At 35.8% G+C, this 59,150-nt stretch overlaps 3 protein-coding genes across 5 annotated transcripts; 1 reads left to right on the top strand and 2 right to left on the bottom strand.

Annotated features, from left to right (window-relative positions):
• Window positions 1-13,547: 13,547 nt before the first annotated feature.
• LOC110467305 (glycoprotein endo-alpha-1,2-mannosidase-like) lies at window positions 13,548-21,132 on the bottom strand. 2 transcript variants are annotated; one of them, XM_021524388.1, is made up of 4 exons: window positions 21,101-21,132; window positions 18,398-19,099; window positions 17,638-17,747; window positions 13,548-17,056 (listed from the first exon to the last, which is right to left on the bottom strand). In XM_021524388.1, exons 2-4 carry the CDS (start codon window positions 19,002-19,004, stop codon window positions 16,355-16,357), a joined length of 1,419 nt encoding a protein of 472 aa, XP_021380063.1. In that variant the 5' UTR covers window positions 19,005-19,099; window positions 21,101-21,132; the 3' UTR covers window positions 13,548-16,354. The 2 variants fall into 2 exon arrangements, with proteins under 2 accessions (XP_021380063.1, XP_021380064.1); XM_021524389.1 differs by lacking the exon at window positions 21,101-21,132 and having other exon boundaries at window positions 18,398-19,176.
• Window positions 21,133-21,239: 107 nt separating this feature from the next.
• On the top strand, window positions 21,240-43,565 carry LOC110467321 (splicing factor, arginine/serine-rich 15-like). 2 transcript variants are annotated; one of them, XM_021524414.1, is made up of 17 exons: window positions 21,240-21,387; window positions 24,638-24,766; window positions 25,272-25,433; window positions 27,448-27,565; window positions 28,092-28,270; window positions 29,630-29,839; window positions 30,860-30,936; window positions 31,278-31,425; window positions 31,609-31,838; window positions 32,176-32,262; window positions 32,890-32,981; window positions 33,273-33,373; window positions 34,457-34,564; window positions 34,810-34,975; window positions 35,789-35,959; window positions 36,420-36,625; window positions 38,183-43,565. In XM_021524414.1, the coding sequence occupies exons 1-17, from the start codon at window positions 21,358-21,360 to the stop codon at window positions 40,085-40,087; spliced, it is 4,119 nt and encodes a 1,372-aa protein (XP_021380089.1). In that variant the 5' UTR covers window positions 21,240-21,357; the 3' UTR covers window positions 40,088-43,565. The 2 variants fall into 2 exon arrangements, with proteins under 2 accessions (XP_021380089.1, XP_021380090.1); XM_021524415.1 differs by having other exon boundaries at window positions 28,092-28,255.
• Window positions 43,333-55,331, bottom strand: LOC110467309 (superoxide dismutase [Cu-Zn]-like). The gene is made up of 4 exons (XM_021524397.1): window positions 55,303-55,331; window positions 45,613-45,746; window positions 44,096-44,283; window positions 43,333-43,941 (listed from the first exon to the last, which is right to left on the bottom strand). The coding sequence occupies exons 1-4, from the start codon at window positions 55,329-55,331 to the stop codon at window positions 43,831-43,833; spliced, it is 462 nt and encodes a 153-aa protein (XP_021380072.1). The 3' UTR covers window positions 43,333-43,830.
• Between the last annotated feature and the right edge of the window lie 3,819 nt (window positions 55,332-59,150).

Genomic DNA, 59,150 nt, shown 5'->3' on the forward strand with positions numbered 1-59,150 from the left:
ATCTTTTTAGCGGAAACTTCAAAAACACGTATCGGTGTTGTAATAAAGGTGTGATCATCGTATATATATAGATATGTATTGATATCCGATCGTTTAGATACAGTTATAGGCCCGACTGACGTAATATCCTGTTAAATCAGCTGATAAAGGTACAGATTCCTTTGGTGGCTGTACTGGTGTAAAGTCAGCTGATGAGCTATGTGTATAAAGGTCATACACCTCAATACAGTAAACAATTGAACTGAGTTAACGTGACACAGAATATGTGCGGACGGGTTAATTCTTCACTAAGCATATAAAGTAATCTTCTAATAACCTCCCCTCTGGTCAGCAGATACAGAGAAGAGGTGTGGGAGACTCACACCGTCCATTCAACTAAGAAGTATACACAGATAACATCTAGAGTTCACAAAATAGGACAGGATAGAAGGTACACTAAAACAAGGAGAGTATCGCTTACACAATAGGACGTACAGGATAGTAGGTACACTAACACAATGGGAGTATTGCTTACACAATAGGACGGGATAGTAGGTACACTAACACAATGGGAGTATCCCTTAAACAATAGGACGGGATAGTAGGTACACTAACACAAGGAGAGTATCCTTTACACACTAATAAAAGAAGAGTATCCCGTACACACTCACACAAGGAGAATAATCTTAACACAATAGGACAGGATAGTAGGTACACTAACACAAGGAAAGTATCCCTTACACAATAGGACAGGATAGTAAGTACACTAACACAAGGAGAGTATTCTTTACACAGTAACACAAGGAGAGTACCGCTTTCACACTAACACAAGGAGAGTATCCCGCACACAGTAACACAAGGAGAGTATCCCTTCCACACTAACACAGGGAGAGTATCCTTTACACACTAATAAAAGGAGAGCATCCCGTACACAATAACACAATGAGAGTATCCCGTACACACTAACACAAGGAGAGTATTCTTTATACATTAACTCAAGGAGAGTATCCCGTACATAGTAACACAAGGAGAGTACCGCTTTCACACTAATACAAGGAGAGTATCCTTTATACACTAACACAAGGAGAGTATCCCGTACACACTAACACATAAAGAGTATCCTTTACACACTAACACAAGGAGAGTATCCCTTTCACAATAACACAAGGAGAGTATCCTTTATACACTAACACAAGGTGAGTATCCCGCACACACTAACACAAAGAGAGTATCCTTTATACACTAAAACATGAAGAGTATCCTTTACACACTAACACAAGAAGAGTATCCCTTTCACAATAACACAAGGAGAGTACCGCTTTCACATTAACACAAGGAGGGTATCCCTTACACACTAACAAATGGAGAGTATCCTTTATAGACTAACACAATGAGAGTATCCTTTATAGAGTAACACAAGGAGAGTATCCTTTATACACTAATAAATGGAGAGTATACTTTATACACTAACACAAGGAGAGTATCCTTTATACACTAACACAATGAGAGTATCCTTTATAGACTAACAAAATGAGAGTATCCTTTACACAATAACACAATGAGAGTATCCTTTATAGACTAACACAAAGCGAGTATCTTTATACACTAACACAAGGAGAGTATCCTTAACACACTAACAAAAGGAGAGTATCCCGTACACAATAACACAATGAGAGAATCCTTTATAGACTAACACAAAGCGAGTATCTTTATACACTAACACAAGGAGAGTATCCTTAACACACTAACAAAAGGAGAGTATCCCGTACACAATAACACAATGAGAGTATCCTTTATAAACTAACACAAGGAGAGTATCCTTTATACACTTACACAAGGAGAGTATCCTTTATACACTAACACAAGGAGAGTATCCCGTACACACTAACACAAGGAGAGTATCCTTTATACACTAATAAATGGAGAGTATCCTTGATACACTAACACAAGGAGAGTATCCTTTATCCACTAATAAATGGAGAGTATCCTTTATACACTAATAAATGGAGAGTATCCTTTATACACTAATAAATGGAGAGTATCCTTGATACACTAACACAAGGAGAGTATCCTTTATCCACTAATAAATGGAGAGTATCCTTTATACACTAACACAAGGAGAGTATCCTTAACACACTAACAAAAGGAGAGTATCCCGTACACAATAACACAATGAGAGTATCCTTTATAGACTAACACAAAGCGAGTATCTTTATACACTAACACAAGGAGAGTATCCTTTACACACTAACACAAGGAGAGTATCCTTTATACACTAACACAAGGAGAGTATTCTTTACACACTAACACAAGGAGAGTATCCTTTATACACTAACAAAAGGAGAGTATCCAATACACAGTAACACAAAGAGAGTATCCTTTATAGACTAACACAAGGAGAGTATCCTTTATACACTAACAAAAGGAGAGTATCCAATACACAGTAACACAAAGAGAGTATCCTTTATAGACTAACACAAGGAGAGTATCCTTTACACACTAACACAAGGAGAGTTTCCTTTATACACTAACAAAAGGAGAGTATCCCATACACAGTAAATCAAGGAGAGTACAGCTTTCACACTAACACAAGGAGAGTATCCCATACACAATAACACAATGAGAGTATCCTTTATAGACTAACACAAGGAGAGTTTCCTTTATACACTAACACAAGGAGAGTATCCTTTACACACTAACACAAGGAGAGTATCCTTTATACACTAACAAAAGAGTATACCATACACAATAACACAATGAGAGTATCCTTTATAGACTAACACAAGGCAAGTATCCTTTACACACTAACACAAGGAGAGTATCCTTTATACACTAACACAAGGAGAGTATCCTTTACACACTAACAAATGGAGAGGATCCTTTACACACTAACACAATGAGAGTATCCTTTATACACTAACACAAGGAGAGTATCCTTTTTACACTAACACAATGAGAGTATCCTTTATACACTAACACAATGAGAGTATCCTTTATACAATAACACAATGAGAGTATCCTTTATACACTAACACAAGGAGAGTATCCTTTACACACTAACAAATGGAGAGTATCCTTTACACACTAACACAATGAGAGTATCCTTTATACACTAACACAATGAGAGTATCCTTTATACACTAACACAATGAGAGTATCCTTTATACACTAACACAATCAGAGTATCCCTTACACAATAACACAATGAGAGTATCCTTTATAGACTAACACAAGGAGAGTATCCTATATACACTAACACAAGGAGAGTATCCTTAACACATTAACACAAGGAGAGTATCCTTTACACACTAACACAAGGAGAGTATCCTTTAAACACGAACAAAAGGAGAGTATCCCATACACAGTAACACAGGGAGAGTACAGCTTTCACACTAACACAAGGAGAGTATCCCGTACACAGTAACACAAGGAGAGCACCGCTTACACACTTACACAAGGAGAGTATCCCTAACACTTACACAATGAGAGTATCCCTTACACAATAGGACAGGATAGTAGGTACACTTAAACAAGGAGAGTATGCATCCCTTACAAAATAGGTAATGTTTTAAATAATCGTTACCAGGTGTTTTATAAAACAATATTAGCAAAATAATCAACAGCTTCCACATACAAAGCAAAGTCGAATTCGATACAAAAAGACAATAACAAGAATAAGACAGCAAAGCAACATGAATTTGAGTACCCGTTACATTAACAGTACGTTTGAAATGAATTTCTTTGTACACAGATGCAGTTTAAAACCAAAGTAAACTCATAGATAATCAGGGCGTCACAATATCACCAACGTGAACACAATTAATATTTGTTTTGCCTTTTGAGGTTAAAGTTTATAAAAAGGTCATGACCTCTATTTTGTCCTATAAAAGTACCAAATGTGTGCAACATGCAATGCTTAACCGGCACTTATATTATGTTTCTGGAGTGAGGAAACATGTACTTACGGGAAAAGACAAAGAATGGCGAGTTTGGATGGAATCACAGTAATAGTGTTACTTTTAGTACATTAAAAAAGTGTAGAAATTGATGATTTTTTTTCTGACATACATATATCTTTTCAAAGTGTGATTAATTCAAACCATTTGGTGTATAACAAAACACAACGTTAAGTCCCGATTGTTTTAAAACATATATTTGCATTAACTTGCGCTACTTTAGAGATGGAAAAGTCGACACAAACAAATTTTAACAGAAGCAGGTGGGATATGAATCGAAACAACAGTAATACATAAAACAACAGAACAATAGGATCCGTAGATCCAAGTAGAGAGGTATGAATCGTGTCTCAACACATACGGATGATCTAGTACAGCATCCTGTCAGAGGTATTTGCAAATTGCAAGGATTTTACTCTATAATTTTCACCTCTATCTTTCTTCATTGGAATTTCCTGAACCAATTATTCCCCTTCTGAAATGAAATTTGACTTCCTGTAACAGAAATGACTCATAATTTATTTGGCAATATATTGATTTCCGTTTGAAATTATTTGCAACATATTGTGGGTTATTCTCGGAGATATAAATTCACTGAAGGATAAAGGACAAAATCGCTTACAAAATCGATTACATCTGAACTATTTGGCACACGCCAAAAACCGGTCACAAAAATATATGAAAAAAAAAGTTCAGGTTATCTGTCCGAAACGTATCTTCCAAAAATATTAATAATAATAATAATAATAACATCATTTATAGAAAGTATTTCTTATAAAAGGGAAATAATAACAGGAAAAACTACGTATATATTGACTTTTGAAACGTTCCAGAGTCTTTGATAATTTTATTTCTGTGGGTTCCATATTATTGCGCCCGAATATTTGAATGTCTTTTTAAACAGTCCGGAGTTGGGACGATATAAGGATAAATTATTTGCAGTAGACGATCGAGAATTTTGTTCATGGGTCATTTGACAAAACTAGACCAATCCTTGCGAGATAGTTTGGAGTGAGATTATTTAATGTTTTATATATTAATACGGCTCTCTGAAATTGCATTCGAAATGTAACAGGCATAATATCAAGTTCTTTGAACATTTCCTTAGAAGACTGATTTGGATAATAAAGAATAGCCCGAGCAATGCGTTTTTGTATTTTGAGTATATTATTTAAATCATTGACTGTAGTATTTCCCCAGTTGCACAGCGGTAGTCAATATGTGGTTGCATATATGTCTTATAGAATTTTTTTATTGTATTCAGATCTTAATATTTTTGAATACTACGTAGAGGACTTAAAAGTGAATTCCATTCTGATACTACGTGCACGATTTGATGTGATCATGCTCAGTCTTTTTGAATAACGATACCTTAAGTTTTTTTGTAATTCGACATCATTCAGGTCAGATTCAAACCAAAGCAGTCACACTTGACCGGATTGAGCCTCCGAACGTGAAACGGATGATATATTTGTATATCCGGTGATGTTCGTCAATATTCGTTTTATGTCAGTTTTATGTTCGGAACATTCGTTTCATGTCAGGTGATGTGCGGTGCGTCCGCCTGCATCCGTTAGAAAGTTTTGTGCATGCACAAAAATTGAAACGGACTGTGACGAACAAGAATATTTGTTGGCTGTCCTGTGCATGTCCGTTTTGTCCTGTATATATCCTGTCATTGTTCGCAATTCCTTCGTTTATATGCTGTAGGTGTACGGGGGGATACGTTGTCCGGTCCGAAGATGGAACTTGAACGCATACGCCACGCATTAACCGGATCTTAAACGAATACCTAACGGACAAACACAGGATGCCGGCAGGATTAACACCGGACACGACGAATAGACAAACGAATTGAAAAACGGATAAAACGTACAGAACTGTTGAATACAGAATACCTACAGAATACCTGCAGGATAACTATAGGGGGAGGAACTGACTACCGGCAGAACCTGATCATCCCAGGGCATATACAAAGGTTCTTGGAAGCTTCCAAATCAGATTCACAGACAGTTTTCCAGCATCACCATGGATTGTCAGGCTAGAGTTTCCCTGCAGTTTAGGGCCGCCTTACTGCAGGCAGAAATGCATATGAACAATGTTCAGATGGACCTTCAACAGTATCGTTCCCACAAGAGAAGAAGGCGCCGCAGGGGTCAGCGAAGACGATATTGGTCGAGGTCATGGCTGAGACCGGAGAGACGAAGGCAGTTCGGTCTGTATGACCAACTCATGGTAGAATTGCACGATCAGTGACAAACTTAATTAACTCAACAATTGTGCAATTTATGGCAAATCTCATACTTTTATGAAATCCAAAATGTTACAACGTATATAAATGCACATTTGGGCCCTTTTCCTATGACATCATCAATCTAACACATTTGGGCCTTCTTCCTATGACAACTCAACATCAAAGACAAAAAGATTAATAAATGGAAACTTACCATCAAAGTAAGCCCTTCAGCCTGCTCAGCCCACAAGCGGTCCTTCTTGGCCTTATTCTTGAAATCCTTGTCTTTGGAGTTCCATAGTAAGGGATTGGGCTCTACCCACTCTAGCACCAGGGCCTCTTCCTCCTCGTCTTTCAGATGGCAACTTTTCTTGGCCCTCTTCTTGGCAGTCTGTCGCCCAGCTTCTTCAAACCTTCTCCAATTTCACCTGCACCATCACCTATCTGTTCGCCACCTTCAACTGCAACAGGCACGTCATCACCACATTCATCATGCTGAGTTTGTATTTCCTTAGTTTCTTGTGTAGTTTTTTGTGCAACAGCATGCATTTCAGCATCAACAGCCACATTTTCTGTCTCTTTTTCATTTTTAGGCACATTCATCATGATCTTCTTTGCTTTTCTTCCACGAGGTGTTGTGGAGATGCAGTCAGCAGTCAACTTTTCGAAAACTGGTCCGCTGGAAAAATGCGTTCGCAAATACACCTTGTTGTTTCCTGCACGCGACCGTTGATGTCCGTTATGCGTTCGGTTTGTCCGGAATGCATCCTGTACGCGTCCTGATTGACCGGTTCATGTTCGTTTGTTGTTCGTCACTCATTCGGAGACACTTGGCTGGTTGAACTGTAGCCATGCGTTACATGTTCGTTACCGGTACGAGTACGTCAGTTGTTTGGGGTTTTCTACCGGACTGACCACTTTGCCACCGGATAACAAAAACTCCTATACGTTGATGTACGGAACCCCAATCCGGTCAAGTGTGACAGAGGCATTTTAAAGCAGATATCTGCCGATCAATCAACGCGGTTAAAACTGTCTGACAGGAATGTTTTTGACTAAATCCGGATTGAGAATCGAACAGGATACTATATTTAGAGTTATATTTTAGAGGTGTACACTTACATGCTTTTCTAATATCTTAGATATTATGGGAAGAATTGGGATAGGTCTATAATTATTCACGCCTTTTTAAGAAATTGGAGTTCGGCAGACACGTTTTGAACATTTTTTTATTACATTTTAAGGACTATTACCGTTCCCTTGGAATGACATAGTCCAAACGTGACTATTAGGTTACCGGTATTGGACTTAAATGATTACCGGTATGAGACTTGTCCAGTCTCCTTGGATGATCTGTTAACCACTTTATATTGATTATCCTGATCAAAGACGTATATACTACACTCTGGCTTCATGTGTCTCTGTCCTGATCCACTTGGTAACCGGCAATGAACTCCATAATTAGTATTAATTACCGACATGGGATTTATAGAAGATATAACTAGACGGAATATACTGAGAGATTATTTTAATATGACAAATTATATATTACACAACCATCGTCTGTATAATTAAATAAAAACCTTGAAACAGATAATGTCTTATAAAACTGGTGTACGTACCAGCCATCAGTGCAGCCTTCAGGAAAACACCAGATTTACATAAATACATTTTTCTTAAATGATGAATTACTTGAGGACAAAATATACAACAAAACATTAATAAAATTATCACTGCTTTAAACAAGAGTAAGTATGACTTTATCTCAATTGTTCACCCTTTTAAACTGTACTTCCCTTAAATAGGGGTGTGTACTTCGCGTCTTGATAAGAGATGACATCTTTTGTAAGCTATCACTAAGATAGCCAATTAATTATATGAATAATTTAATTTTAAAATGTTACATGTAAAACAGTTTTATATTGCATAAACATGCATGTAAGTGTGTCAAATTAAACCTGCAGTGGCCACGTTAAAACAACAATTAAATTATGAAAGTAATGTTTCTGATAAAAAAATATTTTCAGGAAAAAGTCTGTGTATCATTGAAAGTTTCTTTCCATAATTATTTTACGTATTATCTAGATAGACCACAGGACAAGCACCTGTTGATAGCATAAGTTGAAGTAGGATTTTAAATTGAGGGGTGGTATGTGTGTTGAATTTTAACCCCTGAATGACCACGTTTAAACACCAATTTAAATTAACGATCAATGTTCTGATTACGAAATAACATGGCTCAGACAATTATACATGTAAAGAGGAGGATTGTCTAAATGTATAGCCATGATGTCTAATACTAACTCTGGGTGTGGTCCTTTCCATCACTCAATGTCCCAGAATTAAAAAAAACCTGACTGGCGTATACAGATTTGCCATGTTAAACAAATCACAATCTATTACAAAATCATAGAAGATATATAGTACATTTGTAACTATTCCTTCAACTCATTTCCACAAGCATGAACAACTATGTCAAATTAAATGTGGATATGAAAACTCTGATCAGTTTATATATCCTGTGTCAAAATCGTTATCCTTTCCAGTGAAAAAGATTAAAATTGGAACATTTGATGCATACATATCCGACATAGAAATGGGAGATGCGGCAAGAAATAAGAACATGTGGATAGTAAGACGACTGGAGAAGAACCAAGCTTGTTTTAACCAATAAGCCACTGGTGAGCTGAACAAGTTAATATCTGTATAAAGGGAGATAACATCTAGTATAATGTCTAGGTCAACAAAGTGAATTGTGATGAAGTTTAACAATACAAATGAGAAAAAAACTAACTAGAAAACAACCTGGTGGAATAATACTTTGCATATACAATAAGATAAATTTAAATTGTTAACAAAACATTAATGTAATTAATTTCTATATATACCTTTGAGACATGATAAGATTCCAAGTTAAACAAGAGGCCCAATGGGCCTGCATCGCTCACCTGGTATTAATCTCACACTTGTAATCTTAAGATTTCATAAGAACCTATTAAAAGATTTAAACATATGACGCCTGTGACCTTGATTGTCGAACAAGGACATTAGGTTGAAAGTGGATCAAGGTCATTCATTTGAACTAACTTGGTAGCCCTTCATCTCAGCATGCAACAGGCCCAATATCAGTACCCTGGGCCTTTTGGTTATTGAGAAGAAGTCGTTTGAAGATTTTAAGACATCTGACCCCAGTGACCTTCAAAGTTGGTCAAGGTCATTCATTTGAAAAAACTTGGTAGCCCTTCATCCCAGCATGCTACAAGCCCAATATCAGTACCCTGGGCCTTTTGGTTATTGAGAAGAAGTTGTTTAAAGATTTTAAGACATTTGACCCCTGTGAACTTAAAAGTGGGTCAAGGTCATTTATTTGAACAAACTTGGTAGCCCTTGATCCCAGCATGCTACTTGCCAAATATCATCATCTTAGGCCTTTCAGTTACTGAAAAGAAGTTGTTTAAAGTAAAAAGTTGACGCCGGCCAGACGGACAATGGACGACAGACGGACAGAAGGACGACGGACGGACGGACGATGGACGCCACACCATGGCATAAGTTCACTTGCCCTTCGGGCAGGTGAGCTAAAAACACAACAGTGTCACCACACAAGGACAAGGAACTAATCATGTAACTGAATAAATTCAACAGTTTTGCGACTAGGACTCAACAACTAAAAAGATTTTATATATTCTACACAGGTAAATTTCTACAAACATATCAAACATTTCATAATTCTATATTGAGCTCATAACAAAATATATTTAAAATATTTCAAATTATTAATTGAATTGCTAATTAGAAAACATATAAGTGAATACAAAGCAACGTCAGAAAGCTACACCTATATTCTATCCTGGTTTAACAACCCAGTATGTTTGGAGGATATCCCACGGGTGATTTGCTTACTGCTATACATTTCATAATATCTTCTGCCGTACTCTGTGGTGAAGTATAATTCTGAGTACCAAACTTTTGTCACTGGTTACTCTACCATACACAATTTAGTCTGTAAAGTGGCTTTGTACTTATTGAATCAATCATACAACATTCATCAACATACATATAAGCTAAGTATTGCATGCATTGTAATGGCTCCACGATGTTTCCCAACTATCAAACTCGGTTAGTTTCTAATAGTATAGAATTAAAAACATAGCAATACATAACTTAAACAAATCACCCCGTCATTTGAAATCAGTAAATGGTGTGAGTAATTAATTATGTAAATCATTTGTAACATTATGTACATAAATGAAGACATAATCCACAATATACAATAATGATAATTATAATGAATCCATGCTGTGAAGGTAGGATTAGTTCATATCATGTAATATTTAAAAACAATAAAGGAATGTTGAGACACAATGAACTATGTTAAATGAAAATCCACATCTTCAAACTGGCATGATCATAATTGTATCCTGTATTATGGATGAAATCAAATTGAAAAAATACATCAGAACAAAAACTTGATTACAAAATAATACACCAGGATAAACTGAATATCAAAAGGAAATAAATATAAACACTGTGCTTTGGGCAGGTAAGAGTTTTATATACACGTTACACACATGAGGTAGAAAGCCCTACTTAAGAAGTTTATCCAGCATATCCAGATACATACAAATTTTGTAGACAATGAAGTAGAAAACCAACTAAAACTTGGGAGGCTAGTTTGTTAATCACAGGGAAGAACTGTTAACGGTCATGTATGTGAATGTTACAGCAACAGGAAAGTACAAGTAGTTTAGAATCTTTCTTTAATATCATGAAGTAAATTCATAAAAAAAAATGCTCCATAAGAATACAAGAAAAGTGCCAATGCCGACAATATCATCTACTTTCTGTTTCTTTGTACTAGGACCGTGATGTTTAATAAAACTTATATTTTATTTGTATTGACAAACGTTTTAAACTTCTTTTTGTCTACACTGTGATTGCCAATTTTTGACAACAGAACCGATATTTTTGGAGAATTTTGAATTAAGTATATCTTCAGGTACGTTAGCATAAAATATTGAGAAATTAAAAACTGTAAGTTACCCAAAAGTGTATACATATCCCCTGCTGATTTTTAGAACTGAGAAATGAGATAAAAAGTGATGTACTTTCTAGGCCTAGCTCTATAAATAAACATAAAGACATCAAATGGGTTCTGGCTATACATTAAACCAAATGGATTGAATAATATGTAAAACACATACTGCTTTATGAAATATATCACTTGGAAATTACATAAACTTCAATTAAAAATTTCATTAAGATACACCACGGAATTAGATTAGTTATCTAAGTCCGTGGATACACAATACATAACAAGCAAGTAGTTAGCAAACATCAATCAGTTTCCAAAAGTACGTCTTCTAACCAAATTCTTACTGCTGTATACCTAGCAAACGGAAGAAGTTACATCGCGACATTAACATCCAAAACAATTTCCTGACAGCTCATTTTCCTATGAAACTATCTATATAACTACTCATATGAAGGTAAACTACATTCAAACGTGAAAAGTTAAATTATACAACAGTGACTCCCAACATTGGTCTATTGATTACAAAAGCAACCTCTTAATAGACTCTCTCCAAAAGAAAACGACGTCTATTGTTTAAGTGCTGTCAGGAACTAAAATATAAGTATGCACATTTCCATTCTTTATAGTTACTCATAAATCTGACTGTTTACTTCAGATTCAACCGGTGTTTTATTTTTATTTTCGGAAGGTCAAACGCATGGAAACTGAAACCATATTCAATAATGTGTATTTAATTTGAGCTCTCAGGGGCTTCAAAGGCCATGGAAACTGAAATTATATTTCTGTGTTTCAGTACTCTCCCTTGAATTACAAACTCGCTTTAACGAAAGGAATTTCTTTAACTATAAACTTTTTTTCTTTTCCAGATAATAACATGGCTGATATTAAAGACAATTTTCTAAACAAAAATGTTTTTGGTAAGTACCAGCTTTTTATATCATACACAGGATATATTATAGGTAAATAGCAATAACCCATTGCAGGTATTGACCTTCATAAAAAATGGCAAACACCAAAATTGTCTCATGTGGAATGTTTGAAAAATAACTCTTACACGAGCACCCCTTATTTCACTTGGTAACGAAACAAACACAGATAATAGGAAACATGATTGATAAAGATATACATACAGAGGGCATTATGCAAATTTGAAAACAAATTGATGAAATTTAAGAAAGTAACCTTGCAGAAACAAACAAAAGGCCAAGATGACTAATCCTTGAATCATGATAGTGGCCGTCGCCTCGTGACAAACAAAAACACATATTTCAACAGCCACTGAATATGAGGTAAAATGCCCGAAAATACTGCTTTATTGGCAAGCAAGCTTTTCCAGTGATGTGGTATAACCCTGAAACGCGCTCACTTGTTCAGCAATGTTGAGCGTGGTCAGTGGCTGGATGGGTGCTTGTCTGCATGTTACATTTGGTGGTAGCGTAGTGACACTGTAGTATCATGTAAGGCCAAGTTCCTGATGCTGAGGAAGGTGCATTGGTACACGAGCATTGTAGGAGGACACACAGAATTCCCTAGACCAAGCCTCGGGACAGGATTCTTCTCAGAGAGGGGAAATAGTTAACAGCCAATGAATATGAGGGGGAAATGCTGCCTTTAGGGCAAGCTAGCTTTTCCAAAGATGTGGTTTAACCATGGAATGCGCTCACTAGCTCAGCAATATAGAGTATGGCCAGTGCCTGGAACAGTGTCCTCCTGCACGTTACAATATAATGAAAGGATAGTTAACTAAACTGTTTCTACGTTACGACTAATCCCCAAGTAAATTTCGTCTCTTCATGCCACTCTTTGTATATATGATTACAGTGAAGGAATCTTGACAGATTCCATGATATGACCCATGGCCTTAGTCATGAGGGGGACCCAAGGGGCAATTATTACAGCGTGGCTGTGTTTGTCCTTTTAATGCTCGGCAATTGTATATTTGGTTATAGGACAAGAATCATAACAATTTTCTATTTATATGACTCAAGGTCTTAATTCCAAGGGGTTGGACAGGACACTGGCACCAATATGGGTAGCATTTGTGTATCCAAACCTTCATGCCCAACAATCTGGCAGGAATCACAACTGTTTCCATGATGTGACAAGCAACTAAGGCCCTAAGGGCGGGCCAGACATAAACCCCAAACCTGGTAGCATATATGTATTCGTTTTTTCATGCCAAGCATTTGCATATATGTTTGCATGGAGTGATCCAGGGACAAAGTCTCCAGGGGTGGGTCTGGTTCCCAGCCATTTCTAAGTTGTAATTACTTTTTGGATCTGTCCCTCAGCCCCGATCTGTCCCTCAGCCCCGATCTGTCCCCCAGCCCCTTCCCTCAGCCCCGATCTGTCCCTCAGCCCCGATCTGTCCCTCAGCCCCAGGAATAAATCTCCCCATTTGTACACTTTTGATTCCCCACCATTTGAAGATGTTTCCAACCAAATATGATTGATCTTCATCTCAGAGCTTACGCAGAGAAGTTGCTTAAAGCAACATCACCAAAATAATTACAAAAACAAATGATTTTCAGAAAAGGATTTAAAAAAAAAATATATGACACCATCTTTTGCAGTTTCTTTCATAGGCTCACTTTCACTTCAACCCAGATAAGTTCTGTATACCCTTGTAATTTTACCATGTGATACCTAAACACAGCATGGCTATTTCCATAGCCTACCCTATACTTGGTTGAACGCACAGCTGAAGGCTTGAGGGCTCATTTTGATGAAAGGGGGCTTATTAAATTCAGGAATGATATAGGGACTTCACATAAACCTTAATCAGAAATGGAGTATATTCAGAAGTATTCTAGGTACACCTATAATAGATAACTACTAATACATTGTATAGGGACTTCACAGACAATATAAACCTTAATCAGAAATGGGCCAGACTAGAAAAGTAAAAAAAATATCATGTGAAGGACTAGGGATTGAAGGACAACAAACAAATGTACAAAAACATTTAATGTAAAGTTAGAACATAGCAGGGCATAAATCTTATCTGGTTCTGCTGTATTGATAAGAAACCATTCTAAAGATGGTAGAAATAGTAGTATCACAAATTCAAAATTAAAGTGTGACTTTATAATTGTCATAATTACAAAACAAACCATGGCAATCCTAACATACATTTGTAAGGTACCAATTCATAAATAAACTCCACTCTTCTAAAGGTACAACTGAATGGTTGGCAAATTTACAAAACTGATCAAAATTTATAATTCAGTCAATAAAAACAACCACATCATAGTGTTTTCAACCAATTTTCTAAATGGTAAATTCAAATTTCCAGACATAATCTATGGTTTACAAAACCCTGCATGACCCACATAGGACTTTCATCCATCATCTACTTCTCTGCTATCTGAACTAGACAAGAAGTTGAAGCAGTTCAGCTAACTTGCAACCACTCGCTTGGTAAGGACAATTAGAGGATCATTTGCATGATATTTGGTTAACTTTGATCTGATGAAATTGAGAATTAGTCAAATAAGTCCTTTTCAATCAGAGGACAGGATGGCTAGTTGATTATGGCATCAACCCCAAAAGTAACAGCACCTGTCCTGGACCATATTATTCAGACCAAGTTCAGCTACAACTGGCTGCTGGCATGGTGGAAGTTGAGAAGAAATTAAAAATGCCAACCAGACAACATGTACTGATGGTCTTCTTTGTGAATTGATTAAAAAAAAAACTATGATTGGGACATTTGAGGATTTCTTTTCAAAACTTGGCAGAACCTTATTAATAAGTTAAAGGTCTATACCAATCAAAAGAGTCAAATAAGACATTAAAATAACAACTGGTCATGATATAGTCATTTGCATCTATCATTATTCTTTCATACGAGATTGCATTCATCTTTGCACAGTGATGCTTTGAGTCAAATTTGGTTCAAATACCTTCACCTGTATTGAAGAAATAATCTGTTAAAGATTTATCTCTATAACCCCTATTTTCCCTACTGGCATTCTCTGCTTCCATGGAGTAGGGACACACCTTTCATTGATAAAACACTGAATCCCCTTGACCCAGTAATGCTTCAGACTTTTGTTAACAGCTGATCAGCTGTTCAGAAGGAGTAGGGTTGTAAAGGAAAAGCCAAAAGACATTGCACCATAGCATTAACTAGCATGGTCCCTTGGGCCAGAGCAACATAAAATAAGGATATGTTCCATAAGTTATTTATGTATAACATAAACACTTCAATCACTTTTTTGTAAAAAAAACAATGATACTCTCTTCAACATATTACTGGATCATTTGAGAAAAATATTAGCTACATCAGATGTTAGTACTCATTAATATTGTTGGGATAAATGTTTTTGTTGCATATATAGAGGTTTCCAAACAAGAAATGGCAGATTGTCTTTGAAGGATTCAAATGGATTTATGATGGTATGAAGCCCAGTTGCTTACAAACATACAAATGTATTCCAGCATGGCCAGAAGCCATCTTTGAGAACATGTTTGGATTTCATATTGTCATAAAGGTTTGGATTTTTTCCTTCCGTTCTTGAAAATAAATAATCAAACAAATTCATTCAATAAGTGAAACGGGCATTTTTTACAGAAACAAAGTTGTGGTTCTAGGTTATCATTTCGGCCAGGCAATAAATGTCGATCAGAAACTATATAGGAATTTGAAAATGAAATTATAAATAGGTAGTGTGAACATATTATGGTATGAACACATTAAAGGCTAGAGATTTGTAATATAAATTATTACAAGCACAACATGTTTTTTTTATGAAAGTAGTTGTTACATGTATTTGAGAATCTTAATTCATTGATAGTATAATTTTTGTGACCACTTTGTAAGGGGAAATAAATATTCAATAAATGACACTTTCATGTAAAGCAGAAATTATCATAGTATTGTTTTTTTCTCTCCAAAATTACATTTGCTGATATATGTGTGAACATATAACTTTAAAACCTATATAGTGGCAGTATTGCCTATCTGAAAATACACACACTGGGAATAATTGGAAGAGTCAAAATGTAAAAATGTCCACATCATACTAAAATGTCCACTCTTAACATTTTTAAAGTTTAAAAACAAATATACATCAATCAAAAAATTTCGTGTATTCAACCCAATGGAAAAAGATCTTATCCTTTTTGCAGTCTGTGAAAGTTGATACATTACATACGTGTATATCTGTCTGCAAACTCCCTTGTTAGATCCAGATAGTAACGGGGACCCTGCTTGCGGCCATAATCTAAGTACAAGTACTGGCCTGTATTCTTAGACACTGCAGGTTCTATCTGTGTGCCTTCATGCCACTCATTGAAGGAGGTAATTGATATGATACTGGGATTAACCTTAAAAGCAGCATCAAATGCTGCTCTGTAATAGTTACCAGCATTTCTATTACGGGTGTTTTTACCATTCCATGGTCTAACGTTTGTATCAATATAACCCGGTCCAACACTTGGAATGAACATTTTTGATTGTGATTTAGCAAACTTTTGAATTTCCTTCCACTTATCCCAGCTACTACCAAATGTGAAGCCATTGGTAGCGAAGTAGGTGTAAAACCCATCAAAACCAGCAGAAACGATATCTACCTTGTGCTGTTGTTCGACAAGCAAGCCAATAAAAAATCCATCAAGTTCTGTGTCTCGTAACGTAAGCTTGCCACTAGGCTTAAAAAGATCAGCCCAGAGTTTGGAGCTCACTTGATAGGCGTCATAGACGTAGTACAAAGGCAGCATCTTATTCTTTTCCTTGTGGTAGCGTCGATAAAAGGCAGAGTGGTTTCCGTAAGTCTTTATTATGTATTTTAAGTTCTTTTTCAGGGTTAAATGATCACGACCTTTATACGGCTCTATATGGAATGCAACCTGAAAATGAAAATATAGAGAACAATGCAACTAGACAGATTTTAATTACTGCGAGAGGAACAAAGATAATCATCAGGCTGAATGGGTTGATATCAAATTTAAACCCCCACGCAATTTTCCATTATACAAAATATCATGTCTGTTAACTTCTGCTGACTTTTTATATTTTCCAAATAATTATAACTAGATATATCAAGGAAAATGCCAGCAAAGTCAGATAATGATCGAGTATATACTTAAGGTAGAGGAAGAAAAGTCTGTCACTGATAAAGGGAGATAATCACTTGTACCCAAATACCAAAAAAAGAGATCTGTAACTAATTTGAAGCAATACTAGTCTACATGTTACAATATATAAATAATATACAAAGACCATTCTGCTTCTTTTTCAATGATTAGAAATAATATGTAAATTAATAAAGCTTGCATAAAACTTTTTTTTAATACTTTTGAAATCTAATATTTTGAACAGATGCAACTCAGGTTGTCTTCCTCTGTATATAAATATGTTCAATGATGCTGATCCAAAAGTAGAAGGAAGGGAAGCACATATAAAGATTATAAATAGATAAACGACCTACCTTAACACCCTGTGCTGCTGCCATGTCTAAGATCATTGGCATGAGCTTATCAGGCTCCTCGCCCTGTGAGTCTGCATCCCCTGGGGGGTACCAGGATACTGCTATCACACCTGAAGAAAAATATGTACTGATAACACTGGAAAGCATTTAATATGGGATAATTTTCAATGTGATAGTCATTATTTTTAATCTACACTAATAAAAACAATTATGTATAGTAACATATATTTATACATTATTCAATCAATCTTTTATATGATTACTGTTGCTAAATATATGTCAATTTGCTTACAAACATAATCAATGGCACATCTCAAAGAAAATGTTTGTAAGCCACTGGATTTCATATCATCATACATAGTTATGTTAAAAACAGAATAGAAAATCTCATTTTACCTTTATAGGTTATTTCTTTTGATTCATTATACATTTTGGACAAACTGATTTATCAAATGGTGAAACAGCTTTTAGGCAGAAACAATCAGGTGAAAAAGGTGACAAAAATAAATCGGAAACAATTCAAAAATTTCCATTAAAAATTTGAATTTGACGTCACAGCATGATTGGTCACTAATTACACTTAAAGTATGATAGAAAGACTAACAGTTTCTAATTGGAAGAAATTCACACATAATCGTTCTTTATGTTATGCTCTGATAACAACATTTTGATTTGGAAGGTTTTTAATTAGTGAGTGTGCAACAGAAATATAAATACAATAAAACCATCACATGGACAAGATCAATTAGTCATATATTACCTATACCCGCATATTTAATGTCCTGTATATGCTTTCTCACAACTCCTGGATCCTTGGAGCTGTAGGGTCCTAGCTCTGGATAAAAGTTAGCTCCAATATCGTCCGGTGGGCTGTGGTGTCCAGACGGCCATTTCTTTGCTTCCTTGTGGTTCCAATGTGGCAAAAAAGGATGATTCCAGTGTAAATATTTTCCATCAAATGTTGGATTTCCATACCATGGGTAATAAAATATGTGAACATTGTAGTTTACATTTCTGGCTTCATTTATTTTAGTGTCATTAGCAAGGTTTTGCTTTGGTTTTTCTAAAGCTGCTGTCAGCACAAATTTCAAGCGACTTTTGTTTCCAGACATAGTCAAAATTTCATCAATCTCTGATTCAGGATTTTTTAGCCTTTCTATTTGTTCATCAACCTCTTTTCTCAGTGCTGCAAGCATTACATTTTCATTTTTTATTGGGTTTTTTATTTTTTCTAGTTGCTTTTCTAATGTTCTTTTATCTTTTTCCGTGATATTGAAAATCATTAAAAGTGTAGTTCCAAGGAGGCAAACAATGATGGCAGCTGCTGTGAGGCGCAACAGGGCTTTTCTTGACCAGAAATGAACCATATTGTTATTTTTTTAAATGTTGAATATATATCTCATTTCAACAGGGGAAATCCAAACATTTTCCTTTCATCTGAAATGGATTGAATTCAGTGCTCCTGAAAAGAAAGAGAAACTGAAGATTTGTACATTGTTAATATAATTCAACAGGCTGAACTTACTCGGGGGGGGGGGAAGTGTATTTAAAATTATTCATTAATAACAAAAATAAGACAGAATAGAGACATGTTAAGAAAATATTTGAGGCATGAGCATAAAAGAATGCTGCATTCATTTTGGGACTGGGTTGTAAATGACAAGTGATGTTTCAATAAAAAAACATTTTTTTTGTTTAGATTACCTCCCTTTTCCCATATTTCAAACTCATGTAGTCAAGTTAAAATTAATTGTACAAATATAAAATGCAGCACATCCATTTTTACAATGACAATGTGCATATTCTTATAAATCTCATCATGTACACACACCAAATCTCAAAATATTCTATCGAAAATTAGGTGAAACATTGTAGTCTCAAGGAACTGTAAACACAGTGGCATAAAAAAGGAAGGGAGACGGACAGCACAGTATAATAAAATGTCTCCTATGGTACGCATAAAAATCTAACAGAAAAGAAGTTGAAGTATGGTTTTGATGTTTAACAACTGTACATTAAGAGTTATGGAAATTATCTAATGACATGTTTAGCACAAATTAAAAAGAAAATGCTATAATGCTCTTTTGGAATAATATGAAAAAGAAATTTCTAAATTGGGCATAAAATACAGCTGAAATTGGTTTGATGTGCAAAAATGTCTCCATGCTGGTAACTCTGGTCTATTACCACTGGCCATGGTCAGCTAATTTTATTGGATATGATTGTGTCAACTTTGACGGTGCTTGTCAAAAGTATCTCACTGTATCTTGAATTATAAACAGTAACATTTTGGAATTTTCCGAAAGTTTTTTCAATAATTAAAAAAAAATGGGCTCCTAACTTTAGATACTGTAACTACCAGGTACAGGAATTTATAAGAACCATGTTATGTTTTGCTTTTTCATCAATATTTTACATAGTACTATGCTGTACTGTAGATCCAAGACATTTTATTTTTTCCAGGACGAACACTCAGCCAATTGAGCTACCTGGTTACGGTGACTTAACCCAATTAAGATATGCTATAACATTCCTCCCTCCCTTTTCTTAGTCTTCATCGAAGAAGACAACTATATATATATGTATATATATATGCTCTCTACGATCTGAAAAATTTGTTTTTATTCTATATTTTCCTTCGCAAGGACTTATTTATTTATTATCTACTATATATATATATATATATTAACAACCCAGGTTCGAGTATCCCCTTGCCAAGCATTTACCTGGTACTTGAAACTAGGGTTGACATTTTGTTCCTAAATCTTGTAATAGGAGAAAGAGAAATACAAAGCCAGACCTGTATTCTAATCCCGAGACCATCCAGACTCCAAATATATGAGCTACCTCGTCAACATACATTTGTAATATTGTGTAGCGGAACTGGACTGGGTCAACATTAATGGCAACCAGTTAGTTTAAGTTGGTCGAGTGTCCGTTAAAGAGTTTGAAGAGTCCTGTGTTCAAATCTCAGTCTGGTCTGGCTGTGCATTTATCGGTTCTTATTATAATTGTAATATGTGTTGTTATTTTCTTTTTCGGCATAGTAGGATTATCAGAGGAAATAGAAAGATAAGTCTAACGTTCTTGATAGACTCATCTCTATTGGGTTTCAGACCCTTTAGATCAGCCACAGGGGTTCGTTACAAATGTCTGAAATGCACATATGCTATACTGATATCAGTATAGCATATGTGTGTTGTGACCCATATCAGTATAACATATGTGTATTTCAGACATTTGTAACGAACCTCTGGCGACCAACGATCGATTATCTGCAATACAGTGGGAATAGTTTAGCGGACTGATATAACATTGACATTTAGTTATTCACAACCTTTCAACACTCAAATTCACCCATTTAAACAATCCACAACAGAAATGTGATTAAAAATAAAATAGAAATATACGTTCGGGTGGAAATGTGCTGACAAATATGCATTTTAAGTGAAATAGGACATACATCAAAATAAGTTTTACTTTCGTTTCCCCTTGATGTCAAAAATGCTTGAAGTAAGAGAACACGCTATTGGTTCGTTGAGATGAAAGCATCCAATCAAAACACAGATAACAAATCGCGAATTTGGAAATTATGGGTTGGCGTGCGACCGCCATATTGGACACCACGCCAGCGTAATGACTGCGTAAGATCAGTGAAAAGTACTTGTTTTTATCAGATAGAAACAGTGTAAGACGTACTGACCAAAGTATATCGACAGGATGGAGGCCGTTAGAGCCTTCAACAATGAGGTAAATATAGACAATGACAAGATTCAACGCGTGTACTCCTCAGTGATCACCATGTGGCCTACATGCTACACTACACTGTCTTCCGATAAAGCCGGCATGGAAGCGTGGGTATTGTTCACGAGCGTCTCATCGTGTATATCAGATTCGAAGATCGATGTTTATTCTGCGGACTTGTGTACAAGCTTCGTGTACCTTCCGTATATCCCGGTTCCATTGGTTTCACAATTGCGTTTGTTAAATTTTGTTTGCTCTTTCGATTCCCGACTGGGAAATTTAAAGAAATAATTCCTTATATTCAACCTCTACGACACTATGATGTTGTTAAATTTGCTGTGTTTTTGATAAAAAAAAAAAAGAAGGGATTCTCGCTTGCAGTAACTTCGATAGTTTTCACAAGTAAAAACTAGATATCCCTGTCCAACTGTTAAGGAGTCTTGAGGACTTTACACCATACAGCATACATTAGTTTGAAATAACTACAATATTGTCACTTCATGTTATGCCCTACGTTCTGCTCTCTGCCTAGCGACAAAACTTATGTTTGGCCAAATTTTCTGAATTTCATTTGCATACATACATGTAAATGTTCCCCTTGCATTTTGTAACTTTGTGTAGGATGTGGAATTGGACCCTCCCAAAAAAATCATTTGACATCTGGCATCATTTTTTAAGTGATATTTTTTTACAATTTTACAGAGCTTTAAAGGTATTTGGGTCTGTGGTCTCTGAATTGAAACACTGATGGTTTCTGGTTAGAACTGAAATGAATGATAAAGCATTCAGTAAATGAATACCAATGTCACACTGGGGTCTTATTGAATAAAATAGGGACATGTACTCTGTTCATGTTGTTGAAATGGGAAGTTTTTGTAGAAGACATTGACAGAAAATCTGAATAATTGCGTTGTGACACAAACTGTTTCAAAAATTGACTAGACAAGTTTTGAGAAAACTAAGAGTTGGTTATAATTACGTACAGTCAAACTTTTAATTTGAACTTTAAATGGGTTTTTTAGTCACCTTTATAATTGATTAGATACTGAAAACATACCTCCTAACGAAACTTAATGTAGTCAAAAATGATATGACCTGAAGCTAACGTCCAGTGTGGTCCCTTTTTCTTTTGGGAAAGCCAATGATATAGCTACTACCAAAATAGCGCAATATCTCAGAGGCCTTTCAGTGAGAAGTTAACATTGCTGTCGACGGACAACAGTGACTGATTTCCCACATAACAGATGCTTGTCGCTTTAAATTTACACAATACGAAGCAAGCAAGAATAGTATCATACTTGATAAAACTAATGAGAATTTTGTTTTCACAGTTTGATTTCAATAAAAAGAAACAGGTTTAATTATAGCATGAATGCAAGAGGGTACCGTAGGGAGAATCTCAAACTGCACAAAGTATAATATGAGATGGTTACAACGTAAAAATAACTTACTCATTTATAGTGATTAGTGAGATGTTGTTTGGAAGTTGTTATTGATTCAGAACAAGTGCCGGTACTTGTATTCCAAAGAAGTAAGCTGAATAAAGCGAGAATTTACCTACATTGCTTGGCTGGAAAGACATATTTGTTGGCTAGAAGTTCATGGACAGCAGCCGCTAAAATGTATGGTTATACAGTTAAGGATTTCTTCATTACAGATTAAGAACGCCATGAAAACAATTTCTCAACTCCAGTTTTCATTAAGAGTAGCAAACTATTATCCTGATTTTTTTTGTAAAAAAACAAACTTTCTTCACCAAGTTGTCCCTTTAATCTAAGTTTAACAGAACAACTGTCTATATTATATATATATTACATTGAACATTTTGTTTATGATTTAACAGTATTATTATGTATTGTATGATTTTGAGTCCCATAAAGAGGATTGTTCAAATCCTGTACCAAAATAAACTTAACTTGCTTTTACACCATGGCCTATGAAACCGACTATAATGCAGACAAATGTAATACACACAGAAAACACTTACATGCTCTGCTTTAATGTGAACCTGCTTGTCAGTGGAATACAATTGGGCTTCGTAGTCAAGTAAAGACATTGAGAAACATGTACAATGTAAGTTGTCCTCATGAGCCAGACACATATTGACTTGAAGGTCAATTAGACTAGTATTTATTATCTGTTTTATAGGCATGAAATTAAATGAATACTACTGTGCATGTTCCAGATAGATGCTATTTATAAGTCAAGGTCATTGTTGAACTTCTACATCATAGAACCAGAACAACACAGCAAACTTGCTGTGTCAGTGTCACTTCATGGCTATATATATACAGTGGTAGAATATATATATCTGGGCAGGTATGATATACTTCATTGCAAAATTTACTAATGAACCAGTTTAGTATGAGATCATTTTAATTTAGACAATGCAGAATGAAAGCTGTTTTGGGAAGTTCTTACATACAAAGGCACTAAGTAAACCTTCAGTATAGCTAACCATGCATGCATCAAACGTGGTGTTTTGGCAAAATTGTCTTCAGAATTACTACTTTCATTCTAATCCAGCTTCTGTTTAGTACAGAAAGATATATATTGATGATATTTATGTTGTATGTATGATGTTTTGAATAAATATCCATGGGGAAAAAAGCGACTGCATGTCAGAGAATTAAGATGCTTGTCTGTAGCAGTGCTTGAATGACTCGGTTACAAACACACAGCTGACTCAGTAAAGATTGCTATGTGGGCCAATTGAGTGCCTGTTTTTCACTCAAACATTTTTGACAGTTACAGACAATCTTAAGTTAGCAGGGCTAATTTGACTATGTAATTCAACCAAAGTGACAGACATTAAGATGAGGTTATTTCTGAGACATGTAAACCCAATGTTGCCAAGTAATGACTTTTGAAGTTAAGAAACAATGGTTAAATAAACAAGTAGACTGACAACCCTCTTTCTGTTAAATTAAAAGAACATGGTCATACTCTAGAAGTCTGATCAATGTTTTACATTTGATTTAGCTTTCTTTTTAACTGAAAAGTGACACATTGTATTTATCAGGGATAATCCTGGAGGGGGCCATGGGCCATTGAATCCCTCAAAACTAAAATTCCATGTTTCAGTTTTCTTTTAATTTTACATAGAATGGCCCTCTTTATTTTGCTTTTGGCTAAAGATTGTTGAAAATGACCCGTTGCTATCAAATTTCAGGATTTTCCTTGATTTATGTTTATAACGAATATATAAAAATGTTTGAAATGGAGGTCATAATGTTTTCTTTTCCTCAATTTCCAGCTCTCTTCATTGTATGAGACACGGCCACCCATATCCCGGGCAAAAATGGCCAATGTTACCAAAGGTGCAATAAAAGCTATCAAGTTCTACAAGCATGTCGTGCAAAGTGTGGAAAAATTCATTCAAAAGGTGGGTACATTTTTGTTTTTTTAGTGGTTGTAGTTAAATATTATAAATGATGAGTGTGATGAGGATTCTTTTGAATGGCAAACTGAAAGTAAGGTGACATTGATTTCAATGTTTTTTCAGGCTAAATTTTCAATATTTTTGAAGTGAATAATAGTAAGCATTTTTCAATCTAAATAAGGCAATATATGGAAACATAGAAGTGTATTCAAAAATGTTATAGTTAGGTCATATAATTTGTATAATGTGACTGGGCAGAACTCGGTGCTGGGTGCCTTTGGCATGGTATTTCAGTGAGATGGCACTATAAAGTTGACATCAGACGTTGCTATCTCTGTTTGAGCCAGAGAAAGCTTGAGCTATAAATTTACATTTTACGTGTAAAAATGAAAATTTAGCTTGATTTTTTTGGATGAATTTGTTCATTTATTGTAAACTAGAAGAAAAAAATCATTGATAGAGTATATACGTACACCAGATTGCAAATAAAAATGTTTTTTCTTTGCAGTGTAAGCCGGAGTACAAAGTTCCAGGACTCTATGTGATAGATTCAATAGTCCGACAATCTCGCCACCAATTTGGATCTGATAAAGACGTCTTTGCACCAAGATTTACAAAAAATGTTGTTGCTACTTTCCAAAATCTACTGAAGTGTCCACATGAGGAAAAGGTAATAAAAATTGAATGCAATCATCTAAATAAGGAAGATATACAAAACAATCTTTTCATCTGATATTATTTAATAAGTCATCCATGGTACTTCTGGAGGGTTTTTAGAATTGTCATTAGCGTATATCTTGTATACCTATCACTTAAATTTTTTTAATACCACTTAGAACGGTACAGTTACATTGAAATCAGGTTTCATACCCTACTTTAAACAAATTGGTGGACCTTTGTTTACTTTTTAATCCAGAAGTAGAGGGTGGTGGCTATGAATAGTGTTGTTCCGATTAATCAATTTAGTCGACGTCTGGTTGTTTGTTTCTGAAAATCAATAAATCGATCCTTGTTTTCCATGATCGATTATAGTTTGACTAATTTAAGTATTAACAAAAAATAAACTTGGATACTGTTATTACCGCCGACAGCGAGTTGTTCGTTCTTGGGCAAAAAAACTTGACCGAACATCTCGCACAACGATGACGCTGATTGGCTAGCCGTTCCACCCGACAACCGATCAGAGCTTGCGTTTCAATAGAAATGCTGCATGGCTCAGTCAGTGCGTGACGATATGGCAAACCAGGACATTCAGGAGATTTAAACTCTAAACGTTTGGAAAGTATTGTTGTCCTTTGCTGGATATAAATAAAACGCTTTGTGGAAAGTGTGGGCTATCTTACAAATAAAATGTTAAGTTTGACGGGGTGTCATCAGGTGAATACCAATCCATTGGGGCATTTCCGAATAGGAGATGGAGCTGTCACAGCATAATTGACATTGAAAACATCATCACCTCGTTTACGAAAGTGAAAGTAGATTTTGGAAAGCGAATATAACCTTAAATTACTGAATTTAAGTTCAATTTGATCGATCATTAGTCACTTGATTGGAAGTGATGATCGAGTATGAATTTACAAGCGATTCCCAACACTAGCTATGGATAGCTTAAAGTTCTTTGCTTTGCTCAATGAATCCTTCAATTCAAAATATTCTGACGTGTAAAGTCATTTGTAAAGGACAATATACTGAACATTTCTATGAAGTTTCTAAGATATCTGTTCAGCAGAACTTGAGTTTTAAGTTCAAAAGCATCTGTTTAGGTACTATTTGTAGCTTATTTGGATAATTGTAACCTTAAATTTAAAACTCTTGTGTCGAAGACGAAAATTGATCCATCAGTATATATCGTCTCCCTTTCAATTGAAGGGAGACGTATTGTATTAGGAGCCTAGTACTGGTTCTTCTTCTAATCGAACTTGTCCGGGCCATAACTTTTAAACCAGAAAAGATATCTTAATAAAACTTCAGGTATGCATGCATCACCCATAGAAGGTATGCAATGCACCGGAATTAGGTCACTGTGACCTTCACCTTGAGGTCAAATAAGTGCAACATTTTCATTAAATTCTTGTCTGGAGCGTAAATTTTAAACCGTTAAAGATATTTTGATGAAACTGTAGGTAAATGCATGCATCACCCACAGAAGGTGTGCAGTGCACTGGAATTAGGTCACTGTAACCTTCACCTCAAGGTCAAAGGTCAAATAAGTGCAACATTTTCAGTAAATTCTTGTCCAGCCCGTAAATTTTAGACCATTAAATATGTCTTGATCAAACTTGAAGTATACCTGCACAACCCACAGAAGGTGTGCAGTGCACTGGAATTAGGTCTTGTGCTTCACTATACTATAGTTATGGTCCTTTTTTTAATTTTAATACCGAAGTTTGTTCGGAGCATAAGTTCCATGTTATTTCACCTACGTTGACCAAACTTACCATATTTATGTATCTTAGGAAGGCGGTATCTCTCGCACTAAAATCAGGTTTTATGTCACATTCTCAATTCAGGTCTCTTGCCCCACTATATAAAGAGATATGGCCCTTTGTTAATTTTTTATAACAAAGTTTTAAAAAAAAATACCAAAATTTATTGGCTAATAAGGGGAAACATGTTTTCGTTCACAAAAACAAAATTCTAGTTTCTTTTTACATTTGGAACTTTGGAACTGTTTTTTCTTTCAGAGTAAAGTGATCAGAGTATTAAACTTGTGGCAGAAAAATGGTGTTTTTCAAAGTGAGATAGTACAGCCATTGCTGGATCTAGCTGTGGACTCAAATGACATGAATCTTGTTTCTGCTGGTAAGGCAAACCATACATCTTGACACAATGCTATAAAACTTAAAACAGTATTTCATATAATTCAAATTAGCCTCTTGTTGTGGAAAATTTACAGAAAAGTTTTGTGTTTATGATAAACTTTGGACGGTTGTTGTCCTAATTAACAGACACTAAGCACAACATTCAGATATTCTTAACAGATGCATGATGTTGCAATAATGTCTAGAAACAAGAAAACTGAATATAAGTGAGAAAAAAACCATGGTACCATCAGTACCGGTTTGAAAGATTTTATACACCAATGTAATTATTTGATGGATGAAATTTCCATTGTCACTTTTCATTCGTTTGCAATAACACCATTAATATTAATGAATTCTCAGCAATATTTAGCGAGTCTTCAAAATGAATTTGATTTTTTTTGAGTCCAAGGAGAAATGTTTTGAAAAATTGCTCTTATTCACTGACTACATGTAGATATCTTAGAATCATTGCAATATTTTATATGCCGTAGTATTAGTCTATGGGTGAATTATTTCTTTTAAAGCTCAAAGAGCTGTGGACAGTCTTACAGCAGACAAGGCTGGGCCCAGTGGAGCTGGCCAGGCTGGCCAGTCAAACACTGCGGAGGGAAGTGGTGATAGCATGGAAATATCCTCACAGAATGACATGCTCAACACCGTTACCCAGCTCCTTCAGCAGACCCAAACGGTAGGGTATGACTCGGTATGGATTATATATACATATCTTATCAACTATAACAGCAGCCTTTTTCAACATTTCTTTTTATAAATTAAGTAAGCAATGCATATAATAATCTTCGTTTTCTTATTTTTTAAATTGAAAGAAATCAACAATATTCGCCATAATCAGTGTCCCTTCTTAAACAGTGCGTACCCCCCTCCCTTCTCCTCCTCCTCCTCCTCCTCCTCCTCCTCCTCTTTGTGTGTGGACGGGGGGGGGGGATGATAGTTTCAGCATCCAATTTTCCAAACATGACCTTCTGTTCTGGTCTTTTCTGGTTAACAATACATTGTACTTATTACTTTTAGTTATTGTTTATATCAGACACTACAGTCACACACTAAGGCAAGACTGTTTTCAAGTGTTTAAAAAAAATGAAAAAAAAATCTTAAGGTAATGGATTGTGTCGCCATTTCTCAGTAGAATTTATTCAAATTTTGTAGTTATATTGCTTTGAAGTAAAGAAAATTTTCTGCCACAAAAAAAATATAGGTTGTCAGAATTTTAAGGATTTTAAATGGAAATTTATGTAAAAAGGAATCGAATTTTGAAAATTGAAACATTTCTTTTGCAAAATAATGTCAATAAAAATGATAATAACATAGATTAGTATTGCATTAATGTATATCAATTTCATAAATGCTGAAATTGTGTAAAATCAATCATTTATAAACGATTAAAAATTGACATTTTATAATAAAACCATATACACATAGTAATTGCAGGTAAGAGTTATCGTTCTTGAAAAACTTCACAGTAGTGAAATAGGTAGCCGGTTTCCTGAAGTACAGAAAAATGGACACATGTGACTCATTGATTTAAAAACAACTGAATTAATGCCTGGACTGCTTTGCAATACTATTATATTGAAAGAACACACTGTTCTGTCAATAATAAGCATACAATATTCATCATTTTAATATTAAACATTAGAATATGCGGAAATTGTGATACTGTCTCCCTACATTGGATTTTCAACTAGGGATGTACTTCCTATTTCCATTTAGCAATACACTCCTATGACCTTAATTGGAAAGTGTGTGACAATTATCATGTTGCCTTTACAGCAACTACAACAACCAATGTTTTATCTTAACACGGAGTTGTTTTGGCCAATTGTTTACACACCCTGGGCACTAATTATGGCGAATACTGCATTGTAAATTCAAACAAGCAATAAAAAGACTTACAAGTGTAAATATAGAATTGAATCCCGGATTTTATATTAATATTTACCTATGGTGTATAGATAATCCTATCTAAAGGAAACATCAAATGATTCACATTATGTTAAGGGAGTTTACGATTACAGAAGTACATATATTTACAATATGTTGTCAGGGAACCACAAGTCTCAGTGCCCAGCAGCAGCAGTTACAACAGCTTCAATTACTGCAGCAACAGTTGATACAGCAGACACAGTTGATGCAACAGGCACCTTCTCAACCAGGCTCATCTCACGCGATTGACAGCAATCTTCTGTCTCATATACAGACTCTCACAAACCAGCTTCTAAACAAGACTGACAAGACTGAAGGAGGCTTTAACAAGGTAGATTTACCTTTCTGACTTTATATACAGGAATGTCTTCCTGTTTTACCATAGATAGCCACAATTGATCAATATGATGAATACAGCTTATGTTTTCCTGTAGTGTTTTGAATAACATTATTGTATCTCAAAGTAAATATAAACTAGGTATTAAGAACAGATTCTTATTGTGCATTTACTTTAATTATGAAATAAAATTTATGATGTATTTAAAGAGGCAGGGAAAGTCCGTAGTGACCAAAACTCTTCACAGACACGCCTAGTTAGCCAATCAGTTATTTTGACAGGTGGTCAACAGATCTAAAACTACCAAGATTTTTTTATTCGGATAGTCCATCTTAATTCCAATTTTTTTTACTTTCAAAATCATAGTAAATGTATTATCCACAGGTTGTTATGTTGAGATAAAAGGACAGTAATATTGGGTTGTTTAGACACTCATATCCTAAAATGGGTTTAGCTCCATAACCATAAGATTTAATGACAAGAAACTAGTTGATAAAAACACTTGTTGCCGAGGTGGTAAATTTTGTGCCGTATGACTGTTGATTGACAAGTCATGTTACGAGTCTTAATATTGTAACACATGTCTTTTCAACGAAATTTCAACTAAGTTTTGATAATGCAGCATAGTACAATCGTCAGGTTTTAATGGTCATGTTCAAGCAAACGTATTTATATATAATACTTTTCCTTTTATTTAATCCTAGGAGTGCATGTAGAATGTTGAATGGGCGCTTGGATATTGCAAACATTATATTTTTAGATGGTTGGGGTAAAAAATAAGATTGAAAATTTGATCATAGATTAACTTTTTTTTTATTTCTTGACATGCATTGAATATTTATCAAATATAATGGCAACATTAAGCTTTCATTGTTTAAAACCAAAACATGTGTTTCAAAAAAATACCTGGTTAGTCAATATGTACATGTCTTCCCCTTTCAGGTTATCTTGTTATGCTTGCATGTTGCTGCTACATACACAGAATCTGTACTAATATTTTACTCTCTTTTTCAGAAATTACTAGATTTTGACTATGGTGAAAGTGATGAGGATGATGAGCATGGGATGTCGGGTGCAGGAGGGGGTGGCGGGTAAGTATGCTGAAGAATTGGCATAAAATGTTGTCTGTATATATAAAGTTGAAATCACTACACAGATATAATCTTTCTTAATCAAAAGCTTCCTTGCCTTCTATTTTATCTGTTCGTTTTGATATTCAATAAAAAAAAAAACAGTAATAGAAAGTTTATGGATTCGGCATTGAATCAATAAACAATCGTTCAAGCAAAGCGACATGACCCTAACTTTTCCAAAAAATAGGGCTAGTAATAAATACATAGTGCTATTTTTTCATCCAAAATGATCAGACTAAATTTATCATGAATAGTAAGCTAAAGAATAAAAGTAATTTGATGTTCTTTTAATTTTTTAGTGTGCCAAACCTTTTAAATGATCCAGCTTTCTTGCAACAAATACAACAAATGTCTCAAACAATCCAGAAGACGGAGCAAATACAAAATGAATTGAGCATGCAGAAACTTCTACAGCAACAGGCTGAATTCGACCAGCAAATTAGACAGGTGAGAATGAATATACCGGAATATTACAAAAAAAAAGAATTTAAGGAAAGTCTTATTTACTTAAGAAGTGGTGAGTAAAAAACATTATAACGTTTACATTAAAATGAGGAAATTAATGTATGTTGGATTGAGGAAATGGAACTTTCACAACTTTTCATGTAAAACACTTGTTTTTCTATACAGCCTCCAATGCAACAGATTCCCTCCCTCATGCCCCCTGAGCCACACCCTCCTCCTCCTATGCAGCCTGGGTACCAAATGATGCCAGAACATCAGCCTCCCGTGGACGATTATCAGGACATAGATGAACGATCTCAGGAGCCCATTGAAGAGGAGCGTCACAGAGAGGATAGAGATAGGGACCGCAAACACCGCAGATCAAAGCAGTCATCAAGAGATCGATCTCGCTCTAGGTTTGTACTGTTATTGGTATGATATAAATTAATGGTAATTTAGCATGCCTTGTCAAAAACCATCATCTTTTCAAAAAAAAAAGGGGGGATATAAGGTATGGTATCAGCAATTTATAATTTAACCATATCGTTTGTTAAAACAGATGACCATGTCCATGGCTAACAACATTATTTCCATTTACCTTTGTGTTTATATTCTATTAAAAATGGTATCAAGTATTTTCAAACCAGAATTCTCATCAAACACAAAAATTAATTTATTATGATCAAATTAAAATATTTTTCAGATTAAAATTACCCTTTGATTGATCACTGTTACTTTTCCTTTGTTTTGAAGAACTCCTAAAAGAAGGCGACGTACAAGATCCCGATCCCGAGACAGGCGGAGAAGATCAAGGTCACGAGACAGGCATCGCAGGTCAAGGTCAGTTAATGGACACAATATGTCATCAGGAGTATTTTGTTAAATAGCAGGGTACAGGCTAACCACTTGTCCACTCATCTTGACTCGGTAAAAATTGAAAAGGACGAGTGGAATTTACCACACTTGTCCTGGTACTGAGTAAATAATAAAAGATACATTCACTAGATATGTTGCTTAAGTATTGTGCTGAATACGCATTCAACTACTTAAACAAAGTTACATGCATCACATCATCTATAAAGATAGACATTATACAAACCGCCCTTTCTATCCTGAATGATCTAGCTGAAAAACTGATGAAAAAAATGGCATGTGGAAAACAAAAGTGGTCAATTTACTGTTGGTTTTAATTAGCCATTTACCTCTCATTGTATTGTTATTATGGGTCCCACCTGGTAAAAATTGGGCTTTCCCAGAAATTCTATGTCTCGCATCAAAACTCTCTTAAGTATAGGACTTGGTACTTTTAGATTTATCATTGGAACACTGATGGGATAGTTCACATTTAAGCTGGGCATATGTTTAATTGATTTAAACACTACTACCAGAAAAATTAATTGACCACATTTCATGTAAAGAAATTGCCTGTCAGGTATTGTTTGTTTAATCAAGATGGATACATTTCAGGTCCCGTGACAGGGAAAGGGAGAAACTAAGGGAACGAGAGAGAGAAAGAAGGAAGAAAGGTTTGCCAGCAATCAAAGAGGAATGTCTCAGTAGTAAGTTTGAGTAATATTAAATTGCTTCTTGCACATGTTCACATTATATCTGTCCTAAAATATATTCATGTTCTGATGAAATTAGAAATTAAATATTGACAATAACTAAATGCCACTTTTAATAGGTATAGGTAAGTAAAGTCTCAATTTTTTATCTCAACAAATATGGAAGTATGTGAGGCAAAAAAAAATCCATAAACTGTTTAAGATATTGAAAGAAAAAGTTCTGGTACAAATAGATTATTGTTTATAGTAAACAGAGATTTATATTAAGTGTCTTCTTGCTTTCAGTTTGTTCCACAACACTTTTCATTGGTCACTTGGCTAAAAGCACATCAGAGGAAGAATTACGAGGGGAACTAGACAAATATGGAACTGTGGACACGCTGCATGTAAGTTACACGTTTCATGTCTAAATCAAGGTAAAGGGCTTTCAACTTCATGTATCGCTATTAATTTTAGCAATTTCATACAATAATACTGAAAACATCAGCGATTCAAGAGAAATCTTCAAATATATTTTCCTTCACAATTGTAAATGTACATATTTGAGATGCACTTTTCAGAATATGTAAAATAGCATCTGTAATTTTGTGTGTTCATGAAGATTGTTAATGAAATAATAAAATAAAATCAACATGGGGGGAAATAACCGCCTATTAATCTTTCAACCTTTCTAATCTAAAATACTGGCCTCGCGTGTGGCATTTAAACAACCATATGAATACAAAATTGAAAAAGGTACTTGAAAAGAAATTTCCCATCGTCAATACTCTCTGCACCCCTGATATATGTTATAGCAAAATTAAAGGCATGCAGATAGCTACTTGTTTTGTCTCGGGTAAAAAACTTACACCATTTGCTAGGATGATACTTGTCCCTCGAAGATTACAGAGCAGCAACACCCGAATTCAAAGCCAGTCAATTTTGTCATAACATATTCCAGGGGTGCTGAGAGCGTATGTGAACATAACCCCTGGAGAATCGAGGATGGATATTTCTATAAACAAACTGATATAACTTGGGTTTACAAAACAAGTGAAGATAAATCATCAGAATTAATAATCTATTTTATTTCGCACGTTTTTGGTACTAATGCTCTTTCCTAAAAATTATGACTATATACTGGAAATCCAACTTTTGTCCTTCGACAGTAAAACCCTTATTCGCCAATGTTAACTCATCCACCCCTGAAGTTTCATAATGAACAATTCCAACCTTTGAATTGGAAGGGTTCAAATGTGTCTTCAGGGGTGATTGAGTTAATTTTGCCCTTAACATTTAATCACAATGTATTTTATGTTGATTAATAATGTTTGCTATAATGAGAAATGCACCCTCATTACGTAGGGCATAATAGGGGGAAATTTAACTGCAGTGAAAATTTCACTGTATACAGGAACCTGACTCAGTCTGATGACTGCTTGACAAAAATATATCGTAGACTGATGATATGATGTATTTTGATTTTTCAGATTATACCTCCAAGAGGATGTGCATTTGTGTGTATGTCGAGGAGGAAAGATGCAAACAAAGCATTAGACAGATTGAAGGGATACAAGCTCAATGGATCTGATTTGAGAGTAAGTACTAAGGTTTGATAATCGGGGAAAATATTGAAAAAAGTTATGATATCCACCCCTGATAAGTACTCAATGCATCGTCAACTACTATAAAATACTGGTCTGCTAGTTACAACTAAGACAATTGGATGCTATGATTTTGTTGTAGAAATTGTTATTTGTATATTTTATTCCAAGCTGTCATTGGTTATAAAACTCAAAACAATTTTAACTCATTTGCTTATCAAAATGATATTGGTTACCAGGTTGCTTGGGCCCCTGGTATAGGTGTGAAGGAATCCGAGTTCAGGGAACATTGGGAAGTGGATGCAGGGACCACGTACATCCCTTGGAGCAAGCTGCCTGATGATCTCACTAACTTAATAGGTGGAGGAATCATTGACGAGGAGACATTACCGGAACATCTAAAAGGTATAGCTGACATGTATAAAGATTGTCTTCTCTATACAGGAAAGGAAGTAAGAATGGGAGAGTACTTACTTACTACATGAGCAGCTGTGAGCTGAGCAACAGTTGCTCATGTTTAGCATGTTGTTTTCAAGTGAACATTACCCATATATACTGCATAAATCTGGGTAAATTTCAACTTCAGTTAATCCATTAAAAAAAAAGGGTTGACATATGTTTTTGTGTTGCGGAAACAAAACTAAGGTGTTAATTTTCCAGCAACGGCAGCATCCACATTGAGTTTATGCGCTTAAAGTAAGTTTCACTGAAAGTATAAGTGTTAGACAAACCAAACCTGGACCATAGATGCATTTTATGCTGTACATCTTAACCCATGCATAAAATGCTGGATGTCTACATTGAGTTTATTTCACTGCTATGTGTATTGATGGTCAAAGCCATGCACAGGCGAGACATATCAGTCCGAATGGCTTGTTATACTACCCAATGGGTAGCATATTGTTTAGCATTGCATATATTTTGACACTACAAATCAAGAAAATTAAAAGCAAAAAATGTTTTCAAGATTCGTGCAATTTAACAATGTTTTTTCCCCATGTGATCGTTTAATTATTGGCCAATTGCAGTCTTTGTTATGACAAGAAATACCAGATTGAAATTATAATTGAAACCGCGAGTTTGACGAAGGGGAGACAACTTAGTAAAGCAAGAATGTATGAAATCGTTAAGATGATGAAGAAGTATGATTGAATAAATCATGTAATTAAACACTTTTGTAGAAATTAGATTAATGAGATAAGTGTTTTGTTACTATAGGTTCTCTGATTGGGAGGGAAATGCCAGATGTTGCTGAGGAACAGAGCCAACAGGCTCCCCCACCTCATCCTCCGCTGCCCAACAGCCAGGGACCACCTCCTCCAATGGGACTACCAGGCCCTCCGACCAGCGGGCCTCCTGGAGGCCAGTTTCCTCCTCCTCCTGTCCCAGGCAAGTCTGCTGCGATTATTTATAATAAAGTTGTTTTCTTGGCATTTCCTTTGAAATCAATGCTGTTTGTTTTCACAGTTATACTTTTTGATGTATTAAAATTGTAAAGTGCTCTGTATCAATACACATTATTCATTTCACCACTTGTCTCTATTGAGAAAAACATAAAAATGTGAAGATAAAAATATGATTATGAAATTTGTTAATTTGTTCATATTTGCATTCAATCAACTTCTAAAAAATGTGTTGATATCGGGGAAACAGCAAAAAAAGTGGAATCAACTGATGCATGCAGTGTTTATTATTTGAAGAACATTATCCAGGTGATGTATTGATATGAAAAAGTAGACAATAATGACATGTTTATAAAGTTTAATTTTGCCTCTGCTTGATAATTTTAATATGAACAGTCTGTTGTCAAGGGTCTATGAACCAATGTTATATGTAATTTGTGTTACAGGTATGTTACCCCCTACCTCTGTGATGCAACACATGGGGGTGATGCAGCACATGATGGTACAAGGAGGACTTCCTGGACAAATGCCTGGGATGCCACCACAGATGACTATGGCAGGCATGCCCCCTCAGCTTCAGTCAAGCCAGGGTATTCCCTCAGTGCCTGGCATGATACCCCTCCCAAGTGGGATGCCTACAGTCAGGCCTCAGGTAATGGTGCTTATTTAGGCCAACAAAATTCTCTTTAGTCAGGAACTTTTGTATATGAAGGGATATTTGTTCTAATTACCAGATTTCAAAGAAATTCATAGATCAAGCATCTTTATTATCCCTTCGCAACAAAAGTTCCAGGAGATATAGGATTCCACTCTTTGTCATCGCTCTACCGATTTCATTTCTCAACAGAATTTCATGAAACTTGATACAAGTGTTTGTTATGACAATACCTTGAACAAGTTGGCATTTTGGGTTACTGCATCAAGGTCAAGGTCACCTATTTTTTGTCTCGCCGACACAAAGAAGTGGAAACGAGACTTAGGTATTGCTTTTTCTAGAAAAAAATTGTCATTGTTCTACCGACTTCATTCAAGTTTGACTTCAAGTGTTTGGTATTGCGATGCCTTAAACAAGTTCTCGTTTCGGGTTTCTACGTTGAAGGTCAATGTCACTGTAACTATTTTTTAGAAAAAACTTTGTCATCGCTGTAGCGACATCATTTTCTCTTACATATGTCACAATGTGTGCCTTGTTTTAAATTCCATGGGAAGGCAATATGTTGCACCCTAAAACCAGATCATTGTGACTTCAATTCGACCTTTAATCATGACCTCAAGTACTAAAATAATGGTTTGCAGAGCATATCTTAGCCATTGTTTCTTGAGTGGACATTAAACTTTGTCTAATGGTTCATCATGGAAAGACAGATTGTCACACCATAAACGAGGTCACTGACCTTAGCTTGAACTTTGATCTTGATGTGAAGCAATAATATGCAGCTAAGTACAGGTTTCCTCAGCATATCTTCCTCCAAGTTCACTAAGCTCTGAGATCAAAAGTTTCATCTATATTTGCTATAGAAAACATGTTGTTTGGGGCCTTTTTTGTTGCTCCAGGTGGCTCCCGTTTTGAAAAATTACTAGTTCATAATGGCCTGGTGGATTTAGAAATATTTTGGTCAGAGCAATGTTTGACCAGGGAACAACACCCCCAACACCCCCCAGTGCACAGTCAAAGATGGTCAACTATTATCTGAATGGCTAAGACATTATTAACTTCTTATTAACTTCTTTTTGACTTCGACCAGGCCAGTGCCAAATTGATCTGAATAATAATCTGGACAGGTGCTGCTACTTTTGTTTTGATTTGAAATTGAATTATCCTCCACTCTATCTGTTAACCAGTCTCAAAGCTATACCGGGGGGGGGGAGGGGATTTAAAAAAATTGACTAGTTAAGATAATATATATATTTGATATAGCAAAAGAAGTATTTGAAAGATCAATGTCCTATTGTCTTCTGATTTGAATTTGTAAGTGAAATAAATTTGAATTTAATGATTCAACAGCAGTAAATGTGCAATATTATACTGTAGATTTTTTGACACTGCCACCTTTTTTCAATGAAACTAGGGCACTTTTATATCATCAACCTGTGTATTATTGTATTAGATGTGCTGTGAATTGCAACAGATAAAGTCATTTAGGTTCAACCTATATTTGTTCACATCATTGTGAAATCAGATGTCAAAATACCACTTTTCTCATTACAGATAGGACAAATATCCTCTGCAGGAGGCTTACCACAGATAACATCAGCTGCAGGGTTGCCTCCTTCCAGTGTGGCTAGTCTATTTACCAGCACAGGTGGGCTGACCCATGTGTCTGAAGCTGCCATCAATGCTGCTCTACGCCCAGGATTCCCGGCTGGGGCAGGATTCCCTCAGCGCTTTGGAATCAATTTGCCCCCAGGACAGGGCTTCAGGATGCCTTTGTTTAATCCAGCACAAAACGTGCTCCAACAACCCCAAATACAGCCCAAACCATCTCTGTTGGGAATTAGACCACCATTCAATATTAATCCTGCCGATAAGAAAGAAGAAAAACCGTCTCTGCTCGGTCGCCCCCCTGGTGACTGGCAGCAACAGTCAAAGCCTCAGCCTCCACCAGAATTCTCTGATGATCTAGACACAGATGACCGTGATATTAGAGAAAATGCCAGTAGTAGTTCCCAGTCAAAACAAGAATTTGGTGGTATTCCACCGTTTGGATCTCAGGGAATTCAGGCAGCTACACAACAGGACAATATGAGTCAATCTGGCCATCCCCCAGGGGCTGGCAGAGGTATGGGACCAGGTCTTGTGCACCCACCTAATGTTGGCATGGCTCCTCCAAATTTTCGAGGACCTAGACCATTAATGGACATGAATGGACCCATGGGCCCAGGCATGGGTCTAAGAATGGGAGGACCACCAGACGCATCAAACAGATTCATGAGTCCCAGAGGACCAGTGCCAGGCAACATGGGACCAAGAGGATTTCAAGGGGGTCCTCCAGGGCCTGGTGGGCCAAGGGCAGGTTTTATGGGCAACAGGCCAGGGATGCCCTTTCAAAGGTTCCCTGGTAATTTCCAACCAAGACCTGGTTTTCGAGGACCTCCTGGTGATATGATGAGGCCTAGATTTGATATGGGAGGCAGAATGAATGCTCATGATGGGGAATCGGGTAATGATGAAGAAGAGGACAATTTCCGCAAAGAAGAGAACTTTGAAAGAGGACGCCCTCCTTTTGGTAAAGAAGAAAGTGGTCCCCCAGGGCAGAAATGGGGAGATAATGATGACAAGGATGATGACTTTCAAGATGGAGGTGGATTTAGGAGGGACTTCAATAGAAGGGATAGAGGAGGACGAGGTGGAAGACGTGGGAGGGGGAGAGATAGTTTTGGTGGTAGAGATGACAGAAGGGGAGACTTTGATAGGCGAGACAGACGAGATGATAGATACAATAGGGATGACCGGGGTCGGAATGACTGGGGAAACAGGGATAGAGGTAGGGACAGGCGTGACAGAGACCAGGACGGTCCAGGCTTCAGGGATAGGGGACGAGACAGGGACGATGAACAAGAGTCAGTAGGATTCAGAGACAGGGGTAGGGAAAGAGACGGTGAACAGGAAGGTTCTGGGTTCAGAGATAGGGGACGGGATCGTGAGGGTGAGCAAGAGGGAGGAAGCTTTGGCAGAGACAGGGGTAGGGAGCGAAGGGAACGTGACAACCGTGACCAGGACCGTGACAGAGGAGCAAGGAGAGCTAGTAGGTGGAGTGATGTGACGGATGTTGAACTTCAAGAAAGTGCACCTACTTTACCGGAAGTGTTACCTGATAAACCGGTTGAAGCTGAGGTGAAAGGTCCAAAGGAGGATGGAGAAGTGGGTGGATCTCGGGAGGAAGGGGAAGTAGCAAGTACCCCTGCTCCGCCCCCACCTCCTGTAGTTAATGTACCAGACAGTGTAGTAACTAAAGTGAATGATCCAGAACATGAAAAAGAGACCCATCCGGTTCCTCCTTCGGACAATATAGTGCCGGTTGTTAAACCAGTGACAAATGGAGAAAGTGAACCCAAGCCTGAGGAACCTCCAAAGCGAGATCCAGAAACACTAGAGGAGGGTGAAATAGAATGAAAGTACTGATTATTTTAGGCTGATTTTGTGTTTCTTTGTATTGTGCGTCTTCAAGAATTTCCTCTGTTCATCAGATGGGGGGAAAACAGATGGAGTAATGAATGTGATAGGACACGAGTCGTTTTCATGAATTCAAATCATCCTTCAATTATCATTAGTATATTACAACAAAAGAACTTCAGAAAGAAAATATCTGTTGCCTGTTGATATTTTATGGATCGTGTTTGTATTTTAAGCTGTGAACTGCTTATAACCAGAAACAGCAAGATTTTATTTCTCTGTTACTAGACCCAACATCCGTGATGTAAGATATATAAATTATATGTATATATAGGTAGGAATGGTAATTTAGTTTAAGTTGCATCCTTGTGTTCATTTTTTTTTTATCTAGATCATGTGGAATTAATTGTAAATATATGGTTTTAATGCTGTGTCTAGCCCTTCGAATGCAAGAGCCTGAAAGCGAGTGTGTTGTATGTATGTCTGAGAAACTGAGTTGTGCTGACAATTTGTAGTTTCTAGTATAATATACTATCTTTATTGTATACTGAATATACCATCAATGGTTAGAAATGTTGCCGATGTCCTCATCATGACAACGGTAGAAACATCATGTTGAGTGTAAAAAATTGTCTTTTTGTATATTTTTCAGTTTGCCATTATTTAACAGGCATATTATGTTAAGTTCTGTCTACAAATTTTCAACTCACTAGGTCAGGTTTTCTCTTCTACTTGGTCTAAATACCACTATCTACATAGTGAAAAATAATTTCAGGTATTTCTCGAATCCCTGTTAAGGATCCCTGTCCCATTGCACTGTGGATTTTCAGATATACAGTAACCTCCCCTTAACTTTCATTTGGATATGATCATTACAATATTAATTGCACCACAACTTCCCGTTGACCATGCTAGGTAGCTCAATCGATTAGAGGGAAAGTATATTAATCTGTAGTCAAGTGTTTAAATCTTGTTTAGCCCCACTGAATTTTTTCACTCCAGAACACTTGTTGATTATATTCTGCAAGGTATGTCTTTTTTTCATAAATGATTTATCGAAGCTATAATCCCACCGGAAAACAGTTCCCCATGTGTGGTTAGTTTTTGACAGTGGTATGGGGATCCTTAAGCAGACGAGTTGTGGGTACATTTGCATCAACTGCTTGGGTGCGAGTTAAAACTAATTATGTAGAACATATCAAAAATGGTCACGTAAAAGTTTGTGGGTTTATTTTTTCTTAATAACAAGTAACAAGTACCAATTTCCGATGGAGTTCTAATGGATACTTTCTGGGTTCCTTTTATTACTGTACTATTGGTACATTATTCAGACCATATTTGGTATATAATGTATATCGTTATTGATTCTATTTATGCTGGTGAAACATTTTGAATGAGTGAAACATTTTGAACGAGTCTTGTGTCAGTGAATCAGAGGTATGCTCTCAACAAGGAGAAACCTCCAATAAAGTCATGAAATGTGAGACGTGTTGAATTCTGTTTTTAGGATTTTGTATATATCTATAAGGTTCAGGAAATTGGCCAACAAGTTACTATTTTTTACAAGTTTGACAATAATTTCATTGCTCGAGGGATTTTTTTATAAACCGAATTTGAAGAACTTTATTGCGTGTATATTCATTAATGACATGTAATTGGGGATTCATATGTAAAATATTCTGAATTCTGCAACAACAGAAGTATTCTGATCATTAATACAAACAAAAGGAAAGGGGAAAAAAAGTTGGAGGGGAGAGAAAAAAATCAATTCAGAAATCATCGACTACAGAGTAAATGCTTTTTTCCTCGTGTATGTGAGGATGTAGGATAGATGCTTCCTTATTAATTTCAAATTAAATGTAATAGTACAAACATTTTAAGGTAATATCAAGTCAGCAAGCAGGAAAATGGGTAAAATTGTAAGAATTGTAGCAAAAATCGTTGTGAAACCTAACGAGGAATAGAATAAAGCTACGAGGGATTTATGATTAACTTTTCAACATGTTAATTTGAGGTACCTTCTTAGTACCCTTCTATTCGAAATGAAGAAATAGCATGTGAATCACAAAAACAACTACCGTACATGGTCTGGATACCACTAGCTACATAGCGAATTGTTATCAAGTTTTCTGGAGTTGTGTTGATATGGAATGATAGTTCAGTTAAGCACACTTGTGGGTACATTTGCGTCGACAAGTTGAAATTAACAACTGTGAAAAATGTCTAGTGTCGGTTTTATTTGAGGAACCTGCACAGTACACTTCTAAATGAGGAAATGGCATGTGAAAAATCACAAGAATGAATCCTTGAAATGTCGTCGGCACCCAACATAATAACTAGGCTTTAAGGTAAGTGGCAATTCAAAACTGCAATGGTGGTGAAGCATTCATATAAATCCAGTTATTACAACACTTATTTTTGTCAATAGTAAATGGTTCATTGAAGATGGAATTCCAAGGATATTGTGAAAATATTAACAGGAAAGTGGTCGAGACTTGGTCAACATGTAGAAGTAATTTGTGCTGTTCAGTTTGAACTGGTTACCGTTAAATGACCAATGTCACAATAGTGTCTGTATGTGTATCTGGTTCATCCTCCTATTCCAAATTATTATTCATGTTTCATGCATATGTTGAGCTATTATTACTGGTATGTAGCTTTTTTAAGCAAGTTGTAAACATGTGAAAAACTGGAAAAGATATGGTAATGAAATGCCTTTTATAAACTGAATTTTAGAAATATGTACATCCTTCTTACTGTAGATACTGCAGGAATTACGATCACTTTCGCTTGATCTGCACCTCTGGAATATGTCGTAGCAAAATTGAAGGAATGTGGCTAGCTATTTGATTGGTTGATGGTAAATAAACCTGACCAATCTCTAGGCTGATATCTGTCCATTTAAGATAACTGAGGAGCACCAAAGCCTTCCATTTTGTAATGACATATTCTAGGGGTGCAAGGAGCAAAAGTGAGCGTAGCCCTTGGAGTATCGAGGATAAACAACGTCTTGTCTGAAGCGTATTTAAATGGATTTGTTTTAAAAAGTGAAGGTCCCACTAGCATAGGGTTAAATGTATAACAAATTACAAGTTTACCTTGCACACGGACCAGTGTAGTGTATCTGTCTAAGATTATATTTATAATGGAAGGTGTTTTAATTTAGATTTTATTTTTCCCAACATTTGGAACAATTATAAGCTCCATCATAAAAAGCTGGCAAAAATCACATTCAACTCCATTTGTTTCCGATTAAATACATTTTAATCACATATACTTGCCAGCACCACTTGGCATGTCAACATTTATTTGTATCTCATTTTTTGTGCAAATAAATCCTAATAAAGAAACTTTTGTCAGAAAACTTGTTGTTCTTAATTTCTATACATGATTAGTAAAATTCACTGCTTGCACTTCAGCCTGTAGTCATCAATTTTGAGACTAAGTTACACTTTCACATGTACACAAAATAATTAAATTATTAAAAGATACACAAAAATGCACCAAGAGTGAAAAGAACGACAAAGTAACAAACTTTAAAAAGGCAAGACCCAATAACAAGAATAATTGATGTGGTTTCTACAGTTCTGACTAGTACTGTTTAACTGAACAAGACTCCTGCTTAGTTTGAAAATTAAAAAAAAAATGATATATTAATTGATTTCCATGATGCTTCGTTACGTCTCGTATGTACACATAAATTCTAGTCAAAAGTCGGTCCGTCATCTCCATGGAATGAAGACTTAGTTCTTTGCGATGCCGATCACACCACATGCCAGTCTTGCCCCAGCATTTCCTGTGGTTTTGCTTAGTTCATGGCCACCTTGTCCAAGGTCATCCACATCAGCATGAATCTACAATGGTAAGGACACTTGTCTTATATGCCACGATTATATTTTTTTTGTTTAAAGAAAGTGCGCTGCTCATGTCATACAAACAAAGTACTTTCAATTTATGATCATTTTGTGGTGAAATTTTATGAATGGCAACGAAGCAATGTCCACTTACCACCAAGGTTCTGCCGATGACAGAATGTTGCCCCTTCAATGTGACCAACTTATCTGTTAAGTCAAATTTAGCTACTCCATCGTTTCCAGCCATTACATTTCCGAGATCACCATAATGTCTTTCTTCATCTCCTGGAGCCCCATGAACTTTACCCTCAGGGTTGAAATGTGACCCAGCACTTGTACAACCTGATAATAAGAGAGTCAAAAACTACATATTCATTATAACAAGGGGACAATACGACATTTGTTATTAGTATATATATATATATATATAGAATAAAAACAAATTTTTCAGATCGTCCGCTAGGCCTTTCTGCCTTCTAGGGCTTCTTCAGGCGGATTGATCAATAGGCAGAAAGGCCTAGAGGACGATCTGAAAAATTTGTTATTATTCTATATTTTCCTTCGCAAGGACTTATTTATTTATTATCTACTATATATATATATATATATATAGTACATACTATGAAAAGATGATGTATTTCCACTGCCTTCTAAATCACTGAAGTGTTTAGTGCCTCCTGTATAAAAACACTTTTGGCTGATGCTACACTAACAACTACTGTTCAAGTCTGAAATGTTGTTTCTAAATTCTATAGCAAATTTTATAAAGTATTTAATTTTCCTTCCTATTGCTATAAAAGCAGAAGAGACCAAAGCAGTATGTCAAATTAAGCAACAGCACCATGGTTCCAAACTTGCTATGATCAAGCAAAAAGATCTTGATTTCTTTTTTTTCTATAAAAAAGCATACAACAATTCGATAATGGGATGGGACAAATTCATTTCTAATTTCATATAATTGATTGCAAAAAAAATTAATGAAATATGGATGGAACATTGAACATTATGTTTTTCTTTCACAATACTAGGAAGATATTGTATGCCCCCACCCCTGGTTACTGAAGACACAGATGGTTAATATTTACTTATGACGTCATTTCAATTTTAACATCACAATACTCTCCTCCAAATGCAGTACTTTCCATTACAATGCAAAAATTCAAGTTATGGTATAACAATATAATTCCTCCACAATGGTTGTGCAGAGGCAAGAGATTACATTGTATGTAGTTGGATACACAAGATTTTCAGAGTACATGCTAAGTAACAGTTAACCTTTTTGTACCTCAGAAAAGCAATTCTGATTGCAAGTTTAGTTAAGAAAAACTGCAGCTGTTTTGCAGAAAGTGGTTTTCCATCTAGATGTTGCCTTTACCTTTGGCCCATTTATTTGAATCACCCAAGTTAAGGGACGAACTACGGACAACAGGAGAATTGAATATGGTGGGCTAAAAATGTGAAAAAGTTTACGCATGACGAGGGGGAAAAGAATGGCAATATCTCACTCGTGAGCAATAATGTGAGCTTAAAAACTGTTTTAGTTTTCAGTTTAATAGATCTAGAGCATAGTTGGGCGTACATACAATGTAGCTGTAGGTAACTCTGTCCGTTGGTACATAAGAAGGAAAATTGTGTTGGATCCCAAACGAGTATTTTTCCATCAATACGTACCATTGGTATTGTCGCCAAACTCATGCACATGGAAGCCATGGTTCCCTGGGGCCAATCCAGATATTTCTCCTGTCAAGTGGACTGTATCATTTTCCTGAGGACCAAATACAAATGAGACGAGTTTAACAACAAAACTTAAATTCTATGACTCCCCTAGTATGAACAACAAGAGATCCCAGAGGAATCTTGGCATCCACCTTCTTCATTAGTTCTTTGTCAGTTTAATCTTTTCTAGCTTCTTTTCTCTGTTTATCTAAGTCATGTTATCATGAGTAAATGCACCTGGAGGTAACTTTTGATCTTATCTTAATACTGCTGTGTTTAAAAGATAGAGTTTTTTCGTTTTACATATACTACTAGAAAGTTATTACAATATGAGAATGATAGGTTAAGTACTTCCTGTGGCCATCTTGTTTTTATGATTGCTCTCAAAATAAAACATACACAACTCGGGAGCAGAAAAACCCTACATTTCAAATTTGAGAAAGATCTCTGAAAAACTTCCTGAGAAATGGTACTAACAAACCTTAAATGTCAAAATCCAAGATGGCCACCTATTGGCCATTTTGTTTTACCGATCGGTCTCAAAATAAAACATGCACAATGAAGGACCATGGGGCACATACATGTACAACCAATCTGAGAAAGATCACTCCTGTACTTCCTTAGAAAAAGCACTAACAAAACTTAACTGTCAAAACCAAAGATGGCTGCCTGTCTGCCATTTTGTTTATCTGATCAGTCTCAAAAGAAAACATGAACAACAACAGACAAAGGCGAACCTGCATGTACATATCAAATTTGAGAAAGATACCTCAAGTACTTCCGGAGAAATAGCGATGACAAGAATTGTTTAAAAATGGACTGAGGACAAAGGGTGATTTTAATAGCCTACCATCAGATGATGTTGGGCCAAAAATGCAGAAATTAAAGGAAGTCACTCCACAAAATCATCCAAATATACAATGCTGGTAATCTTGCATACTTTTTGCACATATACTTGTGGAAAATAATTATCGAACAATTCCATTCAAAATCTATATCAGGTTAAAGAGCAATATACGTAGACTCTATCAAAATTTTATTTCAATATTAAATAATGTGATTCCGAAAAGATAATGATTGCAGTAAGCAAGCCCTATGTGTTTCCTGTAACATTACATTGTACCCTAATCATAATCTTGTACATCCTCTAGGTCTGACATTTCAAGTGTATGTATTAAGCTTTCTACATTTCAGTTAAGTCAAACTGTCTGGTGAAATTCCACCTTCCATGGAGTGGCACATTCCCTAATTCCAAGACCATTGAAGGCGGAGTTTCACACATATATTTATATAGCAATAAATAGTTTTAAATGTCCATGTGGTGGTAAAAATATAAACATAGCAAAACACGAAGACTAGTATAATCGGCTAGAGCTTTCGCCCATCGTGGGGCTCTTCAGGCAATTTAAATTTATTTGTGATAAATGGAGTACACATACTTAATTATAAGACATCAAAAACAAAGTACACAGTTTAATGGTTACTATTGAACAATGTATTCATTTGAGCATTTGTAATATGCTCGGTTTCTTTTTCCATATATTTCATTGACGCATTTAATGCAAGTACGTTCATGTAATCTTTTTAAGGCGTCACAATTTCTAGACGTCTCCATTATGTGTACTCCATTTATGACGTCACAAATAAATTTAATTCGCCTGAAGAGCCCCACGATGGGCGAAAGCGCTAGCCAATTATACTAGTCTTCGTGTTTTGTTTATATATATACAAGTAAACCATGTTACCATTGGCACAATTTACATAATGTATACATAGTGATATATTTGTTTATGTCCATTACCAACCAAAGTATTCCATTTAATTTAAATCTCTTCTTTTCATAGCCCATACAGACTTTAAACCCAACCCAAAAACATTCACCCAGTTTTATAAGTAGTAATTTCCATTTCACTTCATTAGTACTCACTAGTACTGCACATGCAACACATCAAACTTGAGTCCCATGGGCCATAACGTTACTCGAGTTGTAAAATAATTGTTATCTGTTGGTATGATGCAACGAAGAAAACTAGTACAAATAAACAAAATATGACTTTTTAACCATGGATTCACTGAAAACAAATATTGGAGACTGTACTTATCAACATCATTGTAGAATTTGACATTACCTAAGACTTAACAAAACAACATTTTTTTTCAACTTCAACTTAATTTTTTGTGCAGTCAAACTGCCATCACTTGATTATAACTTTAATCAGCTTGAATTATTTTAGTTCTCATTAATAATTTAAGAAAAATACGACCAAAAGTGTTATTCCCATCGTAAAACTGACTATGCCCCTTCAACAGGGGAAATGTTACGTCTATAACACAGGAGGCAACAGGTGGGGTAATTTATTATCCGACATGATTACGCCATTCACCCAATCAAGCCGTACCAGTGGAAATTATCTTGCCATGTTAAACCTCCATCATTGTTACATTATAGTGAGGGGAGACCCGGTCCAGTATAGAAATTTGGAGTTTTGTATCATGTACATGTACCATAGGACCTTTGCATAGATCTATGAAGAGTATGTAATTCTAGCATACATGGTCTGAAGATGAATATTGTTGAAGTTTCAGCTAATTTGACCCCTTGGGGGTTGAGGTCCTTATCTAATTTAAAAAAAAAAATATTTTCTTTGGCCACGAAAGATATCAATAAAATTTCATTGGAATCAAATCATTTTTTTTGTTTGATGATTGAAGCCAGGTAGCGTGTACTATTCACAGACATACAACAACAGACGGAAGACAATCACAATACTTTGCATGATTCTATGTCTCAGTTGACTTTAAAACCAACCATTATTGATGGAGGGTTTATCCCATAAGTCCAATACATACTGGTGTGATAAATTGTTGAAAATGGCTGTAAAGAAAACATGTGTTAAACCACCCGAGTAAAAATAACTCTTCTAATGTGGATTGTGCAGTGGAGTGTGAAATCCAACATGTGCGACAAGTCTAGGGAGGATATTTGTGAATTTAATAGGCCTGTAAACAGTAACATGTTAGAAAATCTAATCTAGACTTATGAGAACTTGCTCATGGAAAAAGTTTTTAAAACTGGGAATTGACCACTGTGCTTCAGCGTTCTAATCCTTTCATTCACAGCAGAAGTTTAGAACCATATGTTACCGTCAGCTAATCCACACCAACAGGTAGTCCAAAATAACTATCTCCTTTGAAAACTTTTTGATGGGACAGAGATAGTCAGACCGTCATCCTCCATAGGATCTCTGATCTAATTTGCACACTGCAAATGTTTTCTAGTTTGCCGAATCATGACCACATACTTCATACTTTCCATATATAAATGGTTTGGTTTGTTTGTGTTTTAGGTCCTATTAACAGCTATGGTCATTTAAGGACATGCCAGAATTTGGTGGTGAAGGAAAGCTGGAGTTACCAGAGAAAAACCACCTACGAACGGCCAGTACCTGGTGACTGCCCCATGTAGGTCTCGAACCCGCGACCCAGTGGTGGCAAACTGTCAGACGCCTTAACCACTTGGCCACCGCGGCCCCTACACCCCTGAGTGAAATCAAAGGCCCTGTACACACAAACTATCTTGCAGATATTCAAAAAGAATAGCTTGATCCTTTGATGTTCATAAAAAAAAGATTCACAAGGCAGGTAACACCCAGTTTTGAAGTTAGGTGTCACTCCTCTGAAATCTTCAAAGGATAGGTATCAACCTAGCAATAGGATAGGCATCAACCTTGCAATAGGATAGGTATCAGCCTAGTAATAGGATAGGATCAACCTAGCAATAGGATAGGTATCAGCCTTGCAATAGGATAGGTATCAGCCTAACAATAGGATAGGTATCAACCTAGCAATAGGATAGGTATCAGCCTAGCAATAGGATAGGATCAACCTAGCAATAGGATAGGTATCAGCCTTGCAATAGGATAGGTATCAGCCTAACAATAGGATAGGTATCAACCTAGCAATAGGATAGGTATCAGCCTAGCAATAGGATAGGTATCAACCTAGCAATAGAATAGGTATCAGCCTAGCAATGGGATAGGATCAACCTAGCAATAGGATAGGTATCAGCCGAGCAATAGGATAGGTATCAACCTAGCAATTGAATAGGTATCAGCCTAGCAATATGATAGGATCAACCTAGCAATAGGATAGGTATCAGCCGAGCAATAGGATAGGTATCAACCTAGCAATAGAATAGGTATCAGCCTAGCAATGGGATAGGATCAACCTAGCAATAGGATAGGTATCAGCCGAGCAATAGGATAGGTATCAACCTAGCAATTGAATAGGTATCAGCCTAGCAATGGGATAGGATCAACCTAGCAATAGGATAGGTATCAGCCGAGCAATAGGATAGGTATCAACCTAGCAATTGAATAGGTATCAGCCTAGCAATAGGATAGGATCAACCTAGCAATAGGATAGGTATCAGCCGAGCAATAGGATAGGTATCAACCTAGCAATAGGATAGGTTTCAGCCTAGCAATAGGATAGGTATCAACCTAGCAATAGGATAGGTATCAACCTAGCAATAGGATAGGTATCAACCTAGCAATAGGATAGGTTTCAGCCTAGCAATAGGATAGGTATACGTATCAACCTAGCAATAGGAAAGGTATCAACCTAGCAATATGATAGGTATCAACCTAGCAATAGGATAGGTATCAACCTAGCAATAGGATAGGTATCAACCTAGCAATTGGTCAGTCATTGTTTACCTTTCACCAATCAAATAGCTAACCATGCTTGTGCCTTTGATTTCGGCAGGACATTGGTGGGGTGCAAAGAACATAAATGGGCGTAACACCTGTAATTTGGAAGATGTCTCTGCCAATGTCCTAATAAACATGTCACAAAATAAGTGTATTTGTCATGTGACTGAATTTGATTTCACTCATAAAGACGGACAAAAAATGCTCACATGTAACAATGTGCTGAAATACATAAAAGATTGATAATAAATAAATATTTTTCGTTATTGAAGCCAAAAGAAAAAGACTGGGTAAAAATTGAAAAAAATATTGTAGTGACAAGTTACTGATACACATATTTTGGGAAAATTCCTCAATTTTGTCTTGTGAGATTTTGCGATGAAATTACTGCTATTGTTGAAATTTGTTCAGTAAAGGATTGTTATCATCATTTTTTATTGGTCCCTCAGCAGAGAATGAGATAATTAAATAACCTTTCAATTCTTGTACAGAAAGTGTTGGGACATCCTCTGGTTTACAAGAAAACATAAACCGAAGTGTGCACTAACCCCAGAATGCATTTTATTTCAAAGAGATACAGAGAATATTCTTACTATCTTCACCCTATTGAAAAACTCTTAAAAGGAGATAGTCAGTCTTTTGGACTAAGCAATTGGGTCAATATGTCATGATATGCTAGATGTAGAAAACTGCAGTCAGCATATCTTAGCTTATCTCCAAAGTTCCAACCAGTATCGATAAGTCCTGTGAGAGGCTAGGTACAGTCAGTGAGTCACAGGTGCCTGCATCTGGTATGTAAAGACTTGTATGTGAAAATTTTAAAAAAGTCTACCTACTGCACACTACTTTATTGACAATATAGGGTAGCTATAGACATACTATTTTATATTTTCACATATTTGCATACCAGATGCAGGCACCTGTGGTACAGTACAGTCAAGGAATGAGTCTGTGATACTGGTCAATCATGTTCTGTTAATTTCCTACTAGTACTAATATTAATACATGGCCTCCTGTCATGACACAATATAAAACAAGAGGCCCAAATGGCCTGTCTGTATTGCTCACCTTGATTTGTTTAAAGTACTTGATATGATGTAAAGATATAGCACTCTATGGTAGGTCTGTATGTACATGTGAAATTTCAGAAAGATCCATCCAGTATTTCTGGAGACATAGAGAGAACAAATTCAAATGTCAAAATCCAAGATAGTGGCCTGATGGCCATTTTATTTTAATAAATACACCCTAATAGTAACAGACACTACTAGGCAACTTGATGGAGACAAAATTGGGATAAAAGGAAGGATTTCAAATGTTTTACCTCTATTTCTCCTTTTGGTCCGCCCCTCTGCCCTAGGCACATCCATCGTTTATACAAATTTTAGTGTCCTTGGCTCAATGAATCTCCAGACCAAATTGGGATGAAATCCCTATGGTAGAAGAAGGATTTTAAAGGTTTAGCTCTATTTCCCCTATTCAGACCCAATCCTCTGCCCCCAGTTGGACCACACCCACCGTTAAAATACAAAATTTAGTCCCCTTGGCCCATGGATGCTTCAGACAAATAAGGATAAAATACCCTTATCTCTATGGTAGAAGGATTCAAAAGTTTAACCTCTATTTCCCCTATTGGGCCTAAGGATGCTCCAGACCAAATTGGTATAAAATCTCTTAATCCCTATGGTAGAAGAAGGATTTGAAAGGTTTTACCTCTATTTCCCCTATTTGGCCCGCCGTTTATATTTAATTGAGTGCCCTTAGCCCAAGGATGCTCCAGACCAACTTTTATTAAATTCAACTAAGTTGTTTAGGACTAGTAGCGTTTTAAAAGAAAAGTTGATGGACGGATGAATCGACGATGATCGCTATGGCTTACGCCTTAGCGCATCGTCCGTTCGTCTGTCCGTCAACTCATGATCATTCATGATCACTTGCCCTTCGGGCAGGCTAGCTGAAAATTGTCTTGTCATCCGAAGCTACGTTATCGCAGTCAATTTCCTCCTAATGAAGGAGAACCTCCTTTTTGGAGGGAAAACACACACTGGTTTGTACTATTTACACACTACCACCATCCAAGGTCAGGGAAAATCCTGGAAATTGAGAGCAGTAGACCATTTCAGCAAATTTTACTCACTATCAAAATTAAAATGGGCCGTTCTATGTAAATTTAAAAGAAAGTTGGAACATGGAAGGGTCAATATCAGTTTTGAGGGGTCAATGGCCCCATGGCCCCTTCCAGGATTATCCCTGAATGTAGATTAATGTTAACTAGACCTACCTTCTACACTGCAGTGATCAATCTAGGTTTTAAGGGAAACTACCCTTTTTCAGATTTGGGGGAAATTAAAATTTTGATGCAAGGCTGTAGCATCATGAAGGTAAAAAATAATGTTTTGTCAGACATGTACATGTGTGTAGTATATTTTAATTTATACACTATTTCAAACTTAAAATTGTAGAATTTTTGTTCAAATTATTTGAAGAAAATGTAAGGTGGCAGTACCCAAATCGGATCGGTACCCAAATCCGATCACTTTTTGCAAAAATGTTCATAAATAAATGTGTCAACAAATCAGTTATAACAATGATGCTGTCTTAGAAAAGATAGCCATGCACCATTTTTTGTCTACAGAGAATTAGTTTTTAAGTTCAAATAGCACAAGAAAACGTAATTCAAGCTAAAATGTCAATGTTTTGATTACATTTTTAAACAAAAGGCCCAGAGGGCCTGTATCGCTCACCTGGATATCTTAGCAATCATGGCAAAATATTCTCCAAATGAGATCCAAGGGAATATGCCAGACCCCAGAGCCAATCCTTGTAGCATATCTGTATTAGATTTTTCATGCCCAGCAATTTTAACTGTTTCCAAGCTGTGACTCAGAAACTAGATCCCCAGGATCAATTCTAATATCATGACATGGGGATCTCAACCATTTCACAGTTATGAAGTCTACAAGAGTGGGGGCCGACCCTGGGGTCAATTCTAATATCATGACTGCATTCATCTGTTTATGCCCAACAATTGTATATATAGTTTTGGGTTGGGGATCTTAACCATTTCAAAGTTATGACCCAGGGGTTAAGTCTCCAAGGGTGGGTCAGTCCCCAAGGCCATCCTGGAAGCATATGTGCATTCATCTCTTTATACTCAACAATTGTATATATGGTTATAGGGTGGGGATCTCAACTGTTTCCAAGCTGTGACTAAGAAACTAGGGGTTCGGTCAGACCCCAGGGTCTATTCTAATATCATGACTGTATTCATCTCTTTATGTCCGCCGTATTTTGACTATAACTGTTTGGTTGTTTGTCGTCACAGTTTTTTTTCTGCAAAAGATACTTGGCATTGTGAATTTGCCTAAGGTCTCTGGGTTCATTCATAGAATCGTCTAATGACTTAATGTTGTCTAGAATGACTTTCGGAGCCTGTCTGTTTATTAATCTATCGTTTATCACCTCCTTTGTAGCGAGAATTGCGCGCCGATACCCATCCCCCTCCCACTATATTAGTTATAATAATAAAAAAAAGATAATTAAACACATTGTTAAATGTATTCTTAATCGATTACAGTTAAAATCTAAATTGTTCAATAAATACAATAATGTTATTCTTGACACAGCTGATTAAAGGTGTATCAATGTTTATATAGCAATATATTCTAACTGTGTTCACCTATACCAGAGACGTATAACACATACACGTCTCTGCCTATGCAAAGCCCTACCCTACGTACACATATATGTGGCACGGCATATCGCTTAATATCTGTACATCGTATGAATTAAATTCACGATACCTCTATCATTTTTCAACAAATCAAATTAAAATTTGGTATATAGTTGTATCATAGTCATATGAATAACATATCTCATGATGTCGCTTACTTTATCAATTATTTTAAGAGATATAGTTTAAAGACGCTTCACAATCTGTCGAGTTCTAGACGTCGAGCCGAGCCGTCGATCGTAATAATCAAAAGCATCATTAATCGGTCATTTATTAAAATTTCTACCTGAAGTTTGGTATAAAGGTATATCATAGTTATATGAATAAAATATCTTCTGATGTCGCTTACTTAATCGATGAATTTTAGAGCCATGTTCTGAAGACGCTTCTTCATATGTCGAGTTCTATTCACACGCGTATGCCACGCCGCCGATCGTAATAATAAATTAATCATAACTCGATCATGTTTTCAAATATCGAGCTGAAATTTGGAATATATATCAATAAAAGTCTAACAATAACATATCTTCTGATGTCGCTTACTTTAGCAGGTAATTGTAACGATATTATCTGGCGACCCTTTCTTCACTTTACAAGCTAATACACACATGTGCCACGCCGCGATCGTAAAAATTCAATTCATCATAACACAGTCATTTTATCAAATATCAAATTAAAATTTGGTACAGAGGTGTATTATAGTCATATTAACAACATATCTTCTGATGTCGCTTACTTTATTCAGTATTTTTTAAAGATTTTGTTTGGCGACGCTTGTTGTCACTTGAAGACGCTTGTTGTCGGTTGAAGACGCTTTTAAGTGAGACCGACACAGACTAGTTTGTAAAGCTAAGTTGTGGGAGTACAGGCATTTTGTTTACTTGCTAACTTGGGCGNTCCGAAACTATGGATTTTTAGCTCTGCTTATAGAACGGTCCAAGCGTGTTCGTTTATCGTGGAAAATTTCTGCGCCACACGTACCGTTTCAACCGGTAACGCGAATGTAGCCATGGATTGCTCAGACGTTTTGACAGTTACCGCCGCCATCTTGGGTCAGAGGTCAAGTGGTTAAAATTTTGTAAACAATAATGTCGGTGCTCGCACTCTTGGCGATTGAGCGCTGTTGAATCTTGACAGTTTAACGACGTATTTGCCTATAACAATGTTTATCATTATGAGGAACAGATGCAAACAACTTACCTTCCTACTATTCCATCTAAAGACGACATTCTAAATCCTTATCATTTGCAATATCATAATTTTACAAGCGTGACCCCTTACTGGCCTTAGCCTGGTAGGCCAGAACTACGGATTACATCAATGTATATATTTATATAATCAGACTCACTTCTTTTTCTTATTTTTAAAAAACTTGCCTATCGATACTTGCAGCGTTCTTAAACGACTTCAACAGATCAGAGACGTATAATATGTATTATACGTCTCTGAACAGATCAAGCCCAAGAGCGAGCAGTTTTACTGCGGATGACAAAACGAGCATCCCGACGACGGCCGGGGCAGAGGGGGCCGTGTTTTGATGATAGTATTAGGATATGAGGTGTTTACCATATCTATTTGCAAAGTACTGAACCCTTTATTTTATTTCAAAATATTTTATTGTCAATACAAACAAAGCTAATTACAAGAATTACAGAAGAAATATAACAGTACATTAACAAAGGTATAAGACAACAGGCTAAGCCTTATAAGTTTTTTTCCTATAGATAACCAGTATCCAATTATTTTGATTTCGTTAATAAAATATTTAAGTTATGGGTGGTAGATAGTAGAACAATAAAGGAAAAAAAAATATTTATTAACTATAATGACTCTCATACTACCATAAATTTGTAATTGTTATCTTTTATAATGAACACATGTTATGCAGAAAGATGACTCCCTACAGGCTACTGCTCCTTTATAGCTGGGCGAATCCATGTATCCCCTACATCGTCAAGTCCTAGGACATATATTTGAATTATACACACATTGTGGCACAAAAATGTTTTCAGTGAAATGCACTTCTTGTGCAATTATAACTTTAATTGGCTTTGTGTTTCCTGCATTTAACCTGACCACTTAACGTGATAGACTGGTGTGAATGTAAAATATTACAGATCACACAATTACACATAGGCTTTAATCATAGATTTATCAAATCTTTATATTGATTTGATGTTGTAGTTTAGCCGGAGACACATTCAAACAAACTAGAGATTTCCCTATTTGTTTTTATAACAGTAGTACTAAATAAATCTATATAGTTGTCTTATTTACAGTCATGTCATTTTCACATTTGATTTGATTTTCTTTTATGTATTTTTTTAAATAATTCAACTTAATTTCAATACTTGCTCTGAAGGGAACTTGATGGTCCTCCATTTGTTATGTGTGAGAATTTGAAATTTACTTGTTGCAGCTTAATTCACCAGTCAGTTAGAAGACAATCAGCAAAGGGAATCCTTTGATTGCAGCAGTTCACACCTGGTCTACCTCTTTGATGGGGAATGTAAATCATTGTGCCAAAAGTATCAGCAATTTTCCAAGAGCTACACTATATATTTCACACCATCAAAGAGATTTATCTGATATTATATCTGGCAAGGTTTTCATTTGATGAAATTTCATTTCATACAAGATATGGGAGTTATTCTCAGAAATATCATTTCACTGCAATTATTTTGTATGGCAAAGAACAAAATGGCATTGTTAAATAAATTAATCTGAATAACTTGTCATACCTCAAAATAAAAACAAGTCAGCACATATGTAGGAAAATATTTTTAGATGATTATTTAGAAACATATAAAAAAAAACAGTATTTGATTTTGTTTCAATGGTGATATAACTAACGCCAGAAACATCTAATGGTAAAGATAACATTAAATATATGAAATTTAGAATAAATATGGGTAAACTGCATTGGTGGAAATGCTTTATAAAGTGCACTGTCGTAGACCAGAAGTGTAATTTTACATTACACATAATTATGACTATACATTGTATTCCTACTTTGTTTTAGTAGTGCATTAATGCACAAAATTAAATTCCTTTTCGCATTCACGGTAGATGTCATTAACAATTTTCATAGAACAGTGGCAGCTTCCAAGTGGTGTCATTTCATTTGTATTTCACACGAATAATATCAATCACAAATCAAGATGTGGATAAAAGATAAATTCACCAATGGCTGTCCTGAGAAAGAAAGGAATTTTCTTCATCCAAGACAAATTGTCTATTAGATCCAGCTTTTCAAAGGCCTTCTTTTGTAGTTGTTTATTTTTCAGAGATTTTACATAATATATAAACATGGCATTAATAGTACATATTCACATGCACATACACACATGTTAGTTTTTCACTTTGGCATCATCATCATCATCTTCTAAAGACCTGTTATACACCAGAATGCAAAAACTAGTTTGTGGCCAATGTAATGACCCATAGTATTAACTGTAATGTTTTATGTTTCCATAATTTAGGAACTTGTGCTGTTACTAAATTTAAAGTTAAATAAAATATTCTTGAACTTTAAATTTAGTAACTGCACAAGTTCCTAAATTATGGAAACCTAAAACATTACAGTGTGAATTTGAAAAATGTATTTATTCTTAAATCTTGCTTTTTTTTTATAACCTATAGCTACAGTTCTGTGAATTTATGTCCCAAAGTTTCCTCTGGTCTAAGTACCAGACTTTTGTAATTTTGACAGACAGATGCCTGCACAACACACGTACACCAATCTGTCAAAAGTCTGAGTGTTAGGATCATAGGAAACTCTAGCCAGCCTGTTTCACACTGTTGTTTAGTNATATTAACTGTAATGTTTTATGTTTCCATAATTTAGGAACTTGTGTTGTTACTAAATTTAAAGTTAAATAAAATATTCTTGAACTTTAAATTTAGTAACTGCACAAGTTCCTAAATTATGGAAACCTAAAACATTACAGTGTGAATTTGAAAAATGTATTTATTTTTAAATCTTGCATTTTTTTTATAACCCATAGCTACAGTTCTGTGAATTTATGTCCCAAAGTTTCCTCTGGTCTAAGTACCAGACTTTTGTAATTTTGACAGACAGATGCCTGCACAACACACGTACACCAATCTGTCAAAAGTCTGTGTGTTAGGATCATAGGAAACTCTAGCCAGCCTGTTTCACATTGTTGTTTAGTAAACTATATTTTTATATAACCAGTTATCAAATTTGGTCAAAGTTTAAAAAAAATTATATAGTACAAATATGCTTGATTGAAACCAAAACAGGTGTCTAGTGTAATGGATTGGTTATACAGGTATTATACATACCTGCCACAAACATTGCATGTACATGTGTGTGTTAATAAAATAAAAAGGCAGAATTGACAAAGACAGCTGGCGAAACAAAAGTGTCAATTTACATATATGACATATATGACTTATGCAAGATACCCATTGCAACCAGTTCACAATTGATTCACACACAGCATCCCATAATTAAATATTTTAACAGTTATGACAAGTTATGTGTACGTTTGCTCATTGTGAAAAAAGTGATATTATAAGAAACAGAAATATTTGTTCTTCATTGTACACAAAAATATGACCGGTTTTTTTTGCACAGAAAAACAGTGATATATCGAACCACGCCACTAATATAATTCCGTGATCGAACTGAACGACAGCTGAAACCTACGTACACTGGCATGAACATTGGTATGACAGGCTTACTTCAATTGAGACCAACTGCTTAAATAAAAGGTGAAATCGTATTAAATATTACTGAGAACGTCTATTGATAACGTAGGCAAGTAATAACATTTTCAAAACTAGATGTCATATCTTCTAAGCGGAAAGAAGTTTGTTTAAATGAATCGGTTCCGTGCGGTGCCAATGTAATCGTTCACAACTTTTAACCACTTGACCTCTGACCAGACGCTTTTGACCCAGATCCAAGATGGCGGACGGGTAACTGTCAAAACGTCTATAGGGATTGTAGAGCTGATATATATTATTGTTGCGTATATTGTGAGTGTTGGGGAGGGGGGGGGTAATTTTTTAAGAGGCCG

The sequence above is a fragment of the Mizuhopecten yessoensis genome, unplaced genomic scaffold, assembly GCF_002113885.1.
Source record: "Mizuhopecten yessoensis strain PY_sf001 unplaced genomic scaffold, ASM211388v2 scaffold11169, whole genome shotgun sequence".
Classification (NCBI taxonomy): Eukaryota; Metazoa; Mollusca; class Bivalvia; order Pectinida; family Pectinidae; genus Mizuhopecten; species Mizuhopecten yessoensis.

What these genes read in the sequence shown, in the direction of transcription:
- LOC110467305 (XM_021524388.1), bottom strand. Translation starts at nt 19,004, where the DNA reads ATGGTTCATTTCTGGTCAAGAAAAGCCCTGTTGCGCCTCACAGCAGCT. An exon ending in CATTAAATATGCGGGTATAG is followed by an intron (nt 17,748 to 18,397) that starts GTAATATATGAC and finishes ATTTTTCTTCAG; the next exon opens with GTGTGATAGCAGTATCCTGG. An exon ending in CAGCAGCACAGGGTGTTAAG is followed by an intron (nt 17,057 to 17,637) that starts GTAGGTCGTTTA and finishes TTTCATTTTCAG; the next exon opens with GTTGCATTCCATATAGAGCC.
- LOC110467321 (XM_021524414.1), top strand. Translation starts at nt 21,358, where the DNA reads ATGGAGGCCGTTAGAGCCTTCAACAATGAG. An exon ending in TCGACCAGCAAATTAGACAG is followed by an intron (nt 31,426 to 31,608) that starts GTGAGAATGAAT and finishes TTTTCTATACAG; the next exon opens with CCTCCAATGCAACAGATTCC. An exon ending in CAAAGAGGAATGTCTCAGTA is followed by an intron (nt 32,982 to 33,272) that starts GTAAGTTTGAGT and finishes TCTTGCTTTCAG; the next exon opens with TTTGTTCCACAACACTTTTC.
- LOC110467309 (XM_021524397.1), bottom strand. Translation starts at nt 55,331, where the DNA reads ATGTCGTCTTTAGATGGAATAGTAGGAAG. An exon ending in TTAGATGGAATAGTAGGAAG is followed by an intron (nt 45,747 to 55,302) that starts GTAAGTTGTTTG and finishes ATAGAATTTAAG; the next exon opens with TTTTGTTGTTAAACTCGTCT. An exon ending in GTTTGGCGACAATACCAATG is followed by an intron (nt 44,284 to 45,612) that starts GTACGTATTGAT and finishes TCTTATTATCAG; the next exon opens with GTTGTACAAGTGCTGGGTCA.